This window comes from Lissotriton helveticus, chromosome 8 (assembly GCF_964261635.1).
Source record: "Lissotriton helveticus chromosome 8, aLisHel1.1, whole genome shotgun sequence".
Classification (NCBI taxonomy): Eukaryota; Metazoa; Chordata; class Amphibia; order Caudata; family Salamandridae; genus Lissotriton; species Lissotriton helveticus.
In genome coordinates, this window is record NC_136069.1 from 1516341521 (window position 1) to 1516413609 (window position 72089).

A 72089-nucleotide genomic window follows, 5' to 3' on the forward strand; every position below is an offset into this window, starting at 1 on the left:
CTCCCTATGTGTAAAATGGGGTGTCACTATAGGTAAAACAGTAAAGCATCTTGATTTTCCCTAATTGTGTACATTACACTCATAAGGCCTATCCCAGGTGGATACCCAACCCTGCAATGCCCCCATTGCACCCGGCTACCTGTGTGCTGTTACCGGGCTGTGCACGACTGTAGTCTTCGAGACACAGCCTGCACGTGTGTGCCCCTTAACATTGCTGCTTCACAGTGGCGTTATCTTAAAAGGTGTTTGACGGTAAACTGAGACAAAATTCTAACTTTAAGACTTTCAATATTCATAAAAGGTATTTAGGAGTAGTAAAGTTAGGATTTTGTCTTAAGTTTGTCTTAAGTTTTGGTCTTAAGACAAAATCCTAACTTAAGTTTTACTTAAATTTAATTTAGGATTTTGTCTTAAGTTTTGGTCTTAAGTTAAACTTAAGTTAGGATTTTGTCGTAAATATGTTGCATCCCTGTGCTTTGAAAGTGACTCAGTGCGGCACAGTTTTTGGCTTGCATTGCAAATATGGCTCTTAGTGTTGAGGAGATTTCCCAGGGTAAAGGCTCGTCTGACTCTGCCAGTGGAAACCTTTGACCCAGTGGCCCGCTTGGCACCCGTTGCAGTTAGCCCATCCTACTTAAGATGGGTGACTGTCATTAGTTGTTCCTTCCTGGGCTGACGGGTGAATCATGGCTGTTTCAATCAGGAAAATGTCAAAACATACCTTGCACAGGGGAAAACTCCCTGTACACCACAGACATTTTGCTTTAGCTCTTCAGCAATAAACACCTGCTTGGATGTTTATTGCAAAAAAACAAAATAGAATGTTGAACTGATATAGCTCCTGCTCAGCTTTGTGCTCTGGTTTCAGTGTACCTCCCACACCGGCAGAGCCACTGAAGCCATACGGATCCTGGGCAGAGGAAGACATCTCTCACTAGGGCTTAAAGGGCCCCTTTAATCAGCATACACACAGTGGACAACAGGGAATTAGCATGGATTTGTGAGGTAGGATCACTTAATGTGGGCATAGAAGTCACTCATTTATTGCATGATACGTGCCATGGGTTAATGCTGTTTGTGTCATATTTAGTTGCAGAGGTTGAGCAACAATACCTCACCATCTTTGTCAGTGGTAAAAGGTTGCAGTTGACTGAAACTTCAGTTGAATGTGTTGCATTTAGATGGAAAGTTAATAGCATTTTTGGAAGTCTGTGTAGAGGCGACCTACCAGAACAAAATGCAATACAACACAATAACACAACAAAAGCTTAACGGTACAAAACACAAATTAAAACAACCCTGGCAGATGGCAAAAAAAACTACGAGAATTTGAGTCAATTTTAAAATTAGCTTGTGCCCTAATTTTATTACAAAAACACTGTTACAAACGCACGTTGCAGTTTCAACTGGAGATATGGGAGATTCTACGTAGGACAAATATGTCAAGCATTTACCATGAATTAGCTCTTGTTATTACATATGATGCTTGAGTTTGAATGTTCTGCATTAAAAACAATGCCATATCCATGCATGTATTAGAAGCTTCCATAATAAGTGGATGCTTTCACTTCCCACCTGCAGTTGTGAATATGATCTGATCCATATTTAATGCATTCTTTGAGTGGCGCTATTCTATATTTTGGTAGTATTTTTTTAAAAAATAATATCAGGATCCAGGACGGATTTGTTTTCAGGTTTCATCTGTACAGATTTGAATACACCGAGCCTGAATGGTTCATATTCATGTAACATGTTCTGCAATGAGTAGATTGCATTGTTAGGGTGTTAAGCAACGGGCATTGGTGTTACTAGAACAACCCTAACACAAAAAAGAAAAGTAGTTATAATTATTTTAGGATTATACTATAACGTAGTTTTATGTTTTTCGAGGTGGGCAGACGTGAGTGCAGTTGAAAGGAAAGAAGCATATGCTTTTTACACATACCTGTTGCCCTAGGCTGCAGGCTGATTTACATGAATATTATTTTATTTTGAATCCTGGCTTCAGGCGGCACTGCCTGCAAAGTCACTTTGACAATATTAACACTCTTGAATACATTTCCATCATCCCCCCTCTAAAAAGGACTGGAGTTTTACTCCAGCAGTGGGTTGGAATTACTCATTTCCAGCAAGGGATAAGGAACACATAATCTCCAGTCTAGAAAGGAAATAGGGGAAGGATTCTGTAAGTATGTAAAAACGTTTCCATGTTAACAAAAAACAGGAATATAAAAATATTCATTTGCGCACTAGGTTTATTTGCCACACTGAGTAATTTTAATCTCCATAAAGTTATGCATTAAGGAAATGGGAGCCTGGGAAACAGGTCACATGACATTCCCAATTGAACCCCTAGAAGCTTGCACCAGGTACAGCTTTCCAGGAACACTAATGGGAATTATTGTGAATTTCCATAGGTAATGAATATGTGCCGATTTATTTATAGGAGAATTATTCTTGGTGCAGATTTGCTACCTTTCTTTGTGAATCGGATTTACAAAGATTTCTCGGCATGGCAGTTTAACCACCTAAACAACATGCAAGTATTCAAGTGAAAAGATGAATTCGAGTGACAAGGAGTTCCTATGTGTGAATTGAGAAATACTTTTGAGCAAATTTTACAATAGTTATGACTTTAAAATATTTGTACGGATTGCTATATGTACATGTGTAATGTGGAGTGGTGTGGCTCTCTGGTTAGAGGCGGCGGAACCGGAAGCAGAAGTCGGTCCGGGACCAGGGTTCGATTCCCGACGCGGCAGGGTCGTGGACCAGGGTCAGCGGACTCGATAATTCTCGCCTCTTTTTTGTGCCTACTCTAACCAGGGGTCCCACTCGGCAACTCTGGGCATTAGCTTGCTTAATCTCCACAACGGGCCCATCAACGCCGGGGATGCCTGGCTCCACCTTGGGAATTCCCAGCAGGGACCATCCCACAGGGAAAGCCAGGACGGGTTCCCCAGCGGTATACAGCGCCAGGACGCCGGCTGGCAACAGTGCGCTTTACAAGTATACACATTACATTACATGTATTATACTTGCATGGTTAAATGCTAGCCTATAATAAACTGCAATGAAAATAAACATATTATCGCAATTCAATTCAATTCAATTCAGTTAATTTATATAGCGCGCTACATACCCATAGGATCTCAAGGCGCTTGGAGAAGGGTGGGGAATTACTTGTCGAATATCCATGTTTTAAGTTGCTTTCTGAATGTTAGGTGGTTCTGAGTGAGGCGAAGGTGAATGGGAAGTGAGTTCCAGGTTTTTGCCGCCAGGTAGGAGAAGGATCTTCCTCCCATGGTGGTTTTGTTGATGCGAGGTACAGCAGCAAGGGCTTGGTGGGAGGAGCGTAGAAGGCGGGAGGGGGTGTAGAAGGAAAGTCGTGTGTTGAGGCATTCGGGTCCAAGTTCGTAAAGTGCTTTGTGTGCGTGGGTTAGAAGGCGGAATGTTATCCTCTTATTGACGGGGAGCCAGTGGAGGTTTTTCAGGTGACCAGAAATGTGGTCTTTACGCGGGATGTCTAGTATGAGTCTGGCTGATGCGTTCTGGATGCGTTGGAGTTTTTTCTGAAGTTTTGCGGTGGTACCGGCATATAGGGTGTTTCCGTAGTCCAGGCGGCTTCTCACCAGTGCGTGGGTGACCGTTTTTCTAGTTTCGGTGGGGATCCAGCGAAATGTTTTTTTGAGCATGCGAAGGATGTTGAAGCAGGATGATGAAACGGTGTTGACTTGTCTGGTCATCGAGAGTGAGGAGTCCAGAATGACGCCCAGGTTCCGTGCGTGGTCTGTCGGGATGGGTGCTTTTCCAAGGGACTCTGGCCACCACGAGTCGTCCCAGGCGGAGGGGGAGGTGCCTAAGATAAGGACTTCTGTTTTGTTGGAATTCAGTTTCAGACGGCTCTGCTTCATCCACTCGGCTACTTCTCTCATTCCTTTATGTAGGTTGGTTTTGGCGGTGTTAGGGTCTTTGGTGAGTGAGAGGATCAGTTGAGTGTCATCAGCGTAGGAGATGATGTTGAGGTTATGTTGGTGGGCGATGGCCGCGAGGGGGCTCATGTATACGTTGAAGAGGGCAGGACTGAGTGAGGATCCCTGTGGCACGCCGCAAATGACTTCAGTGGCCTCAGATTTGAATGGTGGGAGGCGGACTCTCTGGGTTCTTCCGGAAAGGAACGAGCTGATCCATTCCAGTGCTTTTCCTTGGACTCCGATGTTTCTAAGGCGTTGTAGCAGGGTGCTATGACAGACTGTGTCGAAGGCTGCGGAGAGGTCGAGGAGGATGAGGGCGACTGTGTCTCCATTGTCCAGAAGAGTTCGTATGTCGTCTGTTGCTGCGATGAGTGCGGTCTCAGTGCTTTGTTTGGCTCGGAAGCCGGACTGAGAGGAGTCGAGGGATTTGTTGGTTTCGAGGAAGGCGGCGAGCTGGTTGTTGACAGCTTTCTCGATGACCTTGGCCGGGAATGGAAGGAGCGAGATGGGGCGGTAGTTTTTGAGTTCGGTGGGGTCAGCTGTGTTTTTTTTTAGAAGGGCGCTGAGTTCGGCGTGTTTCCAGCTGTCCGGGAAGGTGGCGGAGTTGAGGGAGCAGTTGATGACATCTCGGAGGTGTGGTGCAATGATGGAGTCTGCTTTGTTGAAGATGTGGTGAGGGCATGGGTCTGTGGGGGATCCTGAGTGGATGGAGTTCATCAGGCGGATGGTGTCCTCAGTGGAGATCTGCAATGGAAACTCACACATAGCATGCCTGATTGACAAAACAGGCCAGGAATTCTGGGGAATTGCACTTCAAGAAGCTGTACAGCAGCTACATCTCTGTCTCCTTCCAAACAGATAGACATGGTCCCAATAGCTTCCACATCACCTCAAGCGAGATCATCACCTTCATGCCCAGGGACAAAGGGCCTTCTAATTGCACAGATTAAACAAAATCCAACTTTATGGGGCACACTCTCTTTGGTCTGTTTAATTACATTTTACTTCCCAGCTTGATCCTTTGGGTCATGGAAGGAGTCGTTAATACATCCTATTCCCAAAAAGGGCCCAATGAAAGACCCAAAAATGTTTGCATTGTTTGAAGCTGAAGGCAAGCTGTTTGCCAAAGACAAACAACGTTTCCAATTAGTGTGAATCAAATCTTTGTATAAGGCTACGCTCTTGTCTCTCTATCCCAGACAGGATGAATCAAAAATACTTTCACATATAGGCTATTTACCTATAAGGCCATATGCAGAAAGGATAAGCAATGGTGATCACTTGATTTATTAACGTGATCCTGGGGTGGTGGGACCAACTGTGACCACACAGACTGAACTGGGGTTAATTAATGTTATTTTGAACCCCTAATGATCAATGGGTGTTTTTGTCTTTAACCAGTAATTTGCACCAGAGCATAGGAAAGTGTAGGTATGTATTTTGATTAATTGTAAAAAATGGACTGATGGCGTCTTCTCTGTTTTCTGTCTCCTACAAATAAATGGTTTTAGTGAGAGAAGTCTTTTTTTATACTCAAATTTGTCCTGAAGAAGGTGGGCGTCAATTGTAGGAACTGCCGAAAACCCGGTCAACATAATTTTTTTAGATGAATGTGATTTTAAAAGTTTATGGATTGAATGTTCTTTTAAGAGCAATAAATATTATTATTGTTGTTTTATTTATTTGTGACATTTCTTAGGAAAATTTGAGAAAAATTAACAATGAGGATGTTTATTATTGAATACCCATTGACGCCAAGACACTCAGTCAAATAGCTACACGCTTTACAAATACCCTGGTAACATAACATAGCATAACAATATGATTGATGGTATAATATACATATAGTACAATTTCATTTGAGGGTGATATAGAATAAAAAATGCTTTTAAAATTTGTGTAGTACACAGAATCCTTGAACTTTTAACTGTAACATTTTTTGGGGGGAATGTCGATATTATACTATAATCAAAACTTGCATGATAATATATGAAATTTTCTGGGAGACATAGTAAAAGTGAGTTGTATTTAGAAATCCAGGTGAAAATATGTTTAGCGCATCCTTACTGGGATATAGATACAAAGTGTGGGTTATACATATACTTGATTCGCACAGAAGAGAAACGCTGTTTGTCTTTGGTAGAGTCTACTCTGTCCCTTTTTGTTTGAAAGTGTGACTCTTCTTTTTGAACACAAGCTGTTTCCAACATTTTAACTGATGAGAATATGTGAATGAGAGAGCAATAATAATCTGCTGCCAGGGAGTCAAACAGGCTTCCGCCCTGGATGCTCTCAAACAGATAACAGCTTAGCACTAACAATACTGGCAAGCAATCCAGAACAACAAGGCCCTGTATGCCAGCTTTATTGACTACAGCTCAGCCTTTAAAAAAGTGAGGCACAACTTACTCTGGAAGAAACTACCCAACAAAAGTATAGACCGGTTGCTATTAGACCAAACACTATCTTGCGCACAGACATTTAGAAAGGGTCCTTTTGCCCATCAAGAAAGAAGTCGCTCTAAAATTACATACCCAAGACAGCGTAAAAAAGGACTGCATATTGGCATCATTATTGTTCTCTTCATACAGTCTTTTCAACTAACTTGAGCACCTCAAATGGTGTAACATCCAAATTGGCAGGTGAACTTATCACTTATCTTGCTTACTCCAACGATTTGGTGATTTTTGGTCTCAACACCTTTTGGTCTTAACGCTCAACTAACAAAACTGAACACATTCAGTCTTGCCAATGGCCTAATCATCAAAGCTTCAAAAACCCAAATTCTGGCATTTGGTAAAAAGGGGAAGCACCAAGCTTGGAAGATCGGCACACAAAGCACAGATGCCACTCGTAACTACCAGTACCTAGGTGTCACAATTGACTCCAAATGAACCTGGCTTAACCATATTGAATTATTTTTTAAAGGCCTCCACAGTTCTAAAGGAGTTAGGCACTTATCCACCATCTGCAGCAGACGAGAAATTACATCTTTGCTTTTGGCTTTGAATGCCAACCTACTCCAGCTCCTTCTACATGCCTCAGTGGTATTTCCTGCTAAAAATATCAGCAATCTGAATATTATTTACAGGCCAACATCAGGTTCCTACTCAACTTAAGGTCCTCCACTCCTTGGGAAATTCTTCATTCGGAACTGTACTTAAAATCTGTAAGTAGCTTACACCTGGCCTCCCTCTTTAACTGTGCATGCGAATGCTGGTCTGCACAAAGTGGGTCCTCAAAGAATCATCTAGTAATGATCCAAAATATTGTGCCTTAAATTTCTGTTTAAAAGATAAGAATTTGGATGAGTACAACTTACCTTCTTTGTATGATATATCCAGCCTCCAAAGAGGCAGCTGAAAATGCCTAATATGACATTTTCTTGGTTAGATAAGTCAACATTAATTTTTAAATACAAGCACAACCATCTGGTTTTGGCATGTTCTGTGCTACAAAACATCCATACTGCGACTCAGATCTGGAGGCTACCAAAGCAATTAAATATCAATGTGTTGTCTTCTGTACAGCCCCGTGGCCTAATTTGTGGGCTCCTGGAAAATGGGCTTGTGTCCACATAATGGCTGCAGACTATGTTTCTATAGATCAGAAACCCTGGAGCACAAATGATGTGCCGCCAGAATGTACAGGATTTGAAGAGAAAGTACTTGTGTCTATCCTTCATTGAGAACAAGAAAAGAACAGTCAAAGAACATTGAGCGGTGTTTCACACTTCAGATTAATTGATACATCAGTAAACTGGCAAAATCTATCATTTTCTCTTAAGCTTGCTCATCAACAAAATCTTGTACCTCATTCGGTACCTCACTTAGGGCCAGATGTAGGGGGCCCATTACCGGTCAGTAATGGCTGAAATTACCGAATTTCGGCCGTTACCGACCTGTATTGGGCATTTGGGATATAGGTGACTATATTTCAGATTCGGTAATTTAGCGTATCGGTAATTTAAGGGATCTGTAAATTACCGATTCCTTAAAATACCGAATCGGTAAATTACCGAATCAGAAATGTAGGGAGCACTCAAATGGGTGCTTTTCCCATTTTAGGATTCGTTATTTACCACCAAGGTCAAGCACAATGACTCATGCTCAGGGCCCCAGATCTTAAGATGATTTGTTTACAACAGAGCAATTTATCTTTTGATTTTTATTTGCAATTCTTTGATTTTAATGCACTTAATTTTTATACTTCCATTCATATGTTTGCCAAGGTACATTTAATGTAGGAGATGCAGAATAAAGATCAACAGATTGAAAGTTAACAAATTCTTCAATGTCAATATGAACATTGTAGCATCAGGATTCATCAAGAATAATCCTTAAGTAAAATGGGACAGTGTGTTACTGATGGGCAAAAGAAGAGAAATTAAGCTGACAACACCAAAGCTAAAAGCAGGCTATAGAGGACAACTAAAGAAGTCATCATAGCAAATGAATTTTCAAAGGCAAAAAGATTTCTAATGTTGCCTTAGCTCCACAGATCTATCCAATACAAGATGAGTGATGACATTTGAAATTTCCACATTCACAAATATATTATTTAAAAATGAACCAGGTAGAACTAGAGTCTACTTATTCTTCTATATCTGATTTCCTCCCAGTACCTTCACTTCTGAAATAGACAACCAAATAGTCAAAACACAATTAACAATGTTCGCATATCATGATAACAACCAAATCAATAATGACCTGCAACTATAGTGATGGCAAACTGTCTACTTATAAAATATCAAACCGGCAAACTTGTACATAGGAGTATAGATTTACTGTTCTATCTCCACATCTTCTTACTTAAACAATGTTGTGAAAGTTGATATCTTGCTCTCAATGTTACTGCAGCTAGTTATTTCAGAATGGATATTTAGTTGTTTTACCTGAGCACCTCCATAGGAAAAAGGAAATAGTGGAGCAAACATGTATCTAAAGCACAGTCAGAGACAATTCTAAACACTGATGTTATAACTACAGGTTACATTTAATGACAAATGGTATCAGTGTTCAATGCTTTCCAGTATTTCTCATTTATTTTATTTGTAACATTATGTGTCAATTTTATTAATAAAAACATCAACACGGTTTACATTATGTCATGGCAGAAACAAAAAATATTACATTGAGGCTCATCCATAAATTGAATAAAACACACCCATTGGATTTCAGCAAAACAATTACTGTCCGATACATTATTTGCAAATAACAAGATATCAATGTGAGACATAGGCAACAAAGTATCTAAATTATGCATCTCTAAGTAGTGTACCCAAATTTCCTTAAAATAAAATTTACCATTTTTTCCTTTCAGTCAAAAATAATCTTCATCTGTGATCTTCCCTTTTGAATATAGCAGAATTTAAATTTTAGGACAATGTTCTGTTCATTCAAGGTCACTATTCTTTTCCAAATGCACATAACTCCTTGTGAGGTTGCCCCCTACATGAAATGTTCTGCTACTAGTCAAGAATCTCATCTAATGGTCTATTGAGTAGAGTTTCAGAAAGTTATATTTTGCTCAATAGGAACTGGCGATATGGTTACACATGTTCTGTTGGCATTTTAATAATAATGATGGTAGTATGCCTGAGTACAAAAGGAATCACAGGCCCTTAGTTATACTTTGACAAACTGAGTAGTGTGCATCAGGCTGGTGGAGGATATTACCTCCAACATCCCGATGGTACTTTGTCTGTCAAAATTAGAAATGACCGACAACCCAGCGGTAATCTTTGCACCTTTAAAGTGACCCTCATCATGGCAGTTTCCTTAAGGCACAAAAGGTTTTTTGGAAGGCTGCCTCCGATTTTGACAGCTGTTCAACTAACCTTTAAACTTTTCTTTCCAGTAACACATTTTCTTAAAAACAAAAAATAATCAACGACCTCTGCATCCTGCAAGTTTTTTCTCAGAGAGTGTATGTCATTTTTTTTACTATCCCTCATTGTCAGGTTTTTCTTGGTGGTGATGGGCAGAAAAAAAGGAAATTATTTTATCCACCTTAAATTTGACGGGCAATGTAATCCTTTCCTCTAACACCCCCTACTTCTTTGGTTGTAAGAGGAAACTTTCCATTGACTGAGCCAATGGGGGCTCAGTCAAACAAAAGCTTATGGTTCGCTCAGCTCCAATTGAGGTTTGCATACCGCAGTATGGTGTACAGGATACTCTATGATGTTACTGCATGCGAGAGAACCTTGTCCACCAAACTCCATATCACCCCTTAAATTCTGCAAATAGAATTTTGGATACAGAAAGACTGAAACTGCAAAAATGCCAGAAGCAGGGATTGATGCAAGAATTACTGTGGAAACAATAGCACAGTATGGACATGGTGAAAGAGATTGAATACAATTGCCTATAGTTGTCTTCAGACGCTGCTGAAGATAAAAACCTCTCTGACAATGAAATGCCTTTTGGCTAACCTTTCCTTTAAAAGTCTTTTTTTCAGACCACTAACCTATTATAATTTGTAAATAGCTCATAGCCCATTATTCGGACCAGGGTGCAATTATAGATAAGGAGAAATACCATTTTTACATCTTGCAGGTTTTATACTGTGGCACTTTACACGCCAGATGCCAAGCTTCAGAGGTCAGGCTGAAGCATGATATGTTGAGAATTTAGTGAGTAAAATATGATATTTACCATAGCACTGAGAATTAGGCAAATCTTGTTGTTGGTAAACACCGCTCTCACATAAATTAACATCTATCATACACTTTTTACAGCCTGTGTCTTTGTTTATTCATACAACTAGGTTGTGTGGGACAGCAGAGAAGACTGACGATGATATTCAAGCTAGAGTTCATACAATGACATAAAAGTAAAATGTTCAGAATATTTATATATTGGGGGCAGTCTGACCAGTATGAAGAATTTGGGAGCACACTTTTATGCATTGCATGAAGAACAATTTCAAAAGTATAAACATAGAGCACTGGCAAATCTGATTGGTATAGCTTTATTGGGTTACTTCATGCAAAAAACTCAAACTTTAATGTACACAGGTTATTTCTACTATGTTACTTGAGACCTTCTAAAAAGCATCCTAGGCTAGGAAAATAAAGAAACATGGCACAGACATGAAAGTCACAGAAAGAGGACGTTTGCATACAGACAGGGCATAAAATGTGTGTGCGCATGCCCATGTATGCCTGTATTAGCACATTATTGCCAGTCCTAAGTGCTTTGCCAATGCTTTTTTCAAAGTGAGACACCCTAATTTGAAAGGGTGTGCCTAGATGTGCCGCTCGCACTCATTGTCTGATAGCCCTTGGGTTGTGCCTCAATGATGAGCCGAACACATATTGAAACTGATCTGGGGATGCTTGTGTTCCTGTTCATAGGACACTCACATTAGCAGTTTTGGCAGAAATGTTCCTGCTGGGGCCAGAATCAGTTTTCAAAGCTAAAGAACTTTTACCTAATGTTGCACAGCATTTAGTGTTGGCCAAACTCTTGCAGGGGACTGTTTTCTACGTCATTCTTGTTTGATATGGTATGGACATTTCATTAGCCCCTGGTGGAGTGCATCGCCTAATGCTGTGTGTTAGACCTGGCACCATTGGCGTGGTCTCCCCGGGATTTTTTGCCTTTGCCTCCTGTGTTTTTGCTGTCTGTTGGACGCCGTTTTGCTGGTCTAGATGCTTTGGGCACTTTGCCACTGCTGTTCAGCACCTAATTGCAAGTGTGTGCCCAGGGCCTGTAAATGAAATCCTGCTAGTGGGCGGCAGCACTGTTTGTGCCACCCACAGAAGAAGCCTGCAAAATGTAACTCTGGCCTGCCATTGCAGAGCCTGTGTGCAGTCTAGTACTGTCATGTCGACTTGGCAAGTGCACCCACTTGCCAGGCCCTAACCTTCCCTTTTCTTACATATGAGTCACCTCTAAGGTAGGCCCAAGGTACCCCTGTGGACAGCGTACAGTGTATGTGAAAGGTAGGACATGTCCTGGTGTGTGTGGCATGTCCTGATAGTGAATTACTGCCAATTTCTTTTTTCACTATTGCAAGGTTACCTATTCCCCTAGGACAGAATGGAGAGTTTGTTTATAACATAACTACCCCTGGGAACAAGGTAGTAAAATAAAGTTTAGTATGCCTGAACTCAGAATGTTAAAATGAATCTTTTAGTGAGGGTGATTTTTACATTATGTGTTTGAAAATACCACTTTTAGAAAGTAGGTATTTTCTTGCTAAGCCATCCAGTATGCCTCTGCCTGGTTTGTGTATTGCATGTCTGGCTTTTGGATGACAGGGGCTGGGGCGGAGCAGTGGCTCCGGAGAGCCTGATTAGTCACGGCTGGGCTGCATAGACCTGGGTTGCAGTTAGAGTAGAGGGAGGAGATTTCCTTTTACTTGACTGGGCCTGGTCTTCCTTCCACCTCCTGAGAGGAAGCTGCACCAGTGAGGACACAACTGGATTTGGCTCAGTAGAGACACTCTCTGCCTTCAGAGAATAAAGGATTTTCTGTATTAAAAAAGGGGGTCCGACCCCAGACTTTTAGATCACTTCTGGGAATCAAAAGGAACCTTTGTCAAGGAGAAGAGCCAGAGAAGCTGAGGAGGAATACTGCCCCTGTGCTGTTTGCTGTCTGGGGTTGGCCTACAGTGGCTACTTGCTGCCAAGGAAAGGAGAAGAGCTTTGCTATTTGTTGTGTCCCCTGCTTGAAGAAGATCTCCAAGGGCTTGAAATTGACCTTGCCTCCTGTTCTTAAGTCTCAGGGACGCAAAGACTTAATTTCGTCTGTCTCTGTATCTGGAACTGCTGTTTCAGCTGCCACAGAAGAAATTGCAACCCTCGACTTGCCCTATAGGCGCGACGCCTGGTGACACCATGCTGCATCGACTCTGAAGCCATCACTGAGGCCACTGTCTGCACCAGAGCCGAGGACACCTCTTGTGACGTCCACAATGCACCGTCCAGACTCACACCGCAGCTCCAACTTCACTGATGCCGGTGCTTCATCAATGCCGAGCCGATACTTGACTTGGGTGACTCCCAAATCCATCGACACCGCACCGTCGTAAGGAACTAATGCCTTGCCACCATGTGACATCACCTCCCCGACACAGTAAGGAAACAATGTCTTACCTCCCCTGCACCGCAGTAAGGAACTGAGGCTACACCTACCGTTAGGTCGTAAGGAACCAATGCCGCCCAGTGTCAATGAAGTCACCTCCCGGACGCCGTGCACCGTCTTTGCTTTCATCAATTCCGGGGTACTGGTCTTTGGGGATCTGCTTGACTCCACACCTGACGCCGCGCCCTTCGTGTTCAGCTCCATTTTTGGGGATTTTCATCTGTCACAATGTCGTAATAACTCCAGGTGGAGTTATTTGTTGCTACAAACTTTAATTGAGTGAAAACCTATTTTTGAGGATATCTCGATAACTATATTGTGGATTTTTGTCAGTTGGTCTTGTTTTGGTTTAGATAAAGGTTACTTAGTTTTCTAAATAGTTGTGGTGTCTATTTGTAATGCTTTCACTGTATGTGTTCACAAATGCTTTACACACTGCCTTTGAGATAAGCCTGTCTGTTCATGCCAAGCTAACAAGGGGGTGAGCAGGGGTTATTTTAGAAGTGTTTCTCCCTTACCCTGACTAGGAACAAGGTTCCCTACTTGGACAAAGGTACCTTCCTCTGCCAACTAGAAACCCCCCCTTGCATTTGTGTCTTAGAAGGGTTTACACTAATGGTATAGTGCAGACCATTAAGCAACCACATACATTTGGTGGAACTTTTTTCTTTGGGACTATTTTTGTATTCTTCTTGCAACTGACAACTGACAATCTTCATCATGTCAAAACCAGCATCACTTGCATCTGTTGATATTGAATTTGAAGAGAAGAGGGTTGATACTTACATTGTGCGCCAACTTAAAACTGTTTGCAAAAAGTTCAAAATCTCTATAAGAAGCCCCAGTAGAAAGGAGAAATACCAAAAGGCGTGAAGGGCCTGGTTGGAGTCAAGGAATGCCAGTGAGCATAGAGAGGAGCCTATGGTGGTGGGAGAGTTTATCTTGCTGGGCAAGTATACTATGAAATAGCAGTGAGGGACAGACATGCCCTCAATACCTGAATTAAAAAAATTACATCTATGTTTGAATAGAGCTTTTTAGTCAGTAGTGATTAGTAGCTATGTTGACCTTTTTGTCTGGCTCATTTGGGACATCTTGAATGACATTGAATTGGTCACAAATATTCTGATTACTTGTGTTAAATATAAGTTAGTCCCGGTTGTTTTGTATTCTCTTGTGGTACGTTTTTTTCCCAATCTATTTTGGTGCAGGCTAAATTAAAGAGAATGAGGGAGTTCTTACATTTTGCGGGTGTAATGAGTATCCTTCAGAATCCTAAAGAGTTTTAAAGAATAGATACGACAGAAGAACAAGTGAACTAGTAGAAGGTATTTTTCTAACATAGACTTCAGCAAATCTAGATCTTTTCCACTTGCCAATTTGTCTGTTTGATACCTCCTGCTTGATAATTTACATCACTGGACTACAGTGTCGGCTCACACAGGCAAATGCAGTGGGTTGGTGAAGGGCGGGAGGGGCGGGGTGGGGTAGTGGAATTCGACATGTGATGTGAAAGTGCACAGTAAATAAATAAACAAAACCACTTACTTAGTGGTTTTATCTATTTAATCATTTATTTACTTTTCACCTTCCCATTGTCTGTCGAATTACACTATCAACCCTCCCCGCCCTGCCTCATAACTCCACTGCGCGTACCTGTGCGAGCCGCAACTGCTGGACTGATGATCTCTAAAGGATAAGTCTATTAACTATTGTGGTGTGAAAAACAATGGAATATTTAAGATATTTGACAATGAATGAAATGTTGAATTATGCTTACTGTACATTGAGGGAAATGTTGCTTGCACTGTACAATTGTAGACAGATGCACTCCATTGATTGTGATAAAATGATGTTTGGGAAGGGATAGAGCAATCAAATGTACATTGTTGTACCAGCTGTTCCTTTTATAATAATATATATTGTTCTATTTTTCTTTATATGGTTAGTTGATTAATTATTGTTGACGCAAAAACACTAGTTTCTTCATGGTTGTTGATAAGGAGCATATTGTTGAATAAATCATTAACTATGTTAACTGCGAATTTGATTATATTTATAAAAACATATTTAGGTATATTACTATGTGGGCCAAAATGACAATATTTGAATAGTGTAATTTTTGATCAAATATATATTGTTGCCCTGGCTTTTAAATACATAAATGGAATATGTTTTCGGATTTTGGGTTATTAGTGAGTTATTTTGTTTTTAGCAATGTTGTCTACATCGATTAGAGAATCTATTTGGTCCTGAGGTAGGTTTCATGTGTATCTGATGACGAGGTACTCAAACGCCAAAGTAAATACTGCTGTTACTCATTAAATCAATTTGCGTATTCAACCTCATGATCTATGATTGAAACAGGATACATAATATAACTTGATTGAATACTTTGAGTGAAACGGGATACATAATACAGGCAGCAGAAAATTAACATATATATATATATATCTATATATATATATATGTTTGTGGTATACAATGTTTTTCGTATTGAGTTTTGGTTATAGTATGTATGTGTGAGGTGTGTGCATGTTTGTTTGTATGTGCATGTCTAGCTTCTGCCCCTACATTGAAATAAGTATAGGAAAGATAATTTCTATACATTTTTGCCTTTAAATATATGTTGAATTTGTCTCCGATAACCCATTTATCGATAGTCCAAGATTTAGTTGACTCAGGTGTGTTTGTACATGGTCTATGAATAGGATAGATCATATATATTCATTTAAATTTATACACATATATATAAATATAATATATATAAATATTTTTTTTTATTTGGCTCCAACTAACCCATCTATCGTTAGTCAAATCTTTAGTCGAACCTGCTCCAATGAATGGGTGTGGGAAATTCATTTCAGGTTCTTCTGTAAGAATGATCAATTGAACAATATCTCCAAACCGTCTATGCTAGTGTACCCCATGCAGAAGGTCTGAGCACTGAAGCTCACCAGAAGACCAGCGCTGACGAAGATGTAGGGATCCTGAGGTAGGTTTCATGTGTATCTGATGACGAGGTACTCAAACGCCAAAGTAAATACTGCTGTTACTCATTAAATCAATTTGCGTATTCAACCTCATGATCTATGATTGAAACAGGATACATAATATAACTTGATTGAATACTTTGATTGAAACGGGATACATAATACAGGCAGCAGAAAATTAACATATATATATATATATATGTTTGTGGTATACAATGTTTTTCGTATTGAGTTTTGGTTATAGTATGTATGTGTGAGGTGTGTGCATGTTTGTTTGTATGTGCATGTCTAGCTTCTGCCCCTACATTGGAATAAGTATAGGAAAGATAATTTCTATACATTTTTGCCTTTAAATATATGTTGAATTTGTCTCCGATAACCCATTTATCGATAGTCCAAGATTTAGTCGACTCTGGTGTGTTTGCACATGGTCTATGAATAGGATAGATCATTTATATTCATTTAAATCTATACACATATATATAAATATAATATATATAAATATTTTTTTTTATTTGGCTCCAACTAACCCATCTATCGTTAGTCAAATCTTTAGTCCAACCTGCTCCAATGAATGGGTGTGGGAAATTCATTTCAGGTTCTTCTGTAAGAACGATCAATTGAACAATATTTCCAGACCGCCTATGCTAGTGTACCCCATGCAGAAGGTCTGAGCACTGAAGCTCACCAGAAGACCAGCGCTGACGAAGATGTAGGGATACTTCCCAAAGACAACGACAGACGTGTTTGCTAAAGGAAGGTCGTTTGAAGAAAATAAAGCACAGCAACAGAAGAAAATAAAATACATTTCTTTTGTTTAATATACTCTCTGGTTGAAAACGGTTGGCTTATTTGAATGGCTTGTGCTTCATGTAAGTAGACAATACAAAATTGTTCATCAACAGCAGTGAGGTGTTCTCTTATGAAGGAGCAGTAAGGACAGTGGGGACACAGCAGAACGTTTGAAGCCTTTTGTGTAATTGTCTGAAAGGAACCGATAGTAATGGCCAGCTTGTATGTTGCTTTGGAATAAATAAAAAAAACAAGGGGCAATGCCTCCCCCCCACCTTTTACTATCTGTATCAGCTGGCTGTAACTCTGTGTTTTACACCACTGCTAAACATTATTATGGTAGATGTGCACATGTAATGGGCATTGGAATGCCCTAAGTGACTTATTTAACTTCCCTTGTTTGTCATAATAAATGGTGCCAAAATGCACCAATGGCATGGGTTTTAAATGGATTAGGTATGACAAAAATGTATTGTTTCTAGGAGCACCCCTGTAATCTGACTGGGCTGCGTTTAAAAGCACTGCAGAAAGAAATGGTAAGGAAAGGTGCCTTTGCTCTGCAAGAAAACGTATTTTGATGTATTATTCACCCCTAAAATGTTTTCTGATATGGCCACCACAGGACAGGGGGCCTAATAAATAAAAAAGTGGCATACTATATATTTGAAAGAATTGCCCTCACAGTGACTGATTGAAGGAACGATGGTTCTAGTGTGGCCTAAAAGGTCCAAGGGGAAGTGACCCTGTAGAGGGCACTAAGGTAAGTAAAGGTTTAGGAACCTAGAGGCATATTATCAAGAAAAGAGTTAAGATTTTCGCCGCTTAAGCAGCAGAAAACTGCAGCTAAATCGGCGATAATGGGCTTGATAATATGCCCTTGAGAGTTCCAATAGAAGCCCATGTTTTGGTGTCAACATGGGCTTCTATTGGAATTCTCTAGGGCATATTATCAAGCCAATTATCGCCGCTTTAGCAGCAGTTTTTTGCCGCTAAAGCGGCAATAATTTGAACTCCATGCTTGATAATATACCCCTTAATTCTCAGAAGAGAGCAGCAGGTAATATAACGAGGGACAATATGAACTACTTATACTCTGTAAATCTTAAAAGGAGCTTCTGTCATTGTTGTCAATGCGATGTCTTTATTTTACGTTCACCCTCACTTCTCACGTCACTTATTGTCACTTATTGTGTGAGCACCTGAATACCATCATTGTATAATAAATTCTCGTCATACACTGACCTACATGTCCCTCGTTATATTACCTGCTGCTCACTTCTGAGAATTAAGTTCCTTCACCTTGGACCTTTTAGGCCACACTAGAACCATTGTTCCTTTAAACAACTTATCACCCCAGGTTTGCATATTGGGGTCCCCTTGTTCTCCTAAATACTGCTCACAGTGACTGAAGCCTTAACATCTGCTTTCACTGTAGAGGTTTGGGCTAGCTTTTTCATTGACAGGTTCGATTAAAATATTTGTTACATCTCCAGTTGGGGAAAAAAATACAAAATAATTTCCATTTATTTTTCAAAAATTCATTAAATGATATTAGTTGTTTGATCACTTTAAAGTAAAGTAATTTTGTAACAAAATACTTTGGATTGCCTGAGCCAGAATTGGCTTAAAACCAGGTGCCAGTACACCTTCCTGACAGGGGAATATTGCTTGGCCTCTGGAACCAGGAAGGTAAAGGAGTTGTCAACAGCTGAAGGTTTTTAGCCTTGTGATTTGCTGTTCAGCTACATCTTCCAGCCTTGCCTCACCGGAGTATTTTGAGAATCAAAAGAGTGACTAAGTATGTTTGTAAACTTTGGATGGGGGCAAGTTAGCAAATCCATCCCAATGATGTAGTGACTTTTGTGGCTAGGAAATCCAGCGTTGTCCCATTCAAATATGTTGCTGACAAACCCAGTTTGACAATGAGAAATCAGAGATTTTGACTTCCATTTCATAGACAAATTACCTGTTTTATAGTTTGAGGGATGGTACTCCATCTGTCAGGATGGAGGAGAATAATACCCGCTCTGCCCTGATGGACTACCATCTGTCAAATTTAGAGATGAACACCAACCTCTGTAAATTGAAAAGTGTCACCATCACAGCGGTTCCTTTCATTGCACAAAAGTTTGTTGAACGGCTGCAGTCAGTTCTGATGGCCGTTCACAAAACTGTTTTCTTTTTTAGTTTTTTTGGTAACAAACTCCCAAAGCTGGAGTTTGTTACCAAAAATTAAAAAAAAATTCTTCCAGGGTGTGGGTGTCATTACGGCGGGCAGAAAAAAATAAGACATACAACGTCCACTCTAAATAGGGTGAGCAGTGTAAAATCTTCTTGCTGTGGGTGGCCTTTATTTCGTGAGGCCATTGGATTAAGTTTTCTATTGATGGATCCAATGGGGGCTTTATTAACATTAAAGTTAAGGTCCACCTGTCTCTACATGACTCGAGCTGACCATTGGTTTTTGTGGGAGGGAACTCCGTTGTGCATATGGCAAGGTATTCTGTCAGGCAAACTCTAAGGGGTATATTCACAAGAACGTGTGCTAAATATCACCAAAAAATGCTAACACAACCTTACACATCGCAACCTATCACGGGAAAATAACCCTGTGTCAACGTGGAATTCACAACACGGTGGTACAATGCGATAGTCTGTCGAAAATGAGGCCAATGTCTGTGATACAATCACCTCGATGGAGATAAAGTCACAAACCTCAACACGAAAAAACATGCAATGGGCCAAAGTGCGATGAGGAAATCAGTCTCGCTCCTTTGATGTGCGCATGACACGCAGCCTAATTTTGTGCTTTATTTTCCAGGCTGTGACGTCCAAATTGTCCCTGACGGACCCGATAGGAGTCTTCCGCATTGGTGTTTTGTGTTTCAATAAAGTTTGTGGTTGTTACTTCAGTGCTGTGTGACTGTTTCTCGTTCTTCTGGCCACAAAGTTGTGTATTTATCTTGGCAATGTGCGTCATCATGCGCTTTTTGTGGCTCTTGTGTCGTGCACGGTATGGGTATGTCCTTTACGGGGGCCGGGGGGGCTGGGGGTGGTGGCGGGGGATGTTGTGGCCCTCATGGCTCTCGAAGCTGCATGATCATTGTCTCCATGGCATCTGTGGGTCTTCAGGTGTGGCTCTTGGCTCTTGGTACCTGATTTAGGGGGATATTCACAAGGACTTATCTCCTATTTATCTCCACCTTAACACATCAAGATATATTTAAAACCCATTCACAAGCTAGTGCAAACGTCAGACATCGCCAGTATTCCAGTGATAAGTGCCCCAAAATGTATCTCCACGGCGGACACCAGCAACTAACCCTAATAAGGTGCAGAGTAGGTGTTCCCATGCTAAAACAAACAAAAAACCCACAACACCACTTTCACAACGTACTGCCAGATCTGCGATGCAAACCAAAAACAGGCGATGAGCCGCGGTAGCAGCAGGGAATTAACACCTGCCTTTTGCTGGTGCTAAGCAGGATGACTACTCACAGCATGAAAGGGAGTCCATTTAATCCCAAAATGTTGTGCAATATGCGAAGGTTTATTGAGCTTGGGACTGAGCATGACAGACAGTAGAAGGTGGTGGGTGCAGTGCTATACCTCTTCAAGGGTTTCAAGTCATACAACAGTAAGAGAAGTGATGCTTGTCATAGATCAAGATGTGAGTTACTGGCTTAGATGATAGCAATGTGAGCCATACAGTATTGTGAATTAATGAAATAAAGCAATAGACTGAATGGCATAGATCAATAAATAGGGGGTGGAAGCATGACATATGCTTAAAACATTTTCCTTCCCAGTCACCAAGAGGCATTGTTCTATCTTTCGTGCTATCTCCACCTTGTGTGATCTGCGAATGTCCAGAGATCACCTCTCCCCTATCCCCTTCTCCAGCATCATCCAGTGCACAGAATGTAAACTCGCCCCGGTAATGGATGTAGGGAGAGCTTGCAAATGCCAATCTACATTACATAATTATTACCAATCATTGTCAATGCCAAAATAGCTTTTCATTCAGGTACTGTCTCTTACAAAGACAAGCAGGCACAAACATTCAATAATAAGCCATGACAATTGGCATCGCAAAAGAGTCTTGATGTCTTTGGTTAGGCTGGTATATTATGACCCCACACGTGTTTTTCTTTTACCAATTGTGCCTTAGCACTCCACTTTTTACTTAAAAGAGGAACAAATTATGGTTGTCCCCTGACCTAGCTAATTTGTGTTTAGTCCAGAATTTTTTTTATGCAATCATACTAAATGACACAATTAAAGGTGTTAGTCAGCATCCATCTTTTTTTTAGGAACAGATTTAATAAATGTTCATATTTAAATGCTATTTTGGTATATAAAGTAGATTTCCAGGCCTTGCTCAAGCTTTTTCGCCAAGAAATTAATGAGTCCTCGACTGCCTTTGCCCTAACTAGAAAGTTGATATTAAAAAGGTCTTCTGACTCACGCCTGCATTAGGAGTGCACAGTTTAGCCTTCTAACAGAATCCCATCAGTCTATTTAATCTTTCAATGAGATGCCCCGCAGCATTCTCTTGGATTTAAATGCCCAGAATCCTAAAGAAGATAACAGCATAAAATGACATTAAATTGATCACAGCAGACGTATGGATCAATTGGCTGCTGCTGCTATTTACAGGCCTAATTCACAAAGCTCTAGATGTATTGTGAGACATCTATGAGAGCAGCATTACTCCTCTGTTTGAAATACATTTCTGACTTTTGTGGTATTTCCAAAGGATTCCTGGAGTATACCTGGAAATCTAAAATAGTATTCAATTAATTTGATTACACAATATGTCACATTTAATTTAGTATCAAGCTTTTAGAGGCCGTGGAAAAACTGGACATGCATAAATGTGAGGCAGATGTGTATTTTTTCCTTGCTGGGAAAAATGATTATAAGTGAGGAAAACAAAATAAATAAGTTATAAATGCTAAAGAGCAATTGTGTTGCACTGTTTGCTGAATGTACTCCTGTATTCAGATTTTTCACCTAATTGAAATTCAATATGAGTAAATATTGTGCATATGCATTTTTGAAAACTGTGACTACTATTCTTTTTAGTAAAATCCTCTAGAAATATTTAGGAATACCATTAAACGAAAAATGTATTTAAAATACAGGAGTAATCCAACAAGACCAAATGTCCAACACTTTCACCCTTCCTTTTTGACTGTCATCCTCAGAGTTTAGTTGTGTTTAGGCCTAGCAAGAAAATTGCAATTGAAATATAGACTATGTAAAGCCTGTGTGTCTACTAGAGTAAGTGCTAGAGGTGTTATAACTTCAGGTAGATATCAAAGGGGTGACCACTGTCTCTAAATATTGCAAAACGGTTAGTTTGCCTAATGGATGATAGCTATTTAGCAACCTTGAATCCAAAGTGGTTTTATTCAAGAAGGGATACACAAAGATTACAACCCTGAAGTGACTGATTAGTAAATAATGCGGATAACTATAGAGCGAGCCACGACCCATGCACCTTGACAAGCCAGGATTAGTCTCTGCACAGCTGTTGAGGTGATGATGGTTCAGTTTTCGGCCAAGAAAAATGGAACACATTTTTACTCTGCCAAGAGCTTAGCCTTTCTACCTGACATTTAGGTGACTATTCAAACACTACTATTTGCTTGTAATGGGTAGGTATCTTAATATAATCAGAGGTTGCTTCTTCTGAATTGAGGACCTCATTACTATGTTGATCAGATCACAGTAAGCTGTCTGTTGTGATCTCACCACTGCTTTAAGGTGCGTGGCAGTGGGAGGCAGGGTGGAGGGACTAACCAAGGGATCCAACAGGCTCAAGGATTCCCTTGTCCATCGGTCAAAATGTAATTTCCTACAATAAGGTTGGAGCCTGCTCAGGCACTGCCATAGGGTTTATGATGTCCTTTTCAGACAGCCTTTAAATAGGGGGGTCATGCCGCCATTAAAAAGCTGTCAAAAATGGACTTTGGGGGCCCCTAGCAGGGCTACATCCCTCTGCAGCCTCCACCATGAGGGTCTCTGGGACACCTGTGCTGACCCCCAAACATCCATCGCCTGGTGTGCCAGGCACCACATGTTTGAAGACATCCATTTTACAAATGCAGCTTGTGCTGAGGCCCTTTTCCGACCACAGCACAAGCCACAATGGGAAAAAAATAATTCGACCACCTCAGTGACGGTTGCATCCTAATTTGCCAGTTGGAACCACCGACTATGAGTCAATCAGTTTCCATTTCGACATGACGCCGGTCGGACACGTGTCCGACCGGCATCGTAATAAGCCCCTAAGAATCAAAACTAATTTGCATGTGTTGTGCTGCATGTGGTTGACCTATAAAACTCATCAATCAATCATCAGTAAATACCATGATTAAAAATCAGGCATAAATAACTGGAAACATGTAATATCATGAACTCATCACATACAGCAAACCTGCTCACTCACCAATGGAGATCATTATCCATTAACGTAAAACGAAGGATAAATAGTGCTATGGGCTGTACAATTAACGCGTTTAAGGCAAAACACCCGATGCTTATAGAAACCTTTGAACCATGCTTTGATCTTTAGCGATGGAAGGAAGCATGCATCTGTTTTACAGAGCAAAAAACGAAAAAAACACAACTAATTGGGCAAAACACATACTACTTTTTGCGAGCGTCCGCTGAGATGTATCACTTTAATTTGTTAAACTAATTGCTTAGTACACAAGGTGAATAACAAGATTACCTGGGCCAGTTCTTCTTGTTCAAATTTGCCAATTAAATGTAACTGAACAGAGAGCTTATCTTGCTTCGTCTTTAGAATATTTGTCAGCTATCTTTTTTTAAGGAATAGGAGTATTATTCATGCAAATCATCCTTCACTTGTTAGGGGATGTTATAGAGCTTGATAACCCTCTCAGCTGCTCCAAAGCCTCTCTTAGTAAATAAAGAAGGATGTAGATTTGGAAGATATGCAGACCATTAATTATGGTTCCAATATTCAACAGGATCCTAAAATGGGAAACGGCCTTAACAACGCCAGCTGAGCCACACATGCAGTTTCCCCGCAAGCCATACCACGCTTGCCTTAACCACGCATGTGTCTTAACAACACGTTTGCGCTGTTAACGCAATGCGCTGTCTAGTTGCTGAGCAGAGGCACAGGAAGAGGAAGAACGGAAGAGGATGGACTATCAGGAATCGGGAGAGGACACTGTGAGGTAAGTGGGGCTGGGATATATTCTTGGGGTGGAGGGGGTAGTTTTTCGGGGTGGGGGTAGGTTTTAGGACTCAGGAGGGGATCGGGTACTTTTTTGGGTGGGGGAAAGTTTTTAGGACAAAGGGTGGGGAAAAGGGACCGGGTATAGGGCAGGGAGCAGTGTCGGGCTTGTTTAGGGATGTAGAGGATAGTTTTTAGGGCTAAGGGCAGGGAGACTGGGGTCAGGGTCGTTTTTAGGGCTTGAGCATAATTTTTAGGGCTCAGGGCAGGGGAGAAGGGACAGTTTACAATGCAGGGTCGGGTAGTTTGGGGGTGTGAGATACATTTTTAGGGGAAGGTCAGGGGGATAGAGACAGTTGCAAGGCAGGGGCAGGGGTATGCTCTTAAGCCTGCATGCCCCTTTCCCCATCAGAGACCGTGTGGTACTGGAATGCGTTGTTCAGGCATGCATTGTACCATCATACAACCTCCTAAAACCATTGTGGGCATCTTTATATGCGCTCCAGTAATTGTGGTGTGGCCGGTAACAAATTACTGGCCTTATCGGGATGGCAAATCCTGCAGCAACAGGCAAGATGTGTGAATGAAGCTGGCTGAAAATGGTGAAAAAAATATGGGAAACTGGACGGAATCTAAGTTTTAGTAAAGATTACGCTGTAGTTATGTTGTCAACCCTTACGAAAGGCCTATCACCTTAGTGTATAGTCGTAAATAGGTATCTATAATTCAAAAAGAGTGTATTCATTAGAAACCCCTCATTTTCATTCTTATACGGAAAATTATTTATAACACATAGTCGTGTGTTACTAAAACTTTAATAACCATAATCGGACGCCGGCTGAACTACATCATCCGGCATTCCTAGCTTGGCCCACAGTGATGACGTCATCGCGACGCCGCGCTCAGAATCAACTTATCCGATGATCCCTCGGTGCGCCGGTACCTCCCCAGAGACAGCCCAGAGGGACGCCAGGAGTACCGACGGAGAGGTTGGTACTCAACGCGCATGGCAGCATGTTGACTAAGCGCTTAACACTCAGCGCGCAAAGTAGCCTGGAGATAGTTTTAGCCCGATGGATAGAGACCTTAGGCTGTTTGATAAGTTCCATGGGTCGGGCGTGTATGACTGATTATCTGAATGTACTGCTTGAGTTAAAACTGAGACATCTACAACCCCTGTGATGAGTAGTGGATGGGGGTAGATGTCTGATTACCAAAACGTACCGCTTGAGTTAAAATTGAGAGATAGCGGCGTGGCGACATCCCAAACCCCTGTGATGAGTATCTGCTGCTTAGTAAATAAGGTGTCACGATCTACAAGTACTAGTGATCAGCCAGGACATTATTTGGTCAATACTAAATAGGCAGGAACAATATCGGTTTTTACTGGTTGTGTGCGCCAGACAGATTACACGTTACAGTTGATAGGATTAGCACTCTCATGGTGTAATAAATCCTTTTTATTCCCTCCGCCAGAGCGGTGCTCCATGTATCTGAGCTGCAGCCAGGTGAGGTGGGGCTTTGCCTTCCTGCCAACAAGGTGAGGAAACACGCTAGTACAAGTATTTACTGTGCGTAGCGGTTGGCAGTAGACAAGCCAACGAAAGAATTGGTATTTAATATACAATTCGGGCATACATTAATGGTGCCATGTTTTTTCTTTTTTTCTTTGTCATTTTTCTTGCATGTATCTGGTGTGTCACTCCTGACGATTGTACCATGAAGCCAGGAAGATGGTATCAGATCACGTCTAAGGTGATATTATTCTTATATTTTTGCAGTAGCATACAAGGGTCCTGAGGAAGCAGCAGGAGACCACCTGGCTCCGGTAGTCTGCAGAAACATGTCCACCTAAGATACTAGTAGTTATAACATTATACTACTTTTGCACTGATTTTTAGACTTTGGGATTGCGGGGGTACTGAATAAATTTGTTTTCCCCTGTCTCTACCCAATCTTAATTCTCCTTTTTTCTTTATCACTTATTGATACACTTTCACTATTTTCCTGCACTGCTATCCAGTCATCCAGAGACACGCTCTCTCTTTGACATTGGAGACATAGATTAGGCTCAATATATCTGCCAATCTATTGTGGAGACTTGTCTTTCCAATATGTGACGGTCCCAAATGATGAAGGGCGGTCTCGTGAGTTGACTGATGGGAACTCACACATGTGGATGATATTTCCACAGGGTAGATCATTGTTCACACTCTGCTCTGTCTAGCTATCCAGATACATGCAAAAAAGTTTTTTGACTGATTATTTTGACTCACTGCTATTTCATGTTGGTGTATTACTGGTATTAGGGGCTATAGCAGGCGTGGGTCGGTAAACTTCCCCTAGGACCCTTCACTCCCAGTGTTTTTGTTGTTATAGTGCAGCTGCTTGCTGCGGGTCCATTTTTAAACAGATAGGGAATTTAATTACTTATTGTACTGTTCACTGTATGGTTGCAGCACACCACAAATACCGAAGTTGCCCTAGAAATCATGGCCACTAACCTGGGTTTAGCCTTTGATGAAGCAGAGGTACAGTCAATCCTAGCAGACAACCCTAGTATGTTAGAACTGATACCAGTTGTACAAATCAATAGCAATGATGAATGGGCAAAAGTTTTGATACTCAAAAAGAACCAACAGCGAGTCTGTGCGCATGGCATTTGTATGGCAGAATATTTACGGTAGAACTGTGCCCTGAGCGGACTGATTGTTACAAACGCCCCACGTCTGTTCCTCGATGACCTAGATTTCCTAAGGGATTGGTACTTAATAGCCTGGAAATGCACCCGAGATTGGTTGGTGCTGATCATCAAGACAGCTAAAAAAACGGCTGATAAGATCTTGGTGGAGATCCAGACCCTAGAGTGCCAAATCAGAACAACCATTTCTGGTAAAGCATTTACCAAAAGCCAAGACGAAGGAAACAAAGCGAGTAGAGAATTTAGAGATTCCATCCTCTATAATAAACTCGAGAAATTTAAGAAAGATCTTGCTAAATTCTCGACAGAAAAAGTGTATCCCTATACCAGCGACACTTATACACCTACACCATTTAACAAAAATGGACGCAAAGGAGGATCAACATACGGTACATCGAGTTCTGACGAAGGGTCAAGTGATTCAGACTCCACTGGTCAAACCAATACACCTACCAACAACAGAGGCAGAGGTAACCGTAGGGGTAATTGGAGAGGACAGAATCACTATGGAGGTTATCCTCAATTCCCACCATGGTGGCAACCTGCCCCATGGGGTCCACCTATGTATCCGCCGACTAATGGACCGTTTGGCCAACAGCCCTTCCAAGAGTACAACCAGCAGCCTTTTTTAGGGCAGGGCCCAGGCAGGTCGAGGGGTCGACGGAGAGCACAGCAACAAGGGCAAGTGCGCTGGAACCTGCCCCCTCAGACAATGCACCTGAGGAATGGAAAAAATATACCTCAGGAACAGTAAGGGACATCAGGAGCCCAAACATAGTAATCAACTTGAGTTCATATACACTCACTGATATGGAACAACATGTCCTGAATAAAGGATTGGGCTTCGTATCAACGAATAAAGGGGACCCTTTCCTTGCCCAGATTGAAATGGGCAAATTTTTTCGAAAGATAAGATTGCACTATCTTTTTGCGAACAAGTCCGAACAAAACTTGACGTACCCACTCACTGATGGCAATACGGGTTTAAAAAAAACATCTACATTTAACCCTACAACAGTAGGTCTCCCACCTAAGGTTGCTGCTTTCGAGGAAGCTGTAGATCATGACCTGAGGGAACTGTTTAGTCACCACCAAAGTCCTTTTATCAACATGTCTAAGAGAGAACAGGAGGCAATGAGATCATTGGCAAACAATGGGGCATTGACTATTAAGCCAGCCGATAAGGGCGGGGCAATTGTCCTGCTTGACTCCAGTACTTATCGGGAGGAGTGTTTACGCCAGTTGAGTAACACTCGAGCGTATCACAAACTTACCAGTGACCCCACTGAAAGACTGAAAACAGTAATTGGGCATATAGTGGAAGAAGCACTGTCGGAAGGGTGGGTCACCCAGAAGGAAGCCCAATATCTATGTAATTTGAATCCCAAGATGCCTTACTTCTATACACTGCCAAAGGTGCACAAGGCACAAAGACCTCCTCCAGGTCGTCCCATCATATCGGGCATAGATTCCCTTTTAGAACCGCTGTCAACCTTTGTTGATGTCTTTTTGCAACCCTTAGTCAGGGAAATGCCTACCTTCTTGAAGGACACCAAATATGTCCTTAGGATCATACCCACCATTGAGTACAACGAAGACCTTGACATTTTGGTGTCGTTCGATGTTGAAAGCCTATATACATCCATCCCCCAGACTGAGACGCTGGAGGTGATTGAAGCACTTATATCAGAGAGAGATCTGCAGTCCATTACACCTCTTAGATTGATTATGACTTTGGCCACAGTGGCCATGACTGAATTTTTTTTTCAGTTTGAAGATGCCATCTACCTGCAGGTTAGCGGGACCAGCATGGGCAGCGTTTTTGCCCCAAGTCTCGCTAACCTGTATGTGCACAAATTCGAGGTAGACCACATTCTTGCAGACACCAATCCATTTCTAGGTAGTCTGCGGATGTGGAAAAGGTATATAGACGATATCTTGGTGGTGTGGCGTGGAACGACAGAGGCCCTACATCTGTTCCACACCTGGCTAAATGAGAGAAACAGGTTTCTAAAGTTCACTATGGAATGTGACAAATCCAAACTGGCATTTTTAGATCTACTTATCACATCCACCCCCTCAGGCCTTCAGTCTGAACTATACCGCAAACCCATGGCAAAATATTCCTTACTGGATTATACAAGTTGTCACCCCAAGGCTTTGAGGGATAATTTGCCCTATGGACAATTTCTTCGTATCCAAAGGAATTGTTCCACCAAATCAGCTTTTGAGGAACACTCGAAGACTCTGGCATCGTATCTAGCCGAAAAACACTATCCTAGACACCTCATCCGGGCCTCCAAGAAAAGGGCGTCCAACAACAATAGAGAGAGCCTATTGGAGATAATGCCCCCCAAACCAAAACAGGAACGGATCACGTGTGTTAATACCTTCTGCACACAATCAAATCAAATTCAAAAGATAGTTAAGAAACATTGGAGGATTCTTAGCACAGGTAAAGACACACTTCCTCCCCCTCTGTTTGCGTTCAAAAGAGGACAGAGTCTGAGGGATCAACTGATACACACCAGACCTAAAAACACCATCCCTCGATCTGTTGGTACACTCTGGGATATGCCAGCTGTCACTGGTCACCACCCATGCGGCAGCTGTGCTGCTTGCCCTCAAACGACAAAGACCTTATTCATTGATATAGGCACTGACCGTCCCTGGCAGCTAAGAAGGTTTACCAACTGTAACAGCATGAATTTAATTTATCTGATTACTTGCCCCTGCAATAAAAGATATGTAGGGATGACGACAAGAAAAGTGAAGGTTAGAATCTCAGAACACAAGAGTTCTGTTAGGTGTTCCAAACAGGCTACTAGACTAACTAATCACTTTCTGGAAGCCCGACACCAACCCACGGATCTCCACTGGACAGTACTAGACCAACCACTTATTCCCTCTGGGTAGATGTCTCTACCTTTCTGTTCAGGTGCGAACAAAAATGGGTGTTTAGATTGAAAACGGACAAAAGTGGGCTGAATGAAGACATCCCTTGGATGTCCCTCTAATACCATGCAGTTATTATAATATACTGGGTATTACCTTAGTACATATCACACACCATTGTCCCGAATAATGATGATGTTTGAAGGGTACAATTGAACACTTTTTTTAACCATCAGTTAATGAGGGAGTTCATCTGATAGGGTTGGCATTGTATGTACAGCGTAATTAATTAAAAATCACTATACTACAAACGGATGCCGGTTGAACTACACTACCCGGCATTCCCAGCTCGGCCACACTGCGAAGCCGCGCTTTGAATTAACTTCCACTTGACTATGTGTTACGAACATGGTTCCAGCGAGGGTGACATCATATGCCACAGCGTAGTTGCGCTCTGAATTAACCTAACATGACTATGTGTTATAAATAATTTTCCGCATAAGATTGAAAATGAGGGGTTTCTAATGAATACACTCTTTTTGAATTATAGATACCTATTTACGACTATACACTAAGGTGATAGGCCTTTCGGAAGGGTTGACAACATAACCACAGCGTAATCTTTACTAAAACTTTAATAACCATAATCGGACGCCGGCTGAACTACATCATCCGGCATTCCTAGCTTGGCCCACAGTGATGACGTCATCGCGACGCCGCGCTCAGAATCAACTTATCCGATGATCCCTCTGTGTGCCGGTACCTCCCCAGAGACAGCCCAGAGGGACACCAGGGGTAGCGACGGAGAGGTTGGTACTCAACGCGCATGGCAGCATGTTGACTAAGCGCTTAACACTCAGCGCGCAAAGTAGCCTGGAGATAGTTTTAGCCCGATGGATAGAGACCTTAGGCTGTTTGATAAGTTCCATGGGTCGGGCGTGTATGACTGATTATCTGAATGTACTGCTTGAGTTAAAACTGAGACATCTACAACCCCTGTGATGAGTAGTGGATGGGGGTAGATGTCTGATTACCAAAACGTACCGCTTGAGTTAAAATTGAGAGATAGCGGCGTGGCGACATCCCAAACCCCTGTGATGAGTATCTGCTGCTTAGTAAATAAGGTGTCACGATCTACAAGTACTAGTGATCAGCCAGGACATTATTTGGTCAATACTAAATAGTCAGGAACAATATCGGTTTTTACTGGTTGTGTGCGCCAGACAGATTACATGTTACAGTTGATAGGATTAGCACTCTCATGGTGTAATAAATCCTTTTTATTCCCTCCGCCAGAGCGGTGCTGCATGTACCTGAGCTGCAGCCAGGTGAGGTGGGGCTTTGCCTTCCTGCCAACAAGGTGAGGAAACACGCTAGTACAAGTATTTACTGTGCGTAGCGGTTGGCAGTAGACAAGCCAACGAAAGAATTGGTATTTAATATACAATTCGGGCATACATTAATGGTGCCATGTTTTTTCTTTTTTTTCTTTGTCATTTTTCTTGCATGTATCTGGTGTGTCACTCCTGACGATTGTACCATGAAGCGAGGAAGATGGTATCAGATCACGTCTAAGGTGATATTATTCTTATATTTTAGCAGTAGCATACAAGGGTCCTGAGGAAGCAGCAGGAGACCACCTGGCTCCGGTAGTCTGCAGAAACATGTCGACCTAAGATACTAGTAGTTATAACATTATACTACTTTTGCACTGATTTTTAGACTTTGGGATTGCGGGGGTACTGAATAAATTTGTTTTCCCCTGTCTCTACCCAATCTTAATTCTCCTTTTTTCTTTATCACTTATTGATACACTTTCACTATTTTCCTGCACTGCTATCCAGTCATCCAGAGACACGCTCTCTCTTTGACATTGGAGACATAGATTAGGCTCAATATATCTGCCAATGTATTGTGGAGACTTGTCTTTCCAATATGTGACGGTCCCAAATGATGAGGGGCGGTCTCGTGAGTTGACTGATGGGAACTCACACATGTGGATGATATTTCCACAGGGTAGATCATTGTTCACACTCTGCTCTGTCTAGCTATCCAGATACATGCAAAAAAGTTTTTTGACTGATTATTTTGACTCACTGCTATTTCATGTTGGTGTATTACTGGTATTAGGGGCTATAGCAGGCGTGGGTCGGTAAACTTCCCCTAGGATCCTTCACTCCCAGTGTTTTTGTTATGATTTGATATCACCACATAAGGGCATAAATCGGGAATATTTACTAGAGTCCTAGATTCTTCTACAACAATATGATATCAATAATAGGTCTGAATCGATAGTTACTTCTAGGTTTATGACTTCACTTGATATTTCTGGAGGGGCTTCATGTTCCTCGGTTCAAATGGTAGTAGACTGGTATTTTTGTCATTGTGCGCAGGTCATAAGCTCTGTCTTACTGGTATTTAGCTTTAGATGGTTTTTCATCTTCCATGTGTTTATGGCCCTAAGTCAGTCATCAAGTTTTAAATCAGAGAGGTCTGTCTTGCAGACAATCCATTAAAAAAAATTTACAGGGTGTCATCTGCATAGTTGTAACAGTTAAGTAAAAATGAACGTTATTGTTAGATTAATTAAAATTGTTGTGATGTAAAATATAGTAATAAATAGAATTCAGTAAAACAATACAAACTTCTTGGTGTGTGCCGGCGGAGGGTCTAAATGCTCGTACGCCATTAATGTAACAGGTGAGGTTGACTGATTTACTCAGGTTTGGTAACTAAGTAAGGTAGATGTTGAATATTAGAGGGGATATGATGGACCCTTTTTGGAAGCCACACTGTTGGGCGTGAGGAGCTGATATGGAAGGTGCTATCAACTCTAGTTAGCCAAACTCCCTTTTCACTTTTAACATACAGTGTGTCAAACAAGAATTGTCTGTGTAAAGGAATTGTACAACTGTACAGGACATTGAGTCATGTTGTTCTTAAGCCAGCAACTTTCATGACATTTCCTTTTACCGATACATAAGTGGTTGCCACTACCCAAACCTACCAGTCATTTAAAAGCAATGTTCAGTCAGGAAAATCCATATTCCAATATGGTTTGGTGCTTTGATTAGCTTGTTGTGCTAGGGTAGAGTTATCACAAGCCATGTAAGATTTATATTTGAATATGCCAGCCTACTCTGGCCTATTGTGAAATATAGCCTAGTGAGTTAATGTATCTGCTCTACAGATTGTAATTATGTTTGCAGGAGTTAGATAGTTTGTTAGATTAATGTGCCTGCTGCAGAGGGGTGCAAATACCCTAACTAGCAGTAGTGTGAAGCTGAAATACCACAATATAGCCTACCATGTCACAAAGAGCTGTTATAATAGACTATGTTTCAAAAATGGATTAATATCTAGTTAACTCTGCCAGGGTCAACACACTGAGAATGCACCTTCTTGAACAAAATGTGGGAACCCTAATCAGGGCATTGGAGGCTGAAAGAATTTGTATTATAATTGACATCTCCACAGAACATCAACTAACATTTTCAGATTTTTCTATAATTTGGTGTTTGCAAAGCAGTCTGGTTAAGGAAAAGTATTGGGATCCACACAAACTACACCGCCCCAGACTTCACTAGGTACCTTGATTACAGAAATGTCTGGGCCTGGAAGGTTTCCCTCAGTGAAGACTGAACTCTGACCTAAATACCACATCTACCCACATCTCCTGAACAGGTCAATTTGCAAGGCAGTCTAGATCTTTGCTTGTGTCTTAGGGAACCTGACCTTTCATGGGCAATAGGTCAGTCACCAGAGGTGGCTGGCATCCACCCAAGAGTTGTGAGGCATGCAATTCAGTGGTGGGTGCGTGCAAGCGCGGAGACACCAAAAGGACAGTGTTTACGAAGAGCAGCAGTGTCTGGCTGCCACTTTTTCTCTCATACAAATAACCTACCAACGGCCTACACTGAGCCATTTATTTGTGAGCAATACGTTGTTTTTCATCCCAAATGTGTGTGTTGTCCACTAAATCAACACATACTTCTGTGAGAGAAGTAATCATCAGAAGGCAGTAGCTTGGTTAATGGACTTCTCTGAAATTCACTGATGAAACCCATGTAGGGCATCTGGCAATCATTACGGGGGTCACCGAGCTATGGATTGCAATTGCAAACCTCAAATAGGCCTTTGAACAACATATAAGGCTATACCTTACTCCACATATATGTATCTACGTAATATATATACCTTCAAGGTATGCAGATGTGGGCATAGGAGTAGTAAATCTATACTTCCCTATAGGAACTTACCTTTAAATATTCTGTCCTTGATATTCTTGTATGCCGATATTCTAGGGATCGGTATTTAGTAGTGCAACTAGTATTTGAACTGGTATGCACCTGTAAAGCACAGCTTTAATGTTTGGTCATAGCTGGGGGCCAGGCCCCCTTAAAAATATACTTCTGGGTACTGGCCTCACCTCAAAAGGAAAAACATTTCATAACCAATAGGTACAAAAATATAGAAGCTGTCTATTCATCATTCAAAACATTGAATATCTCGTTACAATGTAACACACCAATTATTCCCAAAAGCAGAAAAGAATATGGATTTAAAAATAAGCTTTGTCCTGACACTGTATTAAATATGTTATTCTTTTCATATATGTGACCTTTCTTCTATTTCCTCCTTTCAGAAAATGAAACCATGGCATATAACAGAGCTTCACAATACAAGACGAGGAAATAGAAGCATATAGTTATTTGAATTGTTTCGTTCAAGGGGATTACAATACTGAGTTTGTTGAAATAAAGTACAAACAGTTCTTTCGCACCCTGAAAGGCTCCTGGAAATACACTATCAGGGACTGATGTTTGAATAATGTTTTCATGGCCTGCTTTTAAGGTAATTCTACATTTGATCAGAGGAAGTTTAGTATAACCTTATCCTATTCCGATATCACTTCTGCCTCTTTTGTTTAGCTAGAAATAGTTTTCCCACACAAACCTGCTACTGGCCTAATGTTCATCAGTTATGCTACCCATCACTCAACATATTTATCTTTTATTCCACTGGATACCCAAATATATGAATACATCGTAGAGATATTATTTTGTACAATTGGTGTTACTGACACAGAGCAGCATGCTTTATACTAAAAACCACATATTTAAGCTAAAAAATATACCATGAACTAAATCAGCCAAGATGGTGCATTGAACGAAAATCACCGATTACATTTCAATTTGGCATGTGCAGAAAAAACAATTTTATTTTCATTTTATCTCTATTACTTCACTAAATCTTTGCTAAGGTAAATAGTTGAAAAACGTTTTAGAAGTGTTTATGCTCAGCAAATACCATGTTTCTTCTTCTGGGAAGACAAATTGCATATTGGAGGGGAAACGTAGTTTTCTCTATCTATTTTCTGTGATGTAGATGTTAGGTTATTGACTGAGAAATTGGCCAGAGAATGTCAAATGAAGGTAGTCACAAAACTTCCCTATTGATGCATGTTTTGCTGTTCGTCAATCATTTTTATTGATTCAATTAGACAGAGAACATGAATCCCCAACAGAGAACAGCCTTGTCAATAGTAAATAATCAGTGTGCGTGATAGAGCAACATTTCTCACCTACCTGTTCTGTACACCACATTTATTTAATTTTAACCTTCTAAATCTGGACCTCTTAGAGCCTAAGGATTGCTGAGCAAACATCAGATTATGTCAGTTCATGTAAAATGAGTTATCTTTTGCCACTGTAGCTCCTGTTCACATGAATCTGGTTTGAGACTTGCAAGCAGGTAGACTATCAAGGCGTGGTGTGCATGCTAGCTTGAGAAAATGCGGGGGTCTATTGTTCTGCACCAATAATATTTGTGTTGATTTAGCGATGGTTGTACATTTTTAGCATTCCATCATATTTATAATGCAAATTGACATGAAGCGGCACCAGTGCAAAAATAGCATCATGGTGCAATGAAAAATGTTGTTATGTCGCAAAAGATTTAAAATGATGGCGCTAAGCAGTGTGAAAATCAAGAAACAGACCCTACGAAGTCAACTTTTCAATGCAAAATTGTACACAGAGAAGAAAGGCAACATTTTCCACCAAGTCATGGACACATGGATGATACTGTGAATGAAATATCTCAAGATGGTTCATAAAAAGAGGCTGAAAAAAGATTCATTCATTTTCCAAGATGAATTGGAAATTATTTTAGCTTTAACTTTTTGTGACCGCCAATCTTCCTCTTTCAAAAAAGGCTGCTTTACGGAGAGTTCCACAGCAAACTGAATGCAGTTGCTCCAACTGAGAGAACCATTGAAGAGTGTAAAGAAGGATGGCATGACCTCAACAGGCGTATGAAAGAAAATTTAGCTCTCAACCATCGTTCTACAATGACCAGATTCTCATGTGCCACTAATAAAGGAGCAACTAGCCTTATTAATTGGGAAATAACTGGTTAAAGGATTAGAAGGTCCAATACAACAGAACTTGAGGACAATGTTACTCATAATAGGTGTATCGACCACCATACATTTTCTTGTTTTCATAACTAATTACATTTATTATGGCAGTGGGAAGTCTCTTGTATGCTTTTGTATTTTATTTGTAAATTTTGGTAGATCCGCTATACATAGGTTTTTTTCTTAGGGGTAATCGTCATTTGTTTGACCTACAACATTTCTATTATCACGGTATTTTTGTTACGTGTTCTTTGTGATCCATGGTATGTTTGCTAAACTTTATATTTATTGTTAGTCTACTATTATGTGGAAGAAGAAAAAATGAAAAACTCCTATGGTGTAAACACAAAATTAACTTTAAAAATATGATTTGTGTCACCTCACTATACAAACGTATCACACTTATTTCTTCTCTAATGTTACACTACTAATGTACAATTTCCCAGTATGAGTGGTCCTATTTTGTGTGCACTAACCTCTGTTTTTTGCTTTCTTCTTTTTGGTGTGCAACTTTCCGTCCTTTACTACAGAGTTACACTGCAGGAGCAGTCGGCATGGATTGAGAGGGTGGGGGGCAGGGAACATTTGTGGGAGCTTAAGGGGGGGTGTAAAAAAAGAAGAAAAAAATCGCACCCACTTGCCACGCCTCTTGTAGTACATGGTATGGGGTTTGTTATCGCTCTAGTCTTTATCTAGAATGTTTCATGTTAAGAATGTATTCTCTTCAATGTTCTTTGTATTCTGATGCTTGTGGGTTCTGCTCTGTGGCAGTTTACTGGTTGCTGCTGCAGAGAAGGGTCCGCTCTTGTTCTTCTACTCAACTAAATAAAGAACCTACTTATCTACCTACTTCAGCCTAGGAATCTATTCACTACAACTTTTTGGCGACGATTACTTGAACCCATTGATGCCTTCCATATTTAAAAACAAGAGCGGACAACATTGAGGCATACTGTTGGTGTTATCTTCATTCAGTCATCCCATATCAAGGTGAGCGCTCAATCAGCGTTACTCTTACGTGACTTTTTAACAACTGAATAGATGGTTACTTATGGGAAATGCTGCATCTTTACGTTTAACCATCACAAACAAAGACTTACTACTGTGACTGCACTTTCTGATGACTGTTTCTTTTGCCCGTCTGCTGTGCACCTCGTGAGCTTGCAGTGCGTGGATCTACTTGTTTGCGGTCTGAGCTTTAGCCGCTGCTTCCTCCGTCTCGTCCATTTGTGGATTCATCTTCTTACTCCGTCCTCTCCGCATTCCTCACTGCTATTGATGACGCAGTGGAATGCCATGAGGAGTTAGCGAAGAGGGATGACGGAGCAGCGTTTATCTACGCGTGACGTGTCTGAGTCATCAGCCTACACAGCGGAAAGACGGAGCGATCATACGCAGGATAAGACGCAACATCACAGAGTCATCACGTACAGAGCGTGAAGACGGTGCGTCAGACGACCATCTTGGTTGCTACAGCAACACACTGTTTTTGCCTTCAGCTACGCGATCAGTTGGGTTTTATTCAAAGACGACTTTCACTTACTCAGTTGCCTTTCCACGGCGAGGTGCACGCCTTGTGTGCATTACATTTACAAATTTCGTGCCTTCTTCAGCGATACACACGCCATTGGTGTATCACCCGCATGGTGTGTAACAGTGGTTTTGAAGGAGTGTTACCATATCTTCTCATCGAGTGCCAGGTACTGTGTAAAAGTTCAAAAGATTTTTTTTTTCTCTTCTCACTGTTTAGTTTCCTATATTCATTTTAGAATTTTTTTTCTGATAATGGCAGAGCTAACTTCGTCTCAGAACTGTTCCGTGATACTTCCTCCTAGCTTCCTTCCTAACCCTGGTCAACCCAGTATATCTTGGGAAGACTGGCTTCCAATGTTCGAAAATTATCTAGATGCATTGGATGCGCAGGAATATTCTTCTAAGCGGAAAAAGCACTTCTTCTGAGCTCATTGGGGAAGGAAGGCCAACGTGTTTTTAAATTCTTACCACAGGTTCTCCAAGCTGGCGCACAAGCTCCTCTAGATGAATACAAGGAAGCTGTTTCTCGATTAGAGATTAGATATGCGAAAGAGGAAAATTTGGTTATGAATAGGTTTAAGTTTTATACCAAGAGCCAAAGGGTTGGTGAGTCAATTGATGATTTTGTGTCGAGACTTCGTGAAATGTCAGTCAAGTGCAAGTTTGGGTCCATGACTGATGAGTTGATTAGGGATCAACTCATAGTCCAGTGCAACAACAAAAAAATCCAAGAGCGTTTATGGGCAGCGAAAAACCCAAACGTACAAACAGCTATTGATCTAGCAAAGATTGTCGAGCAATCTGAGGGTTGCATGAAGGAACTTGAAACAAGGGTTGTTTCCAATGATGTCAGTGAAGTGTCTTCACGTGACTCCATGGATGAAGACCAGAACAAAGTTGCCGCTGTCAAGAACAATAAGTTTTTTAATAAAAAAGTTGTTCCTATAAAGTCCCATAATCCAGGCAGAACATATGCTCCTAAACAGTGTAATAGGTGTGGCAGTGTTGGTCACACTTCTGACTCAAAATTCTGTTTTGCTTCTAAACAAGAGTGTCTAAAGTGTGGGAAAGTGGGTCACTATGCCAGAGTTTGCAAAAGCAAAGTTCGTTCCTCTGTGACATGTGTGGAAGATATTAGTTCTGTGTCTAGCAAAAACGACAACATTTTAGTGGTGGGTTCAGAAACCTGTTCTCATGATGATGAACTTAAAAGGAAGAATAGACCCAGAGCCTTATTTGATATAAATGACAACATTGTTCAATTAATGGTGGACTCTGGTTCGCGATACACCATCATTCCAAATGATCTGTACATAGAAGTGTGGGGCACAGGGCCACTTTTGCCTAAAGATATTTCTCCTGGGGGTTACCAAGGGGAACCTTTGGACATTCATGGATATTTTGAAGCAAATGTCAAATTTTCAACGAGGGAAATTCAAGGAAAAGTGTATGTTTCTGTGGTGGGTCCTGCTATTCTTGGTTGGATTCACCAGTACGATCTTAGTATCATTGTTAACCCCCATGCTGACCCCCAGGTGATGATTGTTGAAGACATGGAGTTATGTTCAATTTTATCTAATGCTGCTAATGTGTTTGGTGAGAGTTTGGGTCGCTTAAAAGGCTATTCACACAAAATTATTTTAAAGAAAAACTCTATTCCTGTCCAATACAAGGTTAGGCGAATCCCGATTGTAGTCAGGGATGAAGTCAAACAGCTCATTGATGATATGTTAACAACTGGTGTAATTGAACCCGTGGAGGCTTCTCCTTGGATTTCCCCGATTGTCGTCACGAAGAAATCGGACGGCAAACTCCGCTTCTGTGTGGACCGTAGGTCTTTAAATCAGTGCGTGGTGGCAGACACTTTTCCTTTGCCTAACATTGCAGAGCTAGTGACTATGCTGAAAGGAGCAAAGTTTTTTCTAAACTCGATCTCCGAAGTGCCTACCACCAGATTGATCTGCATAAAGACTCTAAGAATTTGACGGCCTTTATCACTCCTTGGGGCACTTTCCAATTTAATAGGCTTCCTTTTGGCCGCAATTCGGCAGCAAGCGTGTTTCAAAGAATGGTCTCTGGCATATTTGAGGGTGTAAAAAACTTTGTTTATTTCCAAGATGACATTTTGATTTTTGGTCAGTCTGTGGAACAACATAATTCAACTCTGAGAGTTGTTCTAAACATATTGTCCTCTACTGGCCTCACTTTACGTAAGGACAAGTGCTTGTTCTCTGTGGACCAAGTTGATTACTTGGGCTATACCATCACTCCTTTAGGTATTAAGCCAAAAAAAGATCTGTGCCAGGCCATTCGCTCGGCTCCTCGACCCAAAGATAAGGACCAGTTACATTCTTTTATGGGACTTATCGAGTATTACTCGAAATTTGTTACGAATTTTTCGGATAAAACTGCTTGTTTAAGGTCATTACTGAAGCGGGGTGTCAGTTTTGTTTGGAGTATCCAACATGAGGAGTGTTTTGATACAATCAAAGAAGAAATTTGCAATGCCAATGTCTTGTCACCCTTTGATGTTCATAACAAATCTATTGTTACTGTAGACGCAAGCGCTACTGGTCTGGGGGCTATGCTCTCACAAAGAAAGGGTGGGTCAGAGTTTACTGTTGCTTTTGCCTCGAGGACTTTGACCGATTCTGAGGTAAACTATTCGGTCATTGAGAGGGAGGCGTTAGCCGCTTCCTGGGCAGTTGAGTACTTCAGGACGTATCTTTGGGGGATGAAATTTGTTCTTAGAACAGACCATAAGCCTCTGATTAAAGTTCTTTCCCCGGGTGGAGCTGGTAAGGGTTTGGCAACACCCATGAAATTAGCTGCAAGACTTCAGGAATTTCAGTATTCTGTGGAGTATATTCAGGGCTGGAAAAATGTCCAGGCGGATTGCCTTTCTAGATTATCCTTATAACTTGGTTCCAGACGTGAGAGTTCTGTTTCCATCTCAGTAAGGCCCTTCATCAAAGTTTTGGACGATCTTTCTATCGTCAATGATAATATATTACTTAAAGGCGAGAAGTTCATACCTCCTTTTGGACTTAGGAGCAAATTATTGGCTTTGGCTTTGGCTCATGAGGGCCATATGGGTCAGACCCTCACACAGCGTCGCATCAAAAGTCACTTTTGGTCGCCAGGCATTGATACTCAAGTTGTGGAGTGGGTGGAAAATTGTGCAATGTGCAGAGAAGGTGAGAAACGCTTAAAGTTGGGGCCGAAATCTGTAGGGGCACATATACAAAGTCCTGATTTACCTTGGCATACAATTTGTCTTGATTTTATTGGTCCGATGGGAGAATTGAATGAACGAGACAGGTTTGCCATGGTGGTGGTGGATACGTTTTTTAAATGGTTAGTTGTACACTTCACTACACATTACCACTGACAATACCATTAGGTTCCTTGGGAATTTATTCAAAGATGAGGGCCTGCCCTCAGTCATTATTACTGATAATGGTACTCAACTAGTTTCGAAGGACATGCAAAGGTTTTTGAAGGAGTGTGGTGTATCACACCACCGCACTTCCTTGTATAATCCACAGGGGAATGCGGTGTGTGAACGGGCTAACAAGGTTGTGAAGGGGATCATTTAAATGGCCTCTAGTAGTGGTGGTATTATCCAGAGATGGTCAATGAGATGTTGTGGGCTTATCGCACGACTCCTTTAGCTCATGGTCAGAAATCACCTTTTCAAATAATGAGGGGACGTGATCCCGGCTTAAAAATAATGCCAGCTTGGATGAAACAAGTAGTTGCATCACTTGTGATCCAGGGTGGGGTGTCTGCTGCTGCTCCTACTACCTCTGTATCCTCTACTTCTTCTTCTTCTTCTTTGGTTACTAGTTCCTCTCCCTTCTTTGTTGGAGACTTGGTTAAGGTGAAAAGTGGTAGAGTGCAAAGAGGTTTATCTAAATTTAAAGGGCCTCTTAAAGTGAAGAAAGTGCTTCATCATTGTTTCATTCTCAACAATGGTGAGTGTTGGAATTTTAGGAGGGTAGCTTTGTCCAAAAGGTTTAAGGATGTATCTTCCAGTGATGTTCATTCTTCTTCACAAAGTGGTTTGAGTTTGAGTGATGCTTCTGATCTATCTTCTTGCGCTACCAGTGGTTATCTTTTGGCTGCTCATTCTCCTATAGCGTGTGAAACTCAAGTTTCTAATCCTGCTGGTGGAGATGCTCCTGTTTCCTTAAGTGATTCTTCCCGTACTCAGGATCTACCTGTTGTTGGTTTGCCGACTGTACGCTCTTCAAGGCCCCGCAAACCACCTGTTTATTTGCAGGATTTTGTTTGCTGATTTAGTTTTGTTTTTTTGCTTAATATTTGCTTTTTCCTCTCTTTCGTTATGTTTTTGAAAGAAAGAGAGAAGATGTGTAGTACATGGTATGGGGTTTGTTATCGCTCTAGTCTGTATCTAGAATGTTTCATGTTAAGAATGTATTCTCTTCAATGTTCTTTGTATTCTGATGCTTGTGGGTTCTGCTCTGTGGCAGTTTACTGGTTGCTGCTGCAGAGAAGGGTCCGCTCTTGTTCTTCTACTCAACTAAATAAAGAATCTAATTATCTACCTACTTCAGCCTAGGAATCTATTTACTACCCTCCATTGTCGCGGTCGTCTCTCCTGGCTGGTGTTCCAGGAACAGGAAGCACCCATGCTGCGTGTCCCCTGCGCCAATCACAATGCTGCAATGCAGAGTTGTGATCGGTGTGAGCACCGTGGTTCGGTGCTCAGCCAAGGAATGGGAGCCCGAGCATGTTCTCCACCCAGGCTGTAATGCAGCCTGGGTGGAGAACATGCAAAGTGCACTGACTGTTTGGCCGGCCCGAGACTGCCGGCCAAACATTCATGCCTACTTAGTTAGTGCAAACCAACACAGCAGGGAAATAATAAAATGATAATAACCTCAAGTTATTATCAATTTAGTTTTCGTTTATTTCACTGCTGCAAAGCGGTGTGGTGACACTCCTCTGTCTTAACGGAGGAACTGTAATTGTTACAATGTCTTCACTAAACCAATTCGAAAATTATCACCTTTATCATCACCTACTACACATATTAAAATGTTAATTAGTCCCTGTTACATATTATAGGCCGACACAAGTATATTACTTTTGTGCAGTTAGGCTAGGGTTTTTTCAGGAAGGTGAAATATAGTATTTTCTGTGATAACTGATTACTATTCAACATAACCATTGTAAGAAATTGTGTGCAAGTATGGATTTCCGACATGCAAACCAATATGATGCACTGAAGGAAAGATGTAAATAACACCTTCACACAAATCTTTTTTTCGAGTTCTACCCAGCCTGCAGAGAGGGGAGAGTTCTGAAGGAGTAATTTCAATGAAGGGTGCTAGAATGGAGGCACACACTGTGACTATTAATGCTATTGAGGTTAGCATGATCGTAGTTTCTGCTCAAACCCTGTCAAATGAGGGTAAAATAAGCTTGGGAAGAGCTCAAATGAACACTGTTCCAGTCCCCATCAGGAACAGGTTTGAAGCATTGGCTATAACATAACCACCAGAGTAGGCAGAAGATCCACTTATAAGGAGCAACAGATACGGTGAAAGCAGAGGGGTGCCTCAGGGAAATGCAGCAGATTTACTGACAGGTATTTTACTGGGGTTAAAAATGAAATTAATAACAGATTCAGAAGCCAATCAGGTTGGTATACAGGCCTCATGCTCCGAGCTAGCACAGAAATTGGTTGAGGTTGTCTCCCGCACCAAAGTTTTGGAAGAGGAAGTTGGATCAATAAGACAAGATGTGGCAAAAAATGCCACTGAAAATTCCATGCTGGATAAACAAAACCAAACGCTAAGGGAGGATTTTGAGAGCGTGGAGAACCATTCTCAAAGGAATAATTTAAGATTCCTAAATATTCCAGAGGCAGAGAAAGGCATGGATATGAAAGTGTTTATAATCGGTCTACTGAGAAATACAGTCCTAAAGGATAGAAAGAACATTAATCTTGAACAGGAGATCCAAAGAGAACACAAGGAGCCTTTCAGGCGCAATCAACAAAGGACTAAACCTAGGAAGATCTGGTAAATTTCCTCTTGTATACGATTAAGGAGGCAATCCTCAGTTGGGTTTTAAGAGATGGCCATATGCAGTCAAGGGGTTCTCTGTCACAATAAAGATCCGACATATGTAAAGCTACATAACAGAGGAAATGGGAGTTAGGTAGGATGGAGGATCTGAGGAAGGTGGGGGCCAAGGTGCAATTAAAATTTTCTGCAATGCACTGTATAATGTAGGACAACCAAATGTATAATTATCAAGCAGATGAGGATGTTGATGCACTAATAGACACAATAACTAATAAGTGGATGATCACAGATTTGTCAATTCGGGAGATAAGATAACGGAACTCAGATGTGTTATAGCGCGCTAAATATGTTGTTTAGAGTTTTGCTTAGTAGCCCCCCAACAGGCAGCCCAAGGGGCTACAAAGATACAAAGACAGGGGGAGGGTTTCCCAGGGTATGGTTTGTGGGAGGGGGAGTGGTGGTGGTACACTGGTGTGGAGCAGTGGGGTAAAACTTATTGAAAAGTCCTCAGTATCACCTAAAAAGATATGTCTACTTGAACAGAACCTGGAACAGGAGGTGGGGATCAGAGTAGGGGGATGATAGCTAGAATAGGTAAAGTCATGATCATCCTAACCTGGAAAATGTCTTTGGTCTCATACCAGGCAGAGGGTGGTGTTGATATATCTGGAATAAAGCCATGCTCATATTATGGCTCTACAGGAGACATACTTGGTGGCAAACAATACTAAGGAATTATTCGGTAGGTATGGATGAATTCAGAGCTTTTTAGTCTCCGATCACGAGCAATGCTGTAAGGCGGTTGCGATCCTAATAAGAAAGGGTACTGGTGTGGAGGTTATGTATTCTAAAAGAGAGAGCTCCGGAATATGGGGCTTTGCTGTTATTAAATGTGCAGACTTTGAATTTATTTGTGTTGAGTTTTATGGTCCAAATGAGAAAGATCCACAGTATATTGTAGATTTAGAATTTATCCTAGTGGAGGCTATGGTCCCGCTGATTTTGGGTGGTGATTTTAATATTTCGTTGGACCCTACTTTGGATTGGTCAACCCAGTGAAATGGTGCTCTGACTCCTAGGATGAGGCAAGCCCTTGGAAATACGATGCAGGATCTAGGGTTGGTGGATGTATGGCATCATTTAAGAGTGCAGATGAGAGGGTATACTTTCCACAGTAAAAAATATGGACATTACTCTAGGTTACATTATTTCTTGGTGGAAAGTGGTTTAGCGGCAAATATAAAAGAGATCATACACCATCCGGAGCATATTTCCGATCATTCAGCCGTCACCATGACATTACAGGTTCTGGGAATTAAGCCCAATGTAAGGTAGGCATTAAAGTGTGCTCTCTTCTTAGATGAGGAGGTGGTGATTGCCTTAAAAAGGCTAAATCTGAGGGGTTTTTAGACAGTACCGGAACAGCCTCCCCAGGAGTAGAATGGGATGCTTTTAAAGCATGCATTCAGGGGTATTAAAAAAGTTTGGGTTGTTCTGAGGGTTGACAGGAGAGGTCCAAATTGGCAGGAATGGAAAAAGTTGTCAGTATTCCTAAGGCCTCTTTAACCTCATCCACGCTAAGCGTTTTCCCGCTGTGCGCTGACTTTTTCTAAAACCCGCGGTTCATGACGAGCTCAGCTCGTCATGAGCGTACGAGAGGCGTAACTCATGACGAGCCGAGCTCATCATGAGCGTCGAAGGGGTTATAGGCATTGAGTGGAGGGAGGCGAAACTAAATTGCAAATCAAATTGGATTTCAAGTGTAAGGCAAGGTGGCAAGCTAGAAGTATGAGACAGTTCGAGTATAGGGAGAACGCTGGGGCATTACTGGCTTGGAAGGCCAGGGATGAAAGATACAGGAATACAATTAAGGAACTGGTAGACGTCCAGGGCGAGGTGATAGACAATTTGGAAGACATGCAGAACCATATGCTGTCTCTTTTTGCTTCGCTTTAGAAAGATATATTTCCAGAACCTCAAAGATTCAGAGAATGGTACTTACTGGAGAAGGAAAAGAGTGCATGGAAGCCCCGATTACCCAGGAGGAGATTAGAAGGGCTGTGATCAGTGTTAAGAGTGGGAAGTCAGCTAGCCTGGGTGCTATTCCCTTGGAGGTCTATAAACATCTAATAGAGGAAATTGCCCCAGTCTTGGAGACCTTGTTCAATGTGGTGTATAAGGGGAGGACATGGGTACCTGGGTCGTGGAAGGAGGCTACGACAGTCTTGATTTTAAAACCAGCTACAGACCCTAGGAAGGCGGATTTGTATAATCTGATATCCCTGCTTAATGCAGACTATAAGATCTTTGTTAGTATTTTGGGCGGGGAGACTGGCTAAACTGGCACCTCAGTTTATATACCTTGACCAGAAAGGATTTGTCCCAGGGAGGCATACCCATGAACTTAGCCAGCAATTAACTGGAAATATAGGCCTTGCCACAGCCTGTTTGCTTCCTTTGGCTGTAGTTACATTGGGCGCGGCTAAGGCTTTCGACTGTGTTTGCTGGGCTTACATGTGGTAAGTTCTGGTGATAATTGGTTTTGGCCCTTGCTTTATCACAAAGTTAAAAGCTTTGATTGATCACTCAACGGCTAGGATCCATCTCAATTGCTCCGTCACAAGAAGTTTTCCGATCACTAGGGGTACTCGGCAGGGTTGTCCTATCTCCCCACTGTTGGTCGATAATTATATCGAACCATTTTCTCAGCTACCGCGGCAAGATGGTCAGGTCATTCCTTTTAGCTCAGGCACCTACAAAAATAAAGTTGCATTGTATGCAGATGATCTCACACTATTTACTTCAGACCCAGTTCTAACCATTCCCAGGGTGGAAGTTTTGGTGAAAGAATATGGTGTTCTATCTGGATATTTGGTAAATAACCTGAAGTCTGGGGTAATGTGTTGGAATGTACCGGGTTGGAGGAGGGAAGTACAGGATGAGTTTAGGTATCTAAGTATAAGTATTTTAAAGTCATTAGAGGCAATACACCAGTACAACTTGGAGAGGGTAGCAAAGGAGGTTGAAGCATCATTAGTTAGATAGAATAATCTGCCCTTGACTATATATGGGAGAGTGAACTTGATTAAAATGGTGATACTTCCCCAATTGACATACCTTTTCAATTGTATCCCCTTGACATTCCCAAAAATCGCAATTGATAAGATTCAGGGAAAAATGGCCAGTTTTATTTGGGCATCAAAGGGAGCTTGGTTGGCCTGGAAGAAATTCAGGCATAAGCTTGAAAAGTATGTACTGGCTGTTCCAGAAAGAATGCGATTAAATAAATCCCAAATAATTGTTTGAATCACACAATCTGAATACTACTGTTCACGTCAGACTCCTGTTTAAATGTTATTCCCGTTTCTGATCATAGTTACCTTAATTGACTAGAAATAGTAACTACTTGTTATTTTAAGCTCTCTTCCTATAAAAGTTTTTAAAAACATTCCTTCCCCAAAAAACAATGTGAAGGATTACACCTAATGTCAATCTGATGGTAGATATGAATTCTGAGCAAAGGAAAATGGTTACTTGTCATTAACTTTGTTAAATGAAGGATATTCCAATTCCATCTAGTGTGCCTGATCATTGTGTCAGTACAATAAGTACTACAATCGCCAGTTCAACAATCACAAATTTGCTGTTTGTTGAACATTTCCTTTGTGGCAATTATATATTTCAGGGCAAAAACATTCCCCAATCATTGGTCCTGTATACAATGTGAACAGCTTCTAAATACAAAGATTCTATCTTGCCTCATGACTGAAGTTGTTCAACTATAGTTTACTGTACTGGTGATTGAAGTGCTGTTTGTCCTGTGACAAAGAATGTCCATAAATGTGGATTTCTAAAACCAGTAAATCCCATTTATGAGACATTCAAAAACCTGTTTATTTCTTAGCTGCTCATACCTTGGGTAGGCATACAGTTTGTTCCTTGTGAAACCCGTGGATTTATATTGTAAGAAATTGGGTTACTGGTTGAGGGGAGGTAAAACCCTTCTCAAGCAGCAACCACATTTCTTTTTAGGGTGAAGTCAAAAGCAACCCTAAATTAACCTGTGCTCAACCCTGGGGTAGATTGGCACAGAGCAGTCAGGCTTAACTCAGAGGGAATGTATAAAGTATTTGCAAACAACTTCAAACTGTAGTACAAACACACCACAAACCAAACCATAATGACTAAAATCCAATCAGTAGGACTTGAGATATACAGGTTTAAAGATTTTAGTAAAAATAACACCAAAAAGCACAAAGCACCAACTGTGGATATCTGGTCGAGCCACACTAGGATACAGTCACAAGTTCAGGCTGACCGCGATGGAGTGTGACCAGCTACAGGGACCCAGTTAGGCCCACTGAACAGGGTACCTTAAATCCTAGCTTGTGGAGCTCTCCAAGGATCTATCTTGATGGTGCTTCATTGAGCCAAATCAATGCATGGGTTCTGAGGTGTGGTGAGGCTGAAATGCAAGGTCCTGTGTCATCATCAAAGAACCTGTGGACGAGGGCTTGTGATGTAAAGTGTGAAATCAAGGATGTGTCACACGGTTCGGAAGAGCTGGGATGTTGTATTCAATCAATTACTTGCTCATCACCCGAGATTTAATCAAAGTGCTCTGCTGCATGTATCAATTGAAGAGCCAGGTCTTGAGTTCCTACCTGAATTGAGTCAGCGAGGTGGTGGTGTAGAGGGGAAGTGGGAGGGCATTCCAAACTGGGGGGTGAGGAGGGAGACAAAGGATCCTCCAGAGCAGCAGCAGTGGATACATGGTATCTGTGCGAGGGTGAGGTGTGCGGAGCAGAGATTCCTGGTAAAAATGTGAAAAAAGCAAGTGGCAATTCAAGTAGCCGGGTCCTTGGTCATGGAGTGTTTTGTAGGTGTTGGTCTGATGCTTGAACTGGCATCTCATCCAAACAGGGAGCCAGTGGAGGTCCTTGAGGTGCTTGGTGATAAGGGTCCTCTTTGGTAGGTTGAGGATTAGTGTGGCAGCCACGTTCTGGATCGTCTGGTGTCTTTGCATGAGCTCGTGGTGGGTCCTGCATAGAGTGCATTACTGTAGTCTACTCGGCTGGTGATGATAAGCATCCATCACTGTTCTCCGGGTGCTGATGGGAAGCCACTTGAAAATTTTGTGGTGCATGCAAAGTGTATGGAAGCAGGCTGAGGAGACAACATTGACCTAACGTTTCTTGGAGAGCTTGCTGTCCAGAATGATGCTGATGTTGTGGGTGTGGTCTTTGGGTGGTGGGTTGGATCCAAGCTCTGCTAGCCACCAGGAGTCATTCCAGAGGGTGGTGTGTCTGCCAAAGAACAGAACTTCAGTTTGTCCATTTTGAGCTTCAGGCAGTTGTCCTTCAACCATGCTGAGACATTCTTCATGCAGTTGTGGACGTTGATCTTTGTCATGGTGGGGTCCACTGAGTGTGAGAGGACGAGCTGGGTATCGTCGGCATAGGAGATGATGTTGATGTCGTGTGATCTGACGATGTCTGCGAATGGTGTCATGGAGATGTTGAAGAGGGTTGGACTGAGGGATGATCCTTGGGGTATGCCTAGCCCTGGAGTGGCAAAAAAACTCTACACAGTTCCGCAAGCGGCCGAGGTAAGTCATGCTGCTAGTGCTGATTTCTAGCACCGGGCATTTGTCCCATGCTCTAAAATGTGCATGAACGGCACAACACGCAGTGCAAGGGGGTAGATTCTTTCTGCCACTCGAGCAGATGTTGTACTGGAGCAGCAGCTTCCTCAATGCAAGCAACAGGTTTCTGAATGCGAGTGATAGCAACCTGATGTGACTGCCCTCGTTAGTCTTACTGGGAGGTGGTCTGGCATTGGATTTTCCTCACTCGCATTCGCCATCCTTGATTGAGGAAAACACCATACGCAGAGTTTTTCGGAACTGCATGCTCTACATGGAGCATGGAGAGGGAAAAACGTAGCAAACTCCATGAGCAGAGCAGAGTTTACAACCCAGGCCTAGGTATGCTGCAGATAGTGTGCTTGGGTTGCGAGGTGAATGGAGGGAGGCAGACACTCTGGGTGCATCCAGTGAGGAAGGATGCCATCCATCTAAGTACATATTTTGTGATTCCAATCTGGCGTAGTCGTTCAACGAGTACAGGGCGGGAGATGGTGTCTAAGGCTGTGGAGAGGTCCAGAAGGATCAGGGCACCTGATTCACATCAGTTTCGTAGGGTGCGGATGTGATCAGTTGCAGCAATCAGGGCTTTCTCAGTCCTGTGATTGGCTCTGAAGCCTGATTGGGAAAGGTCCAGTAGGTTGTTTTTTCTCCAGGTGTTCAGTGGGTTGGAGGTTGATGGCCTTTTCCAGGCCTTTGGCTTGGAATCGGAGCAGGAAGATGAGGCAGTAGTTCTGGAGCTCACTGGAAGCTGCCAAGGGTTTTTTGATGAGGAAACTGACCTCTGTATGTTTCAAGGCATTGGGAAAGGTGGCTGTGGTTATGGAAGCATTGAGGATGGTTGTGAATGGGTGGCCAAACTTGTCTCTTCCGAAGTGTAAGAGTCAGTGGGAGCATGGGTCGGTGGGTGCTCCTCAGTGGATGGAGTTCATGAGAGTGGTTGTGTTTGGTGAGCTGAGTTGCAATACAGAGTCCAGAGGTGCCATCAAGGCTGCCATCAATGAGTGATGTTAAGTACTGGGGTAAGGATGAATTGTTTAGCAACAGGTCTGATGAGGAGATGGGCTGCAGTGTAATGCAGGTCTTCGTAACAGAAACGGTCCATTTGGCAGCGGCTATGCATTGGTTCTCCTCTGGACTGTGCTATGCAACAGAGGAGACATGTTGGCTCCCTTGGATCCACAGATGCTGGCAGAACACATTAAGCCCACTTCCAAGGATCCAGGAAAAGGGCAGTATCACTTGGAAGGGTAGATTCGCAGATGGCTAGGCCCAGGTACTGGGTTCATGGTTGTTGGAGCCTTCTGTCATCGCACCCCACCTGCGGGACATCATCAACACCTCCTTCAACACCGCTACCTTCCCGGAGAGCTGGAAGCACGCCGAACTCAGCGCTCTACTCAAGAAGCCATCAGCCGACCCCACCGACCTCAAGAACTACCGCCCCATCTCGCTGCTCCCGTTCCCTGCAAAAGTCATCGAGAAGACCGTCAACAAGCAGCTGGCCGCCTTCCTCGAGACGAACGGATCCCTCGACCTCTCGCAGTCTGGCTTCCGGGCCAACCACAGCACCAAGACCGCCCTGATCGCAGCCACCGATGACATCCGAGCACTGCTTGACAACGGAGAAACAGCAGCCCTCATCCTCCTAGACCTCTCCGCGGCCTTCGACACTGTCTGCCACCGTACACTAGTGCAGCGACTCAGCAACGTCGGAATCCAGGAGAAGGCACTGGAGTGGATCACCTCCTTCTTCACCGGAAGGACACAGAGAGGTTCAGATCTGAAGCCACCGAAGTCATCTGCAGCGTTCCCCAAGGCTCCTCGCTCAGCCCAACCCTTTTCAACCTCTACATGAGCCCCCTCGCAGCCATCGCACGCCAGCACAACCTCAACATCATCTCCTACGCCGACGACACCCAGCTGATCCTCTCCCTCACCAACGACCCCGCCACCGCCAGAGCCAACCTTCACGAAGGGATGAAAGAGGTAGCCGAATGGATGAAGAACAGCCGCCTGAAACTGAACTTGGACAAGACGGAAGTCCTCATCCAGGGATCCTCACCCTCCGCCTGGGACGACTCCTGGTGGCCCCCCGCCCTAGGCAGCGCACCCAAACCAACAGACCACGCAGGCAACCTGGGATTCATCCTGGACTCCTCCCTCTCCATGACCAGACAAGTCAACGCCGTCTCCTCGTCGTGCTTCAACATCCTGCGCATGCTACGTAAGATCTTCCGGTGGATCCCCACCGAGACCAGGAAGACGGTCACCCAGGCCCTCGTCACCAGCCGCCTGGACTACGGCAGCTCCCTCTACGCCGGAACCACCGCCAAACTCCAGAAGAGACTCCAGCGGATCCAGAACGCCTCAGCACGACTCATCCTGGACATCCCCCGTCGCAGCCACATCTCCGGACACCTGAGAGACCTGCACTGGCTCCCGGTCAACAAGAGAATCACCTTCCGTCTCCTCACCCATGCACACAAAGCCCTACACAAGCAAGACCCAGGGTACCTCAACAGTCGCCTCAACATCTACGCTCCCAAACGCCAGCTCCGATCGACCGGCCACGCCCTCGCCGCCGTCCCCCGCATCCGAAGAGCCACCACAGGGGGACGGTCCTTCACCTACCTCGCCGCCAAGACATGGAACTCTCTCCCGACCCACCTCCGCCTGACGTAGGACCACCTCGCCTTCAGGAAGCAACTCAAGACCTGGCTGTTCGAGCAGTAGCGGACCCCCCTCCCCTAGCGCCTTGAGACCCTCTGGGTGAGTAGTGCGCTATATAAATGCTTTGATTGATTGATTGATTGAGGCTCAAGTCAGAAAGCCAGCTAACTAGCCGTTGGAGAAACTTTGGGGTCCTGGATTCAACAGATGCAGGCACAGTCCTTCTCACCTCCCAGGCAGGAGGGCATCAGGAAATGTCAGCAAGACAGCAGTTCTTCTGAACAGCAGTCCAGCAGAGTGGCAGTCCTTTCAGCAGCACAACAGTCCTTCTTCTTTGAAGAGTCTCCACAGGTCCAGAAGTGTACTGAAGAGGTGGTGTCTGAAGTCCAATATTTGTACCTGGTGTCCTTCCTTTGTACGAAGGGAGAGGCTTCTAGAGGATTTCCTTTGAAGTCCCCAGGCATCGGCCTTTCTTGTCCTATCTGCAAAGTAACTACGGGGGTGTGCATCCCTTTGTTTGGAGACAGGACACATCCTATTCAAGTGTAAGTAGGGCTGTGCCCATCGCCATCCTCCCATACTGCCAGTGATGACCCATCCAGGCACATCTAAGCTCTCTATTTTGTGTGTCTGTCTAGGAGAAATACACAAAGTCCAACTGTCAGCTATACATCGTCATGTAATGCAGAGACATGCACTAAATGGCTATGGAAAGAAAATGCAAACTCTCTAAAAGTGACATTTTCAAACTTTCTATTTAAAATCTGACTCAACCATCAAAGATGATTTTTCATTACAACCTAAAAGACTTCAAATAGGTACTGGTTACCTGTTCTCATTTGGAAATTATAGCTTATTAAATGTTATAAGATAACTCAAAACGTATCGTACAGGGGAGGTGGGCCTTGCAGTAGTGAAAATAAATGTATGGGTTTTTCATGGGACAGGTCAAACTTAAAATGGCACGTCCTACTTTTAAAATGCCTTGCGCCATGGCATGTGGAATGTTTGCAGCCTACCATCGGAGAGGTTTATATGTGTCAAAAATAAAGGTTTGGGCCTTCCAAAAGGATTATTTTGTTAGGTCAAAATTAGAACTGGAGGGAGCATGCAGAGTTCTGCTGCATGGAATTCCATGGAGCAGTCCAAAAACTCCACAAGCTTTCATGGAATTCTGCGGATCGGCATAGTTGCTCGACGGGCTTGTTTGGGCTATGGTTGTGATGTTCAGCAAAGTTGCACGCGTTCTCACAAGGGAAACTGAACATGAACAGCATTATGCGGTTCACATGTCCATGCCCATTTTGTTTTCTTTTCAGTGTATGGTGCTCTTTAATCCACCCTTAATCCTCCCCCTTTCTGACTAATACACCCCTCATTTTCTTTATTGTATCAGTGTGTTTTTGTGTTTGTGTGCATCACGTTTTTGTTAATTTTTTGTGTTTTTCATGAACTCTTTGGGTTTTCCCCTTTAAGTCTTTAGTTTTTCCTTTCTTCCTTCTCCTATTTCTTCTCTTTTCTTTGGCCACCAAGCACCATGGCTGAGAAGGGTAAGTGAGAGAGAGAGAAACAGAAAGAGTGCTGCTGCTAACCGCACACTTTGCCGTAATCTGACCCGCCAATGGGTGAAGTCTATGCCATTTTCTCAGAGGTCGCGGTGGCTACATTGTTTTTATATGTGCAGTACGACCTCCCATCCATTTTGGCAGCAGGCAGCATGCCTGGCAGTGTGTACCCACACTGTCAGGGAGCATCGGCTGCTGTGGGCCAAGATGCACCAGTGTGGGCACAGGAGTTCTGGGGTCCAGGGTGCCCAACAGCAGTTGATGAACCATTGGGCTCCTATCCGTGACAGGGAGCAGGACCTGCTTGACCTGCTAGGCATTGAGGTTGCATGCCATGGTGAGTAATTATTTATTTGTTTCTTTCTTTCTGTGCTAATATTGTATTTTCAGATAGCATTCTGCTCACACTCAGAGGTAAATTAAGGTTATGTTACAAATATTATGTGATCCAGCCATGTGCTTGGCGCTACCTAATCATACTTGTTGGTGCTCGCTTGGGCAGATTAATTAAGAAGTTATACAGACTCTGTCCTGTCACTAAGATAGTGATAGTAGTAGTAATTGCAGTGAGCTAGTATTCGCTTTTGCCTTTCTTTCTGTAGCTTGTACAATCCCAAGCTATCCCCCAGTAATGCGTAGTAGGTATCTATGCATTGAAAAAAAGGGAGACTGAGTTGGCCCATCAAAGGCGGTTGAGATTGAAAATATTGTCTTCTTTATTACGTACATCAGCATCAAGGGGCAAGGAGAGGGTTACTAATATGAAGGTGGGGCAGGGAGCTGGGTATGCCATCACCAGTTCCATGGTGGGTGGAAGCTCCACCACCACCACTACTACCAGAGCCACAGCCAATGATGACAGATCTGCAGGCCCCTGTAAGTCATCCTTTTAATATTATTATTATTTCCCTAACTTTTACTGCTCCACATTTTTTTATCATTTTTCCTTTTTATTCTTTTCTCTTGCCTGCCTGCTAATTTTTTCCAACTCCACTTCATTCCATCTAATGTGTGTCAAATTCTTGTTATCCCTGAATTATCCTAGGTAGTTTCTATATTTCAAGTTTCGGTAGTTGACTTCCTCCTGCCTGTACTAATCTGTCTGAAGCTTTCATTCTTCTGCTTTGTCAGTAAGCTTTCCTGCCCCCCTTATATATCTTGAGGACTGGTACTGTAAGACTAGGAGAACCGATTTTAGAGCAGGTACTCTACTGTGAAGATTGCATGCCCAAGTAAGCTTTTCCACGCATGTTTGTTGAGAAGGCTTTCTTTTTCTTGCCCACGCTCAAACAGTAAAACTAGAAAGTGGCCATAGTCATGGGTGGACCCCCCAGTAATGTGTGTGCATTATCATTTATTTATGCAATCAATCAATATGATTTGGTAAATAAAACCACCATGAAAGAATACGGATCAAAAGTGTTAAAATCAAGTTCACAAGTAATAAAAAACAGACAATAAGATTACTCATAAGAACAAGGAACATATAAAACAATTCAACAGGTCCCATTTTCCTGGACCCCCAGACAGCTTGTAAAAAAGATAAAAGAGTGAAGATCACTTGCTCCGTAGGGAGCATCTGAAGGTACAACAAGGCAGGCCTAGCATGTTTAAATTGCAGTAATTTCAGCAAGGGGATTAAAAAAAAGCTTCCTTGGCCAGCTGAACTAGGAGCAAAACATTATAAAGTAGTGCAAAACCTGCAGAGATACATTGACCCAGCCACAGGGAGCCCTTGTCTCAGGCCTAACCCACCCACAAGGGGAAGCCAAAAAATTGTACAATTGATTAAACCTGAACCTAGCCATGCTGTGAGCGAACCAAGCCCAGATATGGCTCCATTACCTGCACAGTTGTTAAAAGCATGTGGGTCCTAACTGATGGAGTTTGATGTTCTAAATCTTCTCTCTCCTAGCGGGAGCATTCCAGGAATAATCTTTTAACACTCCCCAAATCATGGGCAGAGAGAGAAATAGGATTCATAAAAATATTGGGCCTGCCTGGAGAAGAAAAGGATGACTTAACATGAGAAAACCAGGGTATACTAGTTACCCCGTCCAAAGACAAACAGTCCTCAAGGATCAACTGGCTTAGCTTCAGCTCTGTCCTGGTCCAGATCTTAATCTAAAACAGGAGCAGGCTTAAGGGAAGAGGTCCGAGAAATAATCAAGCCCTAACTCCGCATGTACAGGATATGCCGGGGTAGACTGGGGGACCTGGACCAACTTGCGCATAGTCTGAATCCGACCCACCTTAACATACCTTAACCTCTGCTATGTTCATGACGATCTCAGCTCATCATGAGGCACAGTGCAGCTGCACTCATGACAAGCTCAGCTCGTCACGGCCGTTGGAACGCTGCACGCGGGGATAATTACCCCGCTGTGCTGAACGTTCGAAAAACGGGTGTGGTTGTGCCGAGCTCCGCTCGTCATGAGTGCAGTTGCACTGTGCCTTATGATGAGCTGAGCGCATCACAAGCACAGCAGTTCCGCGCGCGGCCCCCTCCCCCTGCACAGCGGGGGGAAAACACCCCACAACGAAGGGGTTAACATACCTCCAGACCTCGCTACCATTGCGCAGTTGTGCATTACACTTGACCTGATACATTTTTAAAAGATATCATGGTGCCCTATATCCAAGCCTATGTTCAAAACTGAAAATCGTATCAACAACAAGCGAGGGTCCCTGATAATAGCAATACTAGGAGAAGGAGGCAGGGAGCAAATACAGACAAAAACACAAAACCTCTCCTAGAAAACACAATTAATCTAAAGGTGAAACATTCATAGATCAATGTATATCAACATTGTCCCACAACAAAGGAGTAATTTGAAAAACATATTTCTTCTTTTATTTCTTTTTATATATATATATATATATATATATATATATATATATATATATATATATATATATATATATATATGTATATATATATATATATATATATATATATATATATATATATATCTTTATATACACAAAGAAAAGTTTCATTGAAATATTTCTAAATACATTACCAATATAAATATACAACACAACCCCCAATCATCTTGAAACACCCAAACATCCTCGCAATCACCCAGCCAACCATACACAATTACACAAAAATATACAATACAAATAGTAAAAACAATACAAGGAAGAAAGAAAACAATACCGTGATCACTTAACACAAACAACCAAACAAAAGCAAAAGGCGCCGACCCGCGTTTCGGAAAGGACAACTATCCACAGTTCCTTCGTCAGGGCGCAGAAAACGTTATGTATAATTTCTTTTGAAGAGTCGATTTCTTCACTGTATGGTGAGGTTGATAATTCAGGTAGATAATTCAGGAAGTAACCAAACCGGGGGGCTCAGTCTTGAGATCAATATATACAATTTAAATAGTCTCCGTAATCCAATGCAGGTATTAAGATCAATGCTGCTTAAGCAATTGACCAACCACACTTCACAGGGCTCGAGTGCCCTCACAGAATACGTCCCACGGGCCCACTAATGGTATAAGGCGATACCTTCCCTATACGTGAATTCCTATATACTGTACTGTGATATTGAAAATAAACAGGAAATCAATTTTGCGAAGTTTCACAACATCTGGTCCGGGGGGTGAAGGAAATGTCCAAAATATACGGACCCTCCCGCACAAAGCGGTGACTGGGGCCAAGTGTCTCTGTCCTCGATGTCAGCAATTTTCTTCAGGATAAACGCCAGAACAAAAAATGGAACGCCGGAAAGATCAAGCACTTTCTGAAAAAATTGACGGACAGGTTCAGGAGTCCCATAAAAGACCTGTACTTGGCCAGCAACAAAAAAGAAAAAGGATTTTACCCGGGAGACTGCAGCCATATTAAATGTAGCCGCTACACTGGAAAAAAGACCAGTGGGGGCTCTATTGAAGGCAATTTACGCCAGTGAAATCTGGGGATATACCCCCTCAGGTGATCTTCAAATAGTGGAAAATACATTTTTGAGATAGCTTGTATCTGTTCCTCGTGGTATTCCCCTTTTTAACTGCTCATGAGGAGCTTGATATGACCTATATTACTGAGTTGATAGCATTTCACCATGTGTCCCTCTGGTTAAAAAATTTGGGCTGAGAGGGGGACAACATTAAATAAAGCGATCCTAAAAGATTGTCTGGCTCTTGGCATCGCCTACAAGGTGCAGTAGCTTCATTATGTTGAAAAGAGTTTAACGAGCATGGGGAGAGGAGATCTTTTTATTAATCCTGAAGGGACAATAAAGAAGGATCTGAACCTTGTCAAGGCGGCCTTCCTTGAGCAGCAGACTATGGCAAGGGAGGAGAAGGAGTTACTGAACCCCAGCGTACTTCACTTCATTATGTTAAGGACTACCCAGAGGGTGGAGCCGTACTTACTGGGAATCTTAAGCTCATATGACTGCTTTTTATTGACAAGGTTCGGGTTTGATCTTTTCCACCTCCTCCTCGCCCATCCCAGGGGTCAGAACAAGGGACAAATTCTGCCGACCTGTGAATGCGATGGAATATCTCCACAGGATATGGTTCATTTTACAATGTTTTGCCCATTTTATGATACCCCCAGAAAATCTTTTTTATATTCCTATTTTGAAAAAGGCTAATTTTAGGCAACTGAGACACGCTTTTATATTTTGATAAATGTTGTCAGGTAGCACAGTTTTTTATGTTCTTATTTTTTTTAGCTGGTTCAGGGATAGCTGTGATTAACTAGCTTGACCCTTGATACTTTCCCTGGTACCATGAGCTTTGTCCTGCTTAGCTCACCTGGTCAACCATCTTCTGGATCATCTGTGGGGACCTACTGCATAAGTGGGGAAAAATCTGTCCCGAATCTTAGGGCAGTCGGACGACACCGATAAGAGTGCAGACTCTAGCCTGTTCACATACAAGGTGGACAAAAAAGGTGCCAGTATGCACCCCTATTGATCCCCACAGCTTGTTAAAAATGAGCGGGTGCACGCTGCACCTTGAGAAAAATGCACAGAGGCTGAGGTCAATGAGTGAAGATCCGCTAAAAATGCAACAATATGTGCATTGACACCCCCGTCTCGCTGAGCAAAGCCCAGAGTTTTGCTCGATTCACCCTGTCAAATACTGAGGTTAAGTCCATAAATGCAAGGTGTAGAGATTCAGACTGAGCCTCTGTATTTTTGATGATAATTAAATGGAGATTAAGGCATTGGTCTGAAGTCGACCTCACCCCTCTAAAATCATAATGGGCGTTGCTTTATTTATGCAGTAGTAGTATGCCAGCAGTTTTGATGACTTTGCAGCATGAATGGAAACTAGTATGAGAATGGTCCCAATGCATTTGCCAACCAAGACCATATGTCCTTCATTGACCAATTATTCCACCCCTTCATTACGCTTCAATGACTCAGAGCCATCACGGCTCTGCCACGCCAATAGGAAAGGTTTTTATTTGGCTTGGCTAACTGGCTTTTCAAACATTGTCAACCAAAAAAATGCCCAATTTGATATTTTTGATAGAACATTCTGCAAGTGTTGTAATGTGATTGTATTTTGATAATCTAAAATATTAAGGGATGATGTGTCTGGCGTCTAAAATGTGTAATGTTTTTTTTAGTTGCACAGACCACCAGTACCAGGGCCAGCAGCAGTGTCAATGGAGCAGACACAGTGGTGGTCATAGGGTGAGTCCCAGCTCCAGCAGGGATGGGCAGTGGTAACTCATATTGCTTGCTTATTGACCATTACTAGTATACTCACTGCAGGGGCAATGTGAACCCCCCCGCCCTCACTTTAGCAGCTACAGAGGGGGCTGAGTTCCTAAAAGTCTGTTCTATCTGCAACAGCAGACAAAATCACATAATGAACGCTGAAAATGATGGGTTGATGGAAACTGGAAAAAAGGATGGATGAAATGTTAAATGAGTGAAAGGATTCATGGGTGGGTGAAAGGATGCATAGATGGGTGACAGGATGCATGGTTGGGTGAAGGATGGATGAAAGGGCATATGGGGGAAAGGATGCCTGCCTTTAGTGAGTGAAAAGGTTGATGGGTGAAATGAATGCTCAAGTGAGTTAAAGCAGGATAGGTGAAAGGGTGAATGGGTGAACGGATGTGTGGGTGGGTAAATGGATGGGTTGGTAAAAGGATGGTTGAAAGCCATGGCTTGGTGAACGAATGGATGGATGGATATATAGGATGGATTGTTTTCAATGGTAAATGACTGGATGAGAGAATGTAAAGCCTAAATGGTGGGTTTCAAAGGGTGAAGAATATTAGAACAATTAAATGATGAATGGAAAATTGCTTGAATGAATAAACAAGGAATCTCTGTGGAAAGGGGTGTACTCACTTGCTTGCTTGGAATGGTTTTTATCAAAACTTTGGTTCAAAGTGGTGGGTATTTCTGTCTACTCCCTTGACTCACTCTATTTGTTAAGCAAAGCAGATATGTATCCCATCAATCATCAATCATCACCTCCCTACCATTGACATTTTGTCAGTGCCACCCTTGACCTAATTGCTGCTACATTGTTCAATTCAGCACTTAGTGTAGGCTGTGCAATGTGCGTCTGCTTCAGTTAATGTGGCATTTACAAGGTTATCAATGCATGGCAAAGTGAAAACATGGTGTGTTTTCCCTCCCTTCCATTGCCCACTCAGTCTCCTCATAGTACTCCAATCCTTTATTCTTTCCTAAGGTCTGTCCCAGCTTACCAAATAAAATGAAAAATCCATTATTGGCATGTTCCACCTTTTTCTGGCCAAGTGATTGATATAAGTCATTGATTCTAAAACGGATTTATGCCAGTTCAAATTTTTGTTTCAACATTGTCAACTACAGTGAGTGACTAAGCCAAAGCTCAGGCACATGATGATGATCCGTGAAACCACATATTTCTGTAGTAAAACCTCTACTTACCTGACCTAATCCCCCTAACTTACCCTCTAGTAGAGTAGGTCAAATTTCCTTTCCTTACTCCCAAAAAATAGTATTTGTTGGAAATAGTTCTAAATTGTGGTAAAAGGTAAGGTCGGGGAGTAAAGTGAAACTAGGTGCCTTGATTTTTGTGGATGGAATAGTCTGTGATGACTGTGTCAAATACAGTCTATATATCACATTCCTAATCCTTTCCCTGTACTGCAGTGCATCATTTTTCCCCACCATCTACTTGAAGCAGAAAGGATATTCGCAATTTATACATGAGAAGTGTGTGACATTGTACCATTATTATTAATCTGCCACTTTGCAGTCAGGCTAATATTGAAAGGTATTTTTAGAGAACAGAAGGGCCATTGGAATTAAAGTAAGATAATAGACCATTACAGCTGCCCCAGTTGCAGACTGCAGAGAGTAGCAGTTACCACCAATTGACACGCTAGCTACCAAGCCTCAATTAATTTAGCACAACAAGAATATCTGTATTCCATAGTGCATAATGCCTTACTCATTAATGAGAGGTAATCATTTATATTCATTGTTTGAGAAAAGTGTCTGTTTACTTTTTTACTAGCAAATCCTTTAAAAGAAAAAAAAATATTTTTAAACTGGTGCACAGTTTAATCTGCCTTAATTACTTTTTGCCAGGTAGTGCATTTGACTTTTATGTGAGGCATGTGTGGGTAAAAAAGGGCTGTCACTCTCATCACATCAAATTTGAATTGCCCTGGGGGACCAGCAATGTACTGCTACTGTGCCACTATATAATTATAAACAAGTTCTTTGAACAAGTCATTGTTTACAATTTGTCTGTCTTCTTCCTTGATATAGCTACGCCTGCTGAATGATAATCTACTAGGCAGGAGATAGCAGCAAGGTTGCTGCAGCAGAGACTGGAGGCTATATGGTCCAAATTTTAGCAGCTGAGGGTCCTGCAGGAGGAGGAGGAGGAGGCAGCTGCTACTGTCCAGGGGCCAGCGCGCTGCCAACACCTCTACCCTCCCCGTAAGACCAATGTAGCACTGCTGGCAGCCGCCCGTCACACCACCACTGCTGCCCCCTCGCGCTCAGACTGCAATTTCCAGCGTTGCATCCTGCGGAGGCTGGCGCATCTAGATAGTCAAAGGACACACATTGAGGAGCACCTCAAGAAATTTCTGACCCAGGCTTAGTGCTCGCTTATTTAGCCCCTTTTTTATATTTGTTTTGGTAGAAGGGACTTGTGGGTGGAGAGGGTGGAAATTGGGACAGGAGTTGGGACCACAACTGTTTCATTTAAAGTTTCTGTTGGACATTTGGGCATTGGTTGGGGAGGGGGAATTTAGGTTGTAGTGAGAGGTGGGCCTGTTGCGGGTGAAAGGGGTGAGTTTTATTTTTCAAAAAAAGTAAATGGTAATAAATAATTATTTTACTTCATTTTTTTGCCTCATATCTCTTTCTGGGTGTTTTACTTTGCACTGCTGTCTTTAAACACAGCCTGTTTTTAAAATCTCCTTAATAAAGTGTATTTCATATAGTTATACAGTACCCTTTTCCTACTACACTCTATAACTATATTGACCACTACAATATTGCTCCATAGTTTTCTTACCTGACTAGATGATTTGAGGGTTGCTACCTCTCACTGCATGGTTTCCCAAGGTGCTATCTCATGGTGATGGTAGGAGTAGCAGGCTAGTGCGCTAACAGGGAAGGAACCAAGAGTGAGGTCCCACTCTGACCTAGGAGAACTACAGCTGTAGGAATAATCAAATAATTATCCATTACAGAAACCTAGTTTGAAAGAAAACACAGAGTTAGTGTGTTTTATCATTTATATCATAACTTTAGAAAGTCTGAGACCAGACTACCACCATGAACACAAAAAAACCTAATATCATAAAACCAACTAGCAATAGTAACTTCTTCTGGGCAATGGGAAGCTAGTATTTAATTAAAACTAAATTTACGACATCCTCGAGTCAGGAGGAGTGGAGTCAGAGTCAGGAGTAGACAAGGTTAACCGTTTAAGCAACACAAAACAAGGCATGAATGATGGTGTTGATGACTTGTGTTCTTTTATATCTAAATCATGGACCACTTTTATGAGTAGGTGGATAAATGGGGCCAGTGTGGGCTTTCGCTCAGTTAATTGAAGATCCTGCAGTAAGCTGGTATTGCTTTCTCCACATCTGTCCCCCTTGGTGTGGCTCATTTATGACCGGGGAAGAGAATTAGGGGTTTGATGAATGGATGGGACACGGGATTTGGGGAAAGGTGTGACAAAGACAAACACTCCACAACAACAATATTTATCTAGGGGATGGGCAGCACAAAATCATCAATCTGTTGTGGAAGGAAATGTAGTAATGTGTCAGACACAGTTCAATTAAATGCATTTATGCTTGCATGCAAGAGGTGTGGCGCAGCGGCCTGGGGGCCTGACTCCGGACCACGGGTTTCATGATTCAATTCCCGGTGCCGGCGACAGGTTAGTCCAGCACCATGTGACTCTGGGCAATAGTTCCCTTAATCTTCCAGACGGGCCCCAGCACCGGGACACCTCTCTGGAGGTAGCTGTGCACTTTACAAATGCTGGTATTTCATTTTATTTTCATTTTACTTTCATTTTATTTAAAACAGTCCTTCAGCCCTAGAGGCCAAGTTAATATTATATATCTAAATGTTTTGTCATCCAGGTTTGACAAATACAAATTGTGGAGGAGTGAAGTCAACCAACACAGTTCTAAAAAATGATTCTTAAAAGAAAAATGAAACTGGGCGGTGTATCTGCATTTTTCTCGAATTGCCTTGGAGCTTTTGCCTTATTGTTCAGGAGAAGAGAAGGCCTGCAAATTGTAAAACAGAAACAATATTTTAGAGTCAAGGAGAAGGACAGAAGGTAAGCTTCATGAAGAATGCACCAAATACATGTAGTATTGAGCTGATCAAATGTCATCATAACATTTAGCCAAGCACATGCATAATATGATAATGTGACATCAGGAGTCTGCCTCCAGTTACTTACAACAACAGTCCAAGAGATTCAAATTTGACCCAGCAAACACACTAAGTAGCATTGCATTTCCCAAGCAAACTCTCACCAGTCCACATTGCTGAGTACACCTCTTAGAGATGTCATTATTTTTTTTTTGAAGCTGATAACTTCCTTCTTCTGGCTGTTGTTGAGGTAGTCCCAGCCTGAATCCTTCCTTCATCCTCCTGACTCTGAGAAATGAATCTGTTCAAATTTGTCATGACTCCCGACCAAAATGAGAGAGATCGACCTGTAGTGCACTGCTGTTGATGATGAACAAGAAAAGAAACATTGAGTTCTTTTTTTATGTAGATTTGTGCTTGTTAACTAAATGGACTGGTCTGGTCTTTGAAGATTTTTAACCAGTAAAAAAAGGAGTGGATCCCGCAAACATATCTCGCTAAGTGTCACAGGGGAAGGGCCAATCACCTACAGGAAAAATGATCACCCATTAGGCCACAAACATTGCAAACCATAACAATTAAGCTTACAAAATATAGTTAAATATACTCCCTCACTGTCTGCCACCACGTGAATCATCACTAAGAATCACTGAATAATATATAATTCTTTGGTGCAATAGCAATATATTTACCTGAATGGGGGTTGGGAGCACACTGCCTCACAGTCCCAGCACAGTTCGCCACTTTACATTTTGGTAAATACAGTACACAGTTCAAACTTACTTAAAAATTTGCTGGAGTTTTTCACCAAAGTTGGTGTAGACATTGCGGTATATCTCTAGACACGTGCTTCTGGGTTGAGCCCGTCATCAGTAGAGCGCAGCAGTATTAGAGACCAAAGAAAAATCATCGGGGTTTGCTCGAAATGCTGCCAAGTTTCTCTTAGGTCACAGTACCTCTCACAGGCACACAGGTGCATCTCCAAAGCTTGTTAGCTTGCTGGCTCAAGGGAGCCTTTTAAACAGAATGATGATTGGGAGGTCTCTGAGATAGCAAAAATCTGCATGGCCTTAACTATATTACTGCCATTGTCCATGGCAACAAATCCAATTCTTAGTCGTCTGGGTCGCAGCCATTCAAATACCTTGTTGTTAAAGTCTTCCAAGATGTTTGCAGCTGTATGGGATTTCTTCATGGCAAACATGGCTACTGTTTTATTACGCCTAATGCCGTTAAAAGTATCGTCAACACTGAGACCAGTAGATATCTGTTGCATAACCCACACAAAAGAGATCCAGTGTACAGTGATATACATATAATAAGTGACTTGACAACTGGTCCACGTGTCTATTATCAGGTAGATAGTCTGAACATCACTCTTCTGCCAAGAATTTCCAACCAATTCTAGCATATTGTGATGGAGAACTAGAACAGCCTGTCAGGCAGAGTAGTTCCTGGTGGGAACCTTTTAATTTCGGACAAATGGGGTCACAAACTCCAAAAAGCCCATGCCTTCCATAAAAAAAATGAGATGAGGTCCAGCACTAACATTTTAGCTAGCTTCCCATTGTACAAACATGCTGTTGGATATTTTCATTCAGAGGGGACCTCCTACCTAAACATGCGCATAATAGTAGCTTGGATGTTTTTATTTTGTGGTGCCACTGATGCAGGAGATGTCTGGTGAGAACAAGGAGGTGGTAGACTCAATGTGCATCTTGGGGCAGCCACTGTGTGCTGTTGTTCTTGTGTCTCCATCTGACATGCACCATTGGAAGGTTGCTGAGATGGGTGATTCTGGTGCACTGCTTTGCATAAAGATGTGACTCTGTGTTTCCTCATCACCTTCACCTCACCTTACCTTGACCACCACAAAGTGCAGAAAGTTGATTTTTTTCAAATGGGTCGATACATACCATAGAGTGTGTGTGTGTGTGTGTGTATATATATATATTTTTTTTGTTGTTGTTTTTTTTAATCACCAACCTTGTCCCACACGGAGGGCGCAGCTGGTGCGCGTGACGAGGCTGGACAAGCCTCTTGTCCAATATTTCACCAAAATATAAAACGCAGCACTCTCCCAGATTGATTTCGAATGTCACTGTTTATTTTGCATAAGGATAGCCATTATGCCTCCTTCACATACCCATTTTTTGGTTCTCTCCTGTATTAATTCTCTCAGTGAGTTTAATTAAACCACATGATGTACATCTTTTTCCTTTAGAGGGTTCTTTTCATCTATACACCAACTAGTGTGCCTTCTTTATACCCTCTCTATGTCCAATTGGATGTTTTGTCTTAGCTCAGTGCCTGTATTTCAAGCTATTCATTACGGCTCAGTGCCTCCGTTCTTACCCAACTCTGATTTTTTTCACAACTTCTTCCCCCTTGAATGTGCTTCATTTTCTTTGTGCATTTCACAGCTTTTTCAATCATTTTTCTTTCACAAATGAACATACATTTCTTTGTCCCCGTTTAATCCTGTGGGGAACATGGTCTTAAATCTAATGATTAGCTTTGATTCTAATCTTCGCAGTTTGAGAGTTCAATTTCCCCATCTTTCATGTACAGGTACCGTCGCCCATCCAAAATAGTTCATATCTTTCCATCTTTTCCCTTCATGGGATTACATGTGTTTTGACATGGCATCCGTTAGATCTCTGTTCTGGATGGCCCTGGTGTGTTCCAGAATTCTCTTTTTTAACGGGCAGATCGTGCTTCCGATATAACGTTTTCCGCATTGGCATTCCAAACAATGCAACAATACACCATGTGCTTGGTGTTGCACGTGATGGTGTCATTGATGTTAAAGACCTTTCCTCTTGGGTCTAGGATGGTTTTCATGTTTCTGCCAATTTTGCAAGCTTTACATTGGCTGCATTTAGTGAATCCTTTCTGCAGTCCTTGTAACCAAGTTTCTGGACGTTTGTTTGTAAAATGACTATTCACCAGGTTGTCTGACAATGACGGGCTTTCCTGTATGATATTTGTGGCCAATTCCCCAATCGTTTTCCAATATCTTATGCTAAGATGTTCCAATATTTCTTTAAGGAGTGTCGGATTTTGGAGCTTTCCTTACTGTAGGTTATTACCATCCTTATTGGCTCCTTTGTTTGATTTTCTTCACTTTTATCTCTCCGTCTTATTAACGTTTCTGCTGTTGTGACTGTTCTTGCTTTTTTCTCTCCACATTCGATGTCATTGTATTGATATTCTCTTTTGAGAAAACGTTGTTTTGTCTCCTGGAACTTTATGTTAATTTCTTTTGAATTGGAGCAGTTCCTTTTCATTCTAATGAACTCTCCATAAGCAATGTTCTTCTTGACACTTTCAGTGTGGAAACTCTTCCCGTGTAACATACTGTTGGTGGCCGTCCTCTTCCTATATACAGTGGTTTCAATTTTATCTGACGCTACATACACTTCAGGGTCCAGAAAAACAATTTCCTTTGCACTTATACTGTGCGTGAATTTCAGACCGATGTTGTTGTCATTCAATACCTCCAGGTAGGTCATGAATTCCTCTTCAGTCCCGTTCCACAGGAGAAAGAGATCCTCTATAAATCGTAGCCAAAGGGCTAGTTTGGCCATGTGATGGCCATTCTCTTCTCTCCAAGCTATGGTTTTTTCCCACCAAACCATTACTAGGTTTGCATAGCTTGGAGAGAAGGAAATTTCCATGGCGGTACCACATCTTTGGGAATATAGTTCCTTATTGAATAAGAAAATATTGTTTCTTAGGCACATCTCAATCATGTCTAGGACCATAACCCAGTGTTGCAGTTGCTCTACTAGTTTTTGTTTAAAAAAAATATGTTATCACTTGCAGACCTATATCATGGTCTCTTGACGTATAAAGCGATACAACGTCAATGGTTCTAGTAGATATTTTCTTTGCAACTGGGTGCTCATAAGTATTCTAAGGAAATCCCCTGTATCTTTTATGTAAGATGTTAACGTAGGTACCAATGGAGCCAGGACATGATCTACATGAATAGAGACATTATGATACAAGGATTCACAACTCGAAATAATGGGTCTTCCAGGGGGTTTGTTTAAGGTTTTATGCACCTTTATAGTGGTAGTTCTCCCAGGCATTAGCCGATACACGGAGATATCACCGAGTGAGAGTCGGTAGACAGCCACCAATGAGCTTCCGCAAACCCAAAATATGGGCGGAGTTGCCAACTAGGGTAACAAATCGTTCTAGCATGGGAGAAATGACGCTGCCGATATACGGCTACAAATGTTATTAAAATGTTATCAGCATGTGCAATTGTATATATCATGAAACAACAGTCTTGGAAAGGGACAATGAATGAATTGTTAATTGAAGATTCCTTGAGTTTCTATAATGAAAATAATTTTCTTTATGGCGATGAACTGTTATACCACATGGTTTAAAGATGGCTGCGGGATAAGTGCAATATGTTGAATGTTTGATACCGTTATCTATGTCGATGTATGAGATGACGTAGACATGTTTAAAAATGCCTCCTCGCAGTAGTTGCGGTAAACACTGACAAAGGAATTTGTTTCCGAAACGCGTTTGTTTGGCTGTGTTGTTTGACAAATAAACAACGGATGCATCACTTTCCTGAGGGCTCTACTTTGTGGGAAAGGATCACGGAGTGTCGGAGCTTGAATATATATATATATATATATATATATATATATACAAATATAATCAAAATTAAAAAAGAAAAGAAAAACATTAAAATAATAATAATACATTTATAGAGCACCTGGTTACCCTAAAAGGTATGTCCCCACACTAGAAGCACATCAGCAGGTGTGGGTTAATAGCTGGAATAGAGATAGTAAAGCCAGGTTTTCAGTCCTCTACGAAAGACTGGTTCAGATTTCTCCGCTCGCAGCTGAAGAGAGAGTGTATTCCAGTTCTTGGCCGCTAGATAGCCAAAGGATCGAGCACTCATCCTTGCTTTCGTTATCCTGCGAATCTTGAGTAAGTGTACTCCTATAGAGCTTAGCTGTCAACCAGGGTTGTAAGGGATGAGGGAGTTGTACAGGTAGGTAGGGCCTATCCCCTGTAGGCTCTTATGACAGAAACACATGACTTTGAAAAGAATTCTCTTCTCAATTGGCAGCCAATGAAGGGCATCCAGAGCTTGTTTTGATGAAGCTCGCCTCAGTAGATTAAGAACAAGGCGTGCCTCTGCGTTTTGAATATGCTGGAATTGTTTCATGCAGACTGTAGATGCACCCAGATACAGGAAATTCCCATAATCAAGTGGCAAGGTCACCATGGTGTGGAGAATGGTTTTCCTAGCTGATATAGGGAGAATGTCTAGGTTTGTTTTTGGCATCTTCCGAGAGCCAAAGCATCTCCCTGCCACCTTTCTAGTTTGGAACTCAAACAAGAGTTTAGTATATAGCCACACACCCAGGTTTTTTTCTTTAGTTTGGGCTCTGGGATAGGCCCCAGTACCTGGGGCCACCAGGCTGTGTCCCAGATAGAGGGTGATTTCCAAACAATCATGACATCTGTCTTGCTCCCATTCAGTTTAAGGCAGTGGTTCAACATCCATGCGGCTAGATCTTTGAGACAGGATGAGAACTGTAAAGCTGACTCACCGGAGTCTTGTGCAAAAGTCACCACTAGCTGTGTGTCATCCTCGTACGACACCATGGTGATATTGTAATTGTCCATAATCCTCGCAAAAGGTCCAATATACAAATTAAAAGGGGACTCAAAGTAGATCCCTGTGGGGCCCCTTGATAGAGTGGCAGGATTTTTGATCGGTGGGTGTGTTCTACAATCTGGAAACTATGATCTTCCAAGAAAGACCGCATCCATTGTAATGCTACCCCATCCAGTCTGCACTCCAGTAAACGCTAAAGGAGTAGCTTGTGGGATACTGTGTCGAAGGCGGCACTTAGGTCTAACAAGGCCAAGGCCACCGTCTGACCTGCATCCGCCTGTTTACGTATGGTTCCTGTTGCAAAGAGGAGAGCGGAGTCATTAGAAAATGATGCTCTGAAACCATATTGTGTTGAATATAGAAGGTTGTGTAAGTTTATATGCTCCACCAATTGTTTATTCACAACCTTTTCAGCAAGTTTGGATATGTAGGGGAGCAAAGAGATGGGACGCAGATTATCCAATAGCTCAGGGTTGGCTGATGGCTTTTTCTTTAGCGGTATGACAGTTGCATGATTCCACGCCCTAGGAACTGCTTTGCCCATTAACGATGTGTCATTTAGTTGCTGGATTTTAGGTATTATCATTTCAATACCCTCTTTTATCCTGTTAGGTGCCGCTGGATTGGCCGGGGAGCCAGATTTAATTTGTAAAGCTACTTCCTTGAGGTCCAATGTAGGAGTAGCAATAAACGCGCTCAGGGATGGTGCACATGGTTCATTAGATACCTCTTTAGGTTCACTAAGTCAATTTTGAGGCTTCCTCAGGGAAAGAGTTGTATATCGTAGATACTTTTTGTAGGAAGAAGTCAGCAATAGCATTACACCTCTCTTCAGAGCTGACAGGAGTCGCAAGTGTTCTCTCGAGAGACGAGATCTCTTTCAGTGTGGCATACAATTCTTTAGAGAAGATTTCCACCCTATCAATCCTCTGTTTGTAGTATACAGAGCGTCTCTTTTTCAGGAGAACCAATTCCTCCGGGAACCATTAAAATTTGTATTTTTTGTAGGGCAAGGTTTAGGTAGAGGTATACAAAATTCTATGAGGTGGTGGTCGGACCAAGGAACAGGAGTCGGTTGTTCCACCACCAGGCCCACTTAGTTAAAAAATATGGGGTCTAATAGGTGTGGGAGCTACAGATTTGTGTTTTAATTGTATGCTCGCAAGTTCCTTGAGTACGGTTTGTGCCTACATTTAGAGTTGACCATCTAGCTGTAGATTAAGATCACCCAAGACCAGAAGGTTAGTGTGTTTAAGGACTCGTTGGGTGGCCAGGGCCATAAAATTAGCCACAAAATCGTTTAGTGTCTCTGGTGGGCGATAGATTTTGAGACCATTCATCATAGTCTTGTTTGCTCTCCTTAAACAAAATAGAGCTGCCTCTGAGCTTCCTACTAGAATTTTATCTAGCGTACAGTTGAGAGACAAGTGGAAAGTTATGGCTATTCCTCTTCCTCGTTTTAAGATGCGGTCTTGTCTGACCATGCCATAGTTATTTGGAAGTGCTTGTAGAATGTCGGGGACGGAGTCCTCACTGAGCGTCTGCTCACACTAAAAGAAAAGAAAAGAAAAAACAAAAACATTATAAATAACACAATAAAATTGCTGGTGTACTAGGGGATACTAAGAGACTATGAAAAACCCATTGGAAGTTAAGGGGGTGCAGGTGAAAAATAGGCCGGGCGGAGTTCACAAAGTTCAGCAATGCAGAACTCTGTGAAGTGCCAAAAAAGCTGCTGTGCTCCACAGAACTCTGCAAGTGGTGAGGTTGGTAAGTCATGCTGCTCGCGCAGATTTGTACCACTGAGAGTCCCACAAACAGCACCACACACTCTGTAAGAGGGCACTACTTCTTTCTACCACTCGAGTAGATGCTCTACTTGATCGTCAGCTTCCTCAAAGTGAGTGGCAGGTTTCTCAATGTGAGTGGTAGTGACCTGCTGCGACCGCCCTCCTCGAGAAATCTCACCTGGAGGTGATTTAGTTTTTCCTTGCTCAAGCTCATCAACTTAACATTATCGAGCTGCGAGAAAGAAAAATGATTACCGCAGATGGGAAAAACTCAGCAAACGCCATGAGCGGAACGGTATTTTACACCCAGGCCTTGTGAAAAATGGGAAAAATGCATATAATGTAAAACACTGTTAATATTCAAATACTAAAATAATCCTCAAGCATCATATATAAAACTAATAGCAGGGAAATGTAAAAATAATTTAAAAAGACATTGCTCTCTCCTATCAATCAAACTGGAAAAAAGAGTGGCTGCACAAATTGGCTGCCAGCCACATTGTCAACCAACAACAATAAGCAAGGAGGCATGGCAATAACAAAGAACACATGCAGGCCTATGGCAAAGCACACTGGCTGGCTACACAAAATAGCCACGACCACATGATCAAACAACAGCAAGGAAGGAGGCATGGCCACAACAACAAACACATGCAGGCATATGGCAAAATGTCATTGGCTGTCTACACAAAATGGCCCCTGGCCACATGGCATGGAGAATAAAGACAAATGGGGGCCTATGGCAAACAGAAACACTGGCCAGAAAAAGGAGGCATTAGTAACACTTAAGAGAATACATACACATTAACTCAGCAATGCATACAATGAAGATAAACTGAGCTATAACAATGTTACAACAAGTTACCACACATCCTCCCAAGACATCAAATATAACCTCACATGTACACTTTTTCACACAAACAAACATGAATTACCTAAAACACTGCCACAATTTTAATTTAATCCAATTCCATCCCAGCCCTACATCATGTTTTAAAACAAAATATACCACAGAATGCACCCATGACTTTTACTGGCCTGGGCCTATGGACTGAATGGCCTGATGATTGACTAGGCCACATTGTAAAATAAATATATATTGCAAATTTGACAAACAAGGAGAACATTTTCTGAACTGTGCAACACTGTTCCTTTACAAGAAAAATCAAATGCAAAAATATAACTTGGCCCCTACTAAATCTGCAGACCACCAACCACAATACATTTTTAAAATTGAA